The following is a 72089-nucleotide window of genomic DNA, read 5'->3' on the forward strand; positions in this document are numbered from 1 at the left end:
TTTTGGGAAGTCTGAGGTCTTCTGCCAGCATTCAGTAGGTGTTCTGTAGGAGTTGTTCCATAGTTGTTCCACATTTCTGATGTATTTGTGGGGAGAAAGGTGATCTCCACGTCTTACTCCTCTGTCATCTTGAAGGTCTCTGAGAAAGCTTCTTTATTTATGACAAATGTTTACTATGCTAAACCCTTTAGGCCATACCAAGAAATATAAAGCATAATTCTTATTTTTGAAGAGTTTGTCATCTATTTGAGGATAAAAAAAACATGTGTACATACATACACACACAGACAAGAAGAGGTAAGAAGCTGTATATAATTAAGGGATAAGTAATTCATGCCATGAATGGGATAGGCATTTGACTGTGAGAGATTTCACTGTTCAGTGGAACTGAGAGGAAAGGGTTCATAAATGAGTTAGCAAGTAGTCATGGCCTTAGGGAGATAAGATGAGTAGGGTTTGAACGGGAAGAGAGGCAGAGGAAGGGCATTTGAGGTGAATGGATAGAGCACAAGGAAGAACCTGTGGGCAGAAATGAGCAAGGCACTTTGTGGGACCCTTATGGGCCCTTCCAGAAGAAATGGAGTGTTTAATTTGGGGGAATATTTTTATTTATTTTTTTTTTTTGCGGTACACGGGCCTCTCACTGTTGTGGCCTCTCCCCTCGTGGAGCACAGGCTCCGGACGCACAGGCTCAGCGGCCATGGCTCACGGGCCCAGGCGCTCTGCGGCACGTGGGATCCTCCCGGACCAGGGCACAAACCCATGTCCCCTGCATTGGCAGGCGGACTCTCAACCACTGTGCCACCAAGGAAGCCCCATTGGGGGAATATTGACATACATATTTGGGCAGGTCTGGAGGAGCCAGATTTGTGAAAGACCTTGAATATCTGTCTAGGGAGTTTGGACTTCACTCTTTAAAGAATGGGGAATCACTGAGCTATAGGAAAGGGAAAATTGTAACTAAATCATGTTTTTAAAAGATTTCTCTTGAAGTTCCCTGATGGCCTAGTGCTTAGGATTCAGTACTGTCACTGCCGTGGCCTGGGTTCAATCTCTGGTGGAGAAACTGAGATGCTGAAAGCCATGCAGTGCAGCCAAAAAAAAAAAAAAAAAAAAAGGCTTCTCTCTCAAAGACATACAGGGTGAATCAGTGAGCAGAGGAAGCAGAGAGCTCATTTCTTCTGTTATTTTTTCAATGTTTTACTTTTTCTCTTTATAAATAAAACAAATGCAAGGTATAAAAATTCATGATACAATGAACATCTCTGAGCCCATCTCCCAGCTTATGATGATCAATAGGACTATTATTTTACTGTCCCCGCCTGGTCCCTCAAATCCCCTTTCTTCTCCGCCTCTCCTGAGACATAACCCCTGATAATCCTGAGCTTTATTTTTAGCATCATTTTGCATTTCTTCATAGACTTTGTTCCTAAAAACTGTTGGACAATTTTCTATGTTTTTTCCTTAATGTAAAAAGAGCTGTTCTTTACGAATTCTTCTGCAACATGCTTTTTTTGGGGTCAACATTCTATTTCTGAGATTCACTTATGTTGTTTTTTGTAACTGTAATTCATTAATTTCAACTGCTTTATGGTATCCCATTATAAAAATTTACTCAGTTTATTTATCTATTTAACTATTGTTTAGCATCTGGTTGTTTCTAATTATTTTCCTATTAGAAATAGTGCTGCTAGGAACCATCGGGTACATTTCTCTAGGTACATTTATGCAATCATTTTCCCAGGGTGTATTTCTTGGTGTGGAATTGCTGGGTCATTGGGTACCCACACCTTCAAATTTATTAGATAATGCCAAACTAGGTGTTGTCTCATAATGTTTTATATCAATTTATACTGCTACCAGCAATGTACTGGTGTTGCAGTGGATCTAAACCCTGGCTTACCCTGGATACTATAGCACTTTTTGTTTTTGCCAATCTGATTGGCATGAATTGTTATTGGGGTTTTAATTTGCATTTGTTCAGTTACTAGCACAGGGGAGCATATTTGAGGTCCATAGGGCAGGCAGTCAGAAAGGGAAGATGCATGAAAAGTGAGGGAGAACAAGAACAAGCCGGAAACTACCAGCACAATCAGGAGTCCACAAGGACAGACTGACAACTGTTGAAAACTCTTAGCCCTTATTGTCCCTGACCATGGTGGTTTGGATGTCCCACAGAAGCTGAGACACTTCATCGTGGAATCACACACACATACACACACTCGTAGTGCAGGAATCAGAGAAGCTGAAGGAGGAGCCAGGGGAGGTGAAGTGGGTGCAATCTGGCTGCTGCCTCCCACCCACAAGGTGAACCAGCAGACAAGGAGCAACACATGTGAGCTACAAAATGCCTACGCTTTTAATTCTGTCCTCTACAACTTGTGTGAGAATCTCTCTGGCGGCTCCACCCCAACCAGAAATATACAGAAAAGGGAATTTGGGGAGATGCATTGAGCCCAGCCAAGCTGACACAGTGCAAAGCCACCCAACAAACAACAAAGCATAATATAGACATATATTAAGTAAAACCTTCCAATAACACAGGAATTTAAAACCATTATCATGGCGGAAGACTTGAACATAGTTTCCTCAGGATTTGATTGGTTAAGTGTGGCAGACAGAATTCTTAGTTGGTCCCCAAGTTTCCCACCGCAGGTATATACACTCTCTATAGTCCACTCTCCTTGAGGATGGGCCAGGCTTGAATACAATGGGATATCACTCCTGTGATTGTGTTATGTTAATGGCTGAAGGGATTTTGCAACTATAATTTATATCCCTAATCAGTTGACTTTGAGTAAAACAAAAGGGAGGTTATCCTGGGTGAGCTAGATCTAATTAGAGGAACCCTTAAAATGGACAGGGCTGTTCCCAAACTAAGAAATTTGGAAGTCAGAGAGGGCTTATGGAGGGGGTTATATGGCAAGGACCTGAAAGCAACCCTAGGGTCTGAAAGCAGCTCCCAACCAACAACCAGCAACACAATGGAAACATTCTTTCTACCAAAAGGAAAAGAATTCTACCAAAAACCTGAGGTACTTAGAATGGCTTTCTCTAGTCGAGCCTCCAGGTAAGGACACTGGCTGATGGCTGGCCAACAGCTTGATTTTAGCCTTGTGAGGTTTGAGCAGAGGAACCGTCAATGCCATCTTGGCCCATACAATCTGTAAGATAATAAATTTGTGTTCTATTAAGATGCTAGGTTTGTGGTAATTTGTTATGCAATAATAGAAAACTAATATAATAAGTATAATAAAGTAACAAATTTAAATAAGCATTCATCTTGATTATATAAATATATAACTTTGTGCAATGCAAAGATATTCTTCAAAAGCTTGCAGACTGTTAAAAACTTTGATTGTATATTAGGCCACAAAGACATTTACAATATATCCCACAAATTTGAAATCTTAGCACACATTCTCTGAATATTCTACAATAAAGTTAGATACTACTAATAAAACTTCCTTGGATACTATATTAAAAAATCACACTGACAAATAACTATTTGGTCTAAGGGAAATCAAACAGAAATGACAAATTTTTCTAAGAATTAACAACAAATAAACACAATATACCAAAATATATTTATACAACCAAAGCAGTTCTCAGAGGAAAACTCAAAACCTGAATTACTTATACAAGGAAGAATATAAATTAAAATCAGTAAACTTAAAGAAATAAATAAGAACAATGAAAGAATTTAAACTAAATCAGGGGAAATATATTAAGAAAAATAAGAAACTAGTTGATTTTAAATAAAACAAAACTAACTGACAAAAATCAAGGCATCATTCTTCAAAAATAACTATGAAAATAGATACACCTCTAGCAACTGAGACCAAGGAAAAAAGAGAGGAAAATATAAGTAAATAATTTTTGAAATGAAAATGGATGCTTTGAAATTGTATGTTACATCAGTATTACTAATTTTAAAAATCTACATCAAATAAAAGAACTTCTAGAAAAGCATAACTGATCAAAAATCACTTAAGACATATAAACAACAATAACTATAGTAGATATTAAAACCTTCTCCAAGATCTGCTAACCAAAGAGGAGGTTGGCTCATATCTGTATGTAAATAGAACACATTATTTTTAAGGAACAGATCATTCTTGGGTTATTTAAATTGTTCCATAGGCTAGAGAAATATGGAAATCTTTCCAGTTCTTTTGTTCATGTATAGTATTAGTTTGATATCAAAGTCTGACAAATAAAACACAAATCACCTACTTATAATTTCCAAGCCAAAAAGAAATCAAAAACTAAATACTGGAAAATTAAATCTAGCAGTATATGAATATGTGTATCATTACTAACTAGGGGTCCTTTCAGGAATACAAGGCTAGCTCAACAGTAGAACATTTAAAATATAGTATAATTAAGTAATAACATAACAAGAAACAAAAGAATTTTTTGAAATGCAATATCCTCATTAAATATTCAAAAGACAGTTGATAAAATCCAAACTCATTCTTGTTTTTAAAATCACATTGCTTAAATTTTTTTTTTAAAGTCTTATCATGAGAAACAGGAAACATGAAACTTAATGAATGGCCCACTAAAGACACTGTCAGTAAATTAAGGAACAATACAAGGATGCCTGTTTTTATTATTATGATTCAGTATTTCTGTAATGATTTCTGCCCATATAATAAGGGAAGAAAAAGAAATAAATATAAGGATTAAAAAGAAAAAAAGAGAGTAAATGATGATTATTTATAGTTCATATTATATTCTATCTTAAAAATTTAAGATACCAAACAAGTTAGGGCTCTTCAACATTGAAATTAACAGAAATCCTGTTCAAACTGGTTTTGAAAATATTAAACATTATTGGTTTACATAACTGAAAGCCCAGAAATGGCATGGGCCTCAGGGTTGATTGATCCAGTAATTCAATGATATCATCAAGGACTCAGCTGCATTCTGCCTTCATGTCCTGGTCCCTGTGTCAGCTTAATTGAAAGGCTAGTTTCCCTTAAAGTTATAGGATGGGTGTCTACAGTAGTTGGGGCTATAAGCTTCCTTGTTCATGTCCAGGGGATGACAGAGAATTGGGTTCTTACAGCTTTCAGAGAGTTGAGGAATTCCTTTCTAAAGCCTCAGAAAGTTTCTTGTCAAATTTCGTTGGCCCAAATTAAACCACATTGTTATTTCTGAACCAGGCATTGTTTCAAGGGTGGAAAAATGGTTCTCATAGGTTAGACTAATCTGTTTTTACCCTTAAACCTTAAACCTGTATTTACCCTTACTCAGTGTTCCACCCAAAGCCTATGGTTGCCTAGAAAAAAAGGTGGATATCCAAATAAAAATCTGGTCCTATTAGAAAGGGGGCTTAAGAGATTCCAAGCAGGCAACTAATGCTGTTCACTACAATGTCAACTAGAAACCTATTTAAAACTATAAGAAAGTTCATTAGAATGGGCAGATAAAAGATATACATGCAGAAATTTGCTTATAATTAATGGTCAGTCAGAAAACAGAATTAAAACAGGGATCTCATCCTAACTCCAAAAATAAAGACAACCAAATATCAAATGCCTAGAAATAAATTTAAGAATTTGCAAGACCCAGTGGAGAAAACAATGTAACCTTACTTGAGAACATAAAAAAAGGCTTGAATAAATGGAGAGATGAGAATTATATTTTTGAAGGGAAAATTCAATATTACAAGTTTATCCATAAAGTTAATGCTTTTTCATTAATTAGAGTTGGGAGGATATGAAAGTTTAAAAATGATTTTAAAGTTCACCTACACAATAAATATTTGAAAACAGTAATTAGGAGGGTCCTACACTACCAAAAACACATCAAAATGTATAGCAAGACAAGAGTAATTAAAATTACAGAGGAGGAGCTTCAAGATGGTGGAAGAGTAAGACACAGAGATCACCTTCCTCTCCACAAATACATCAGAAATACATCTACATGTGGAACAGCTCCTACAGAACACCTACTGAACGCTGGTAGAAGACCTCAGACCTCCCAAAAGGCAAGAAACCCCCCATGTATCTGGGTAGGGCAAAAGAAAAAAGAAAAAACAGAGACAAAAGAATAGGGATGGGACCTGCACCAGTGGGAGGGAGCTGTGAAAGAGGAAAGGTTTCCACACACGAGGAAGCCCCTTCGTGGGCAGAGACTGTGGGTGGCAGAGAGGGGGAAGCTTCGGAGCCACGTAGGAGAGCACAGCAACCAGGGTGCGGAGGGCAAAGTGGAGAGACTCCCGCACAGAGGATCAGTGCCGACCAGCACTCAACAGCCCAAGGGGCTTCTCTGCTCACCCACCAGGGTGGGCAGGTGGGGGCTGGGAGCTGAGGCTCAGGCTTTGGTCAGATCCCAGGGAGAGGACTGGTGGCATGAACACAGCCTGAAGGGGCTAGTGCACCACAGCCAGCCAGGAGGGAGTCCGGGAAAAAGTCTGGAGCTGCTGAAGAGGCAAGAGACTTTTCCTTGCCTCTTTGTTTCCTGGTGTGCGAGGAGAGATTAATAGCACTGCTTAAAGGAGCTCCAGAGACGGGTGCGAGCCGTGGCTATCAGCGCAGACCCCAGAGACGGGCATGGGATGCTAAGGCTGCTGCTGCAGCTGCCAAGAAGCCTGTGTGTAACCACAGGTCACTATCCACACCTCCCCTTCCGGGAGCCTGTGCAGCCCGCCACTGCCAGGGTCCCATGATCCAGAGACAACTTCCCGGGAGAACGCACGGCGCGCCTCAGGCTGTTGCATGTCATGCTGGCCTCTGCCGCCACAGGCTCACCCCACACTCCATACCCTCCCTGCCCTTGGTCTGAATGAGCCAGAGCCCCTGAATCAGCTGCTCCTTCCACCCCGTCCTGTCTGAGCAAAGAAGAGACGCCCTCAGGTGACCTACACGCAGAGGCGCAGCAACAAATCCAATGCGGAACCCCAGGAGCTGTGTGAACAAAGAAGAGAAAGGGAAATTTCTCCCAGCAGCCTCAGGAGGAGTGGATTAAATCTCCACAATCAACTTGATGTACCCTGCATCTGTGGAATGCCTGAATAGACAACGAATCATCCCAAATTGAGGCGGTGCACTTTGGGAGCAAAGATATATATATATATTTTGTTCCCTTTTTCTCTTTGTGTGAGTGTGTACATGTATACTTCTGTGTGTGATTTTGTATAGCTTTGCTTTTACCATTTGTCCTAAAGTTCTGTCTGTGTTTTTTTTTTAACTTAGAAAAACTTTTTTCTTAATAACTAGTTTTTATTTTAATAACTTTATTTTATCTTCTTTCTTTCTTCCTCCAACCCTCCCTCCCTCCCTCCCTCTCCCTCCCTCCTTCCCTCTCTCTCTCTCTCTTCCTCCCTCCCTCCCTCCCTCTCTCTTTCTTTCTTTCTTTCTTTCTTTTCTCCCTTTTATTCTGAGCCATGTGGATGAAAGGCGCTTGGTGCTCCAGCCAGGTGTCAGGGCTGTGTCTCTGAGATGGCAAAGCCAAATTCAGAACACTGGTCCACAAGAGACCTCCCAGCTCCACGTAATATCAAATGGCAAAAATCTCCCCAGAGATCTCCATCTCAATGCCAAGACCCAGCTTCACTCAATGACCAGCAAGCTGGACACCCTATGCCAAACAACAAGCAAGACAGGAACACAAGGCCATCGATTAGCAGAGAGGCTGCCTAAAATCATAATAAGGCCACAGACACCGCAAAACACACCACCAGACATGGACTTGCCCACCAGAAAGACAAGATCCAGCCTCATCCACCAGAACACAGGCACTAGTCCCCTCCATCAGGAAGCCTACACAACCCACTGAACCAACCTTAGCCACTGGGGACAGACACCAAAAACAACGGGAACTACAAACCTGCAGCCTGTGAAAAGGAGACCCCAAACACAGTAAGATAAGCAAAATGAGAAGACAGAAAAAACAAAGCAGATGAAGGAGCAAGGCAAACCCGACCAGACCTAACAAATGAAGAGGAAATAGGCAGTCTACCTGAAGAAGAATTCAGAATAATGATAGTAAAGATGATCCAAAATCTTGGAAATAGAATAGACAAAATGCAAGAAACATTTAACAAGGACCTAGAAGAACTAAAGATGAAACAAACAACGATGAACAACACAATAAATGAAATTAAAAATACTCTAGATGGGATCAATAGCAGAATAACTGAGGCAGAAGAACGGATAAGTGACCTGGAAGATAAAATAGTGGAAATAACTATCGCAGAGCAGAATAAAGAAAAAAGAGTGAAAAGAATAGAGGACAGTCTCCGAGACCTCTGGGACAACATTAAATGCACCAACATTCGAATTATAGGGGTACCAGAAGAAGAAAAGAAAAAGAAAGGGTCTGAGAAAATATTTGAAGAGATTATAGTTGAAAACTTCACTAACATGGGAAAGGAAATAGTCAAGTCCAGGAAGCGCAGCAAGCCCCAGACAAGATAAATCCAAGGAGAAACACGCCAAGACATATATTAATCAAACTATCAAAAATTAAATACAAAGAAAACATATTAAAAGCATCAAGGGAAAAACAACAAATAACATAAAGGGAATCCCCATAAGGTTAACAGCTGATCTTTCAGCAGAAACTCTGCAAGCCAGAAGGGACTGGCAGGACATATTTAAAGTGATGAAGGAGAAAAACCTACAACCAAGATTACTCTATCCAGCAAGGATCTCATTCAGATTTGATGGAGAAATTAAAACCTTTACAGACAAGCAAAAGCTGAGAGAGTTCAGCACCACCAAACCAGCTTTACAACAAGTGCTACAGGAACTTCTCTAGGCAAGAAACACAAGAGAAGGAAAAGACCTACAATAACAAACCCCAAACAATTAAGAAAATGGTAATAGGAACATACATATCAATAACTACCTTAAATGTAAATGGATTAAATGCTCCAACCAAAAGACATAGACTGGCTGAATGGATACAAAAACAAGACCCGTATATATGCTGTCTAAAAGAGACCCACTTCAGACCTAGGGACACATACAGACTGAAAGTGAGGGGATGGAAAAAGATATTCCATGCAAATGGAAATCAAAAGAGAACTGGAGCAGCAATTCTCATATCAGACTAAATAGACTTTAAAATAAAGATTATTACAAGAGACAAAGAAGGACACTACATAATGATCAAGGGATCGATCCAAGAAGAACATATAACAATTGTAAATATTTATGCACCCAAAATAGAAGCACCTCAACACATAAGGCAAATACGAACAGCCATAAAAGGGGAAATCGACAGTAACACATTCATAGTAGGGGACTTTAACACCCCACTTTCACCAATGGGCAGATCATACAAAGTGAAAATAAATAAGAAAACACAAGCTTTAAATGATACATTAAAAAAGATGGACTTAATTGATATTTATAGGACATTCCATCCAAAAACAATGAAATACACATTCCTCTCAAGTGCTCATAGAACATTCTCCAGAAGAGATTATATACTGCGTCACAAATCAAGCCTTGGTAAATTTAAGAAAATTGAAATCATATCAAATATCTTTTCTGACCACAACGCTATGAGACTAGCTATCAATTACAGGAAAAAATCTGTAAAAAATACAAACACATGGAGGTTAAACAATACACTACTTAATAACCAAGAGATCACTGAAGAAATCAAAGAGGAAATCAAAAAATACCCAGAAAAAAATGACAATGAAAACACAACGACCCAAAGCCTATGGGATGCAGCTAAAGCAGTTCTAAGAGGGAAGTTTATAGCAATACAATCCTACCTTAAGAAACAACAAACATCTCAAAAACACAACCTAACCTTACACCTAAAGAAATTAGAGAAAGAAGAACAAAAAAGCCCCTGTTAGCAGAAGGAAAGAAATCATAAAGATCAGATCAGAAATAAATGAAAACAAAATGAAGGAAATGATAGCAAAGATCAATAAAACTAAAAGCTGGTTCTTTGAGAAGATAAACAAAATTGATAAAGCATTAGCCAGACTCATCAAGAAAACAAGGGAGAAGACTCAAATCAATAGAATTAGAAATGAAAAAGGAGAAGTAACAACTGACACTGCAGAAATACAAAGGATCATGAGAGATTACTACAAGCAACTCTATGCCAATAAAAGGGACAACCTGGATAAATGGACAAATTCTTAGAAATGCACAACCTTCCAAGACTGAATCAGGAAGAAATAGAAAATATGAACAGACCAATCATAAGCACTGAAATTGAAATTGTGATTAAATATCTGCCAACAAACAAAAGCCCAGGACCAGATGGCTTCACAGGCAAATTCTATGAAACATCTAGAGAAGAGCTAACACCTATCCTTCTCAAACTCTTCCAAAATATAGCAGAGGGAGGAACACTCCCAAACTCATTCTACGAGGCCACCATCACCCTGATACCAAAACCAGATAAAGATATCACAAAGAAAGAAAACTAAAGGCCAATATCACTGATGAACACAGATGCAAAAATCCTCAACAAAATACTAGCAAACAGAATCCAACAGCACATTAAAAGGATCATACACCATGATCAAGTGGGGTTTATCCCAGGAATGCAAGGATTCTTCAATATATGCAAATCACTCAATGTGATACACCATATTAACAAATTGAAGGAGAAAAACCATATGATCATCTCAATAGATGCAGAGAAAGCTTTCGACAAAATTCAACACCATTTTTGATAAAAACCCTCCAGAAAGTAGGAATAGAGGGAACTTAACATAATAAAGGCCATATATGACAAACCCACAGCCAACATCATCCTCAATGGTGAAAAACTGAAACCATTTCCACTAAGATCAGAACAAGACAAGACTGCCCACTCTCACCACTATTATTCAACGTACTTCTGGAAGTTTTAGCCACAGCATTCAAAGAAGAAAAAGAAATAAAAGGAATCCAAATCAGAAAAGAAGAAGTAAAGCTGTCACTGTTTGCAGATGACATGATACTATACATAGAGAATCCTAAAGATGCTACCAGAAAACTACTAGAGTTTTCTAACTACTACTAATCAATGAATTCCGTAAAGTAGCAGGATACAAAATTAATGCACATAAATCTCTAGCATTCCTATACACTAATGATGAAAAATCTGAAAGTGAAATTAAGAAAACACTCCCATTTACCATTTCAACAAAAAGAATAAGACATCTACAAATAAACCTACCGAAGGAGACAAAATGCCTGTATGCAGAAAATTATAAGACACTGATGAAAGAAATTAAAGATGATACAAATAGATGCAGAGATATACCATGTCCTTGGATTGGAAGAATCAACATTGTGAAAATGACTATACTACCCAAAGCAATCTACAGGTTCAATGCAATCCCTATCAAACTACCACTGGCATTTTTCACAGAATTAGAACAAAAAATTTCACAATTTGTACGGAAACACAAAAGACTCCGAATAGCCAAAGCAATCTTGAGAAAGAAAAACAGAGCTGGAGGAATCAGGCTCCCTGACTTCAGACTATATTACAAAGCTACAGTAATCAAGACAGTATGGTACTGGCACAAAAACAGAAATATAGATCAATGGAACAGGACTGAAAACCCAGAGATAAACCCACGCACATATGGTCACCTTATCTCTCATAAAGGAGTCAAGAATATACAGTGGGGAAAAGACAGCCTCTTCAATAAGTGGTGCTGGGAAAACTGGACAGGTACATGTAAAAGTATGAAATTAGAACACTCCCTAACACCATACACAAAAATAAACTCAAAATGGGTTAAAGACCTAAATGTAAGTCCAGACACTATAAAACTCTTAAAGGAAAACATAGGCAGAACACTCTATGACTTAAATCACAGCAAGATCCTTTTTGACCCATGTCCTAGAGAAATGGAAATAAAAGCAAAAATAAACAAATGGGACCTAATGAAACTTAAAAGCTTTTGCACAGCAAAGGAAACCATAAACAAGACCAAAAGACAACCCTCAGAATGGGAGAAAATATTTGCAAATGAAGCAACTGACAAAGTATTAATCTCCAAAATTTACAAGCAGCTCATGCAGTTCAACATCAAAAAACACAACCCAATCCAATAATGGGCAGAAGACCTAAATAGACATTTCTCCAAAGAAGATATACAGATTGCCAACAAACACATGAAAGAATGCTCAACATCATTAATCATTAGGGAAATACAAATCAAAAGTACAATGAGATATCATCTCGCACCAGTCAGAATGGCCATCATCAAAAAATCTACAAACAATAAATGCTGGAGAGGGTTTGGAGAAAAGGGGACCCTCTTGCACTGTTGGTGGGAATGTAAATTGATACAGCCACTATGGAGAACAGTATGGAGGTTCCTTAAAAAACTAAAAGTAGAACTACCATACGACCCAGCAATCCCACTAATGGGCATATACCCTGAGAAAACCATAATTTAAAAAGAGTCATGTACCAAAACGTTCATTGCAGCTCTATTTACAATAGCCAGGACATGAAAGCAACCTAGGTGTCCATCAACAGATGAATGGATAAAGAAGATGTGGCACATATATACAATGGAATATTACTCTGCCATAAAAAGAAAGGAAATTGAGTTATTTGTAGTGAGGTGGATGGACCTAGAGTCTGTCATACAGAGTGAAGTAAGTCAGAAAGAGAAAAACAAATACTGTATACTAACACATATATATGGAATATAAAAGAAAGGAAAGAAAAAAAAAGGTCATGAAGATCCTAGGGGCAAGATGGGAATAAAGACCTACTAGAGAATGGACTTGAGGATATGGGGAGGGGGAAAGGTAAGCTGTGACAAAGTGAGAGAGTGGCATGGACATATATACACTATCACACGTAAAACAGATAGCTAGTGGGAAGCAGCCACAAAGCACAGGGAAATCAGCTCGGTGCTTTGTGACCACCTAGAGGGGTGGGATAGGGAGAGTGGGAAGGAGGGAGACACAAGAGAAAGAGATATGGGAACATACGTATATGTATAACTGATTCACTTTGTTATAAAGCAGAAACTAGCACACCATTATAAAGCAATTATACTCCAATAAAGATGTTAAAAAAATTACCATTCTACTTTCAGGAATTCTTTTATATAGCATAGATGGAATTTCAAACCAAACAGTGTCGCAAAACTTGTCAAAATATTTTGGAAATATATTAGAATTCTACCTTATACTGTACATCATAATATATTCTAAAAAAATTAAAAACTTAAGTGTGAAAAGTAAAATCATGAAAATATTGGAATAAAACATAAGACAAAGTTTAATATTTTTGTAATTTGGAGATAGAGTAGGCCTTTTTAGCATAAATACCAAATTTGGTAACCATACAGAAAAATATTTATAGACTTAAGTACACAAATTTTATAAACTTCTCTATGGCATGCACACATCATCATTATAAATTAAAGATAAAAGATTAAGTGGAAAATGATTTGCCACATATAACAGATAAAAGATTTATATTCTTATAAAGAGTGACAAAAATTAATAAATAAATGAAATGGATGAAAAAGGGGTAGAGGACATCCATTTAAAATGTATAAAAGAACAAACACACATAAATTTAAAACATATAAAAGAATGAACACAAATAGCTAACACATGAAAGATGCCCAACCTCCCTGTTAACCAAAGAAATGCCTACTAAAACAATGTAATTTTTTAACTGCTATAGTCAGAAAAGAATTAGAAAGAATTTACATTAACCAATATTAAAGAGAATGGGAGAAATAGGTACTTCCCCCCCCCCCGGCCGCACCACATGGCATGCAGAATCGGATCGAACCTGTGCCCCCTGCGGTGGAAGCCAAGAGTCTTAACCACTGGGCCGCCAGGGAAGTCCCGGAGAAATAGGTACTTTTAAAACCCAGAATATATGCATATTCTTTGACCAGTAATTCAACTTCTAGGTCATTGTGCTAAGAGATAGATAATTATACACACTAGGATGTTCATTTAATGGGGGCAAAATAGCAACAACCAATTGTCCATTGAAAGGAAGTTGTTTAAATTATGGCGCATTTGTACAATTGAATATTACAGTCATTAAAAAGATGAGTCATACATTGGCATAGAAAGAAGACAGAAATTCTGAAGAGAAAACACATTAATCTAGTATGTATAATATAATCCCACTTTTAGAAAAAATATTTATATAGATCTACTGAAAAAAATTCTGGAGGGATATATTTCAATCTGTTAACAGTGGTTATCTATGAGGGCTGGGATTATGACAGATTTTTGTTTTAATTTAAATACTTCTGATTTTTTTTCAGTTTAGTATGATTTTTTGCTCAAGGTAAAGTGGTTATTTTTTACCCCAACTAGAAAAGAAAAAAAGCAGATGAGACATGAAATGGTTGCTATGAATTGAATGTTCGTGTCCTCATACACGAGGCCCTCATTTCCAAATGCGGTGGTGTTTGGAGTGGGGGCACTTTGGGGGAAACTGGTTTTGAATGAAGTTATGGAGGTAGAGTTTCCATGGTGGGACTGGTACTCTTAAAAGAGGATAAAAAGACTAGAACTCTCAGCCATGTGAGGATGCAACAAGAAGGTGGCTGTCTATACCCAGGAAAGGAGCTCTCACCCTCTCCCAACCTTACTGGTATCCTACTCAGACTTTCAGCCTCCAGAACTGTGAGAAATAAAAGCTTGTTGCTTCAGCCACCCAGTTTACGGGTCTTGATATAGCAGCCCAAATTGACTAAGACTGTGGAATTTGAGGTGAAACAATTCTGAAGGAACGTTTTTCAGGATAGTCAAGACTTAAGCTTGTTTTTAGGCCCCAGGAAAGAAGCCAATGGGGGAAAGAGATTGAGAGAGTGAGGAGAATGTTAGTCAGCCAAGATCTCAGAGGGGCTGGGACAGTACACCAGCATCAGGGCTAACTTTAGAAAGAAAGAAGGGAAAGGACAATATAAATAAAATTAGGGCAACTTTTTGAGGAGAAGAGGTACAAAAGTATTATAGCTAATGAACCCATTTGCTTTCCCAGTGGATTGGGAGAAAAGGTCATCAGCTGAGTAGGAGGACCGGGACAGGGAACTGGAGGGGCATGGAAGAAGTGTATTACTGCTGCAGAGAATGAAATAGTGCATGGTATCTGGAGTATCAGGTATATGTGTGAGATTCCTGAGCTCCATCCCGGATCTACCAAATCATACCCTCTGAAGTTGGGTGTCCGAATGCACCCTGAAGTCTGGAACCTTTGAAATAAAAGGTTAACTAAGGATATGGGACCACTGCTGATGCTAGATCGCAACTATCTCTAGGGGCAATCGACACGTCTATATAATTTTTCCAGCATTATTCACAGTGTGGGAAGAGAGCATTTGAGAAAAATCGATCACTGGATTTACTCAGAGTTGGGCTTTGGCAATGTGGGTGTAGAAGAAAGTCAAGGGGTCAATGGAACCAGAGACGCTGGTAAGTGCATCATTAACCCGGGAGACAGTGAGGTAAGGGCTGGGTGGAGAGGGAGGAGTTGAGAAACTCTAATCTATGAAGAGGATGTAAAGCAGATTTGTGAAAGAGTGTGGGTGAAAGGCGGGAACTGGAAGTTTTAGTCAGTGTGATGTGTCTTGGTATGAAAGATTTTGAGAGAGGAGATGGTGACACAGTTCCAACAGTGGCCATGAAAGGGGCTTCTGAACTAGAGTGGGGATAAATTTGGCCAAAGTAGAAGAGGTTGGGGAGTAAAGGTCAGAGTGTGAGATGATTATCCTTACGAACAACAGATTTGTTGAATCCCATGATGGAGGCAAAGATGGTTTCTCTTCTCAAGGCAAAAGCAGAGAAGAGAATGTCAGGGTCACGGAGGGACAGAGTCAGGGAGCAATAAAAGAGCTGGGTACAATATTGTAAATCAACTATACTCCAATAAAAATTTAAAAAAATAAAAGATGAGGAAACTGAGGCAACAAATAAATAAAAGAGCTGGGTAGGCTAGCTCCATAGATTCAGCATGGCACTGTGTCTAGGTAAGCACAATTTTAGGACTGTTGGTGGCAGGATGAGTCAGTATGTTGGCAGCACGGTAACCTCTAGGATATCCATGCAGTGATAGCTGGACTTCTGGTTCAGTACTTTGCGCACGCTTCTATTTTACCATATGATGTGTTCATTTGGAGGTACTTGTCACGTAGACTATATAACTCCTTAGAAGTAGAGATTTGTATTCCTTATTTTTGAATCCCTACAGCTTAATGCTGTGCCTGACATATGGTAAATAATGAAAGATTCTTCTGAATGAATGAAAGAAACTAAGCAGCCCCATATTTCTAACAGGAACTTTGGCATGAGGGTGCTGTGCAAAGGGGGGTGTGAGTGAGTTAGGTCTGATGATGAATTCATGGTGATGCAGGTAAAAAGTGTAACTGTCCTCTGAAGGTAGACTAAAAGAAATGATAAATATTTCATCTCCTCCACTTAAGCCTGAAATGTTCAGTACCACAAGCTTAACCTGTGCTTTCTTCAAACTCTCCCCTCAGGTAACCTTATCTTTTTTAAAAATTTAATTTAATTTTAGGTAACCTCATCTTTATTCATGGCTTCAGTTATCACCTCGATGAGCACAAGAACCTTCCCTCTGAATACAGACCTATATCATTTCCAACTTGACATCTTCTCTCAGAAGCACCAGAGAGCCCCTGAGGTCTCAACCTGCACAAGCAGAATTCATGACCTTCCCTTGCAGTCCTGGTCCTCTTCCAGCATTTCCTCTCTGGAGGCTTAGCACCTCCTTCCCCAACAAGCCAGGAATACAGCCATCAAACTTGAGTTTCTTTTCCTCATCCTTCATATCCAATCCATCAAGTCCTTCCAATTTAAGATATAAAGAACTCTCAAGTCCTTCCATTTCTCTCCATTGTGAAAGCCACCCCCTAGTCCTGGAATTCTGGAATATCCCCCAATGTCTACATATGCCCACCTTAGGCCCCCACCAATCCCCTCTCCACCTCACAGCTAGGATAAGGGTTCTCCTCACTCCCTACCTCAACATATGTTTATTCAAACATTATGGGCCATGGACATGAGTTTTAAAACTCAAATCTGATGGTGTCCTGCTCCTGCTTAAACCACTTCAGTGACTTATTATTGCGCTTACCCTAAACTTGATTTACAAGGGTCACTATGGTCCGATCCCTGCCCACGGCTCCAGGTTCATTCCGCACTGTGCTCCTTTGCTGCCTCTCTTTCATTCTTGGATACACATCATACTGTTCCCATCCCCAGCCCACAAGACATTCCCCACTACACTTGTTTCTGATCTCAGCTCAGACATGATGTCCTTGGAAAAGCTATCAGAGATCTCTGGCAAGATGAAATCCCCCTCTTACATCTGCTTACAGAAATATGTCCTCTATCTTCAGAGCATACATTTCTGTTGTAATTTCATATTTCTGTGTTTATGATTAGTTCACTCACGTCTCTCTCCCTCATGAGACTCTAAGCTCTATAAGGGGCAAGAACCCCCTGTGCTTTTGTTAAGTACAGTGTTTGGCACATAATGAGTATGCCATAAATATTTGTTAGGTGAGGGAATGGAGAGACCACAGAACACCCTTGTGTGGTATTAGTTATAATCACAATGAAGTCCTGTCTCTCTGGTCCATCCACTGGGACCTGGGAATAGCATGGTCATAAATAACTCTTGGAGTATAATTGCTTTACAATGGTGTGTTAGTTTCTGCTTTATAACAAAGTGAGTCAGCTATATGCATACATATATCCCCCTCCCTCTTATGTCTCCCTCCCACCCTCCCTATCCCACCCCTCTAGGTGGTCACAAAGCACCAAGCTGATCTCCCTATGCTATGTAGCTGCTTCCCACTAGCTATCTATTTTACATTTGGTAGTGCATATCTGTCAATGCTACTCTCTCACCTCGTCCTAGCTTCCCCTTCCCCTTCCCTGTGTCCTCAAGTCGATTCCTCTACATCTGCGTCTTTATTCCTGTCCTGCCCCTAGGTTCTTCAGAACAATTTTTTTTTTTAGATTCCATATATATGTGTTAGCATACGGTATTTGTTTTTCTCTTTCTGACTTACTTCACTCTGTATGACAGATTCTAGGTCCATCCACCTCACTACAAATAACTCAATTTCGTTTCTTTTTATGGCTGAGTAATATTCCATTGTATATATGTGCCACATCTTCTTTATCCATTCATCTGTTGATGGACACTTAGGCTGCTTCCATGTGCTGGCTATTGTAAATAGAGCTGCAATGAACATCGTGGTACATGCATGCCTCTTTTTGAATTATGGTTTTCTCAGGGTATATGCCCAGTAGTGGGATGGTATCCATAAGTTAACCAGGAGTTACAGTCAAAATGCTCATTCCTGTTTTGGCTCTGCAATGGCATGCCCTCAGGCAAGTTAGAACCTCTTTAGGCCTTAACACTTGATTTCACCTACAGACTAGGTATGTCTTCTGTCCTTGAAATCTCTATAGCTGTTTTTTCCAGGCCCCTCTTCCAGCCTGCCTCCTCAACTGGGGATGACTGTGGGCCTCCTGCAAAGATAGGGGAGGGTCTGAAAAAGAGCAGGCTTTTCTGTGGGAGGACTGGGAGGAAGCACACAGCAAGGGTACTAATTCCATGGGACTGCCTTGGTATTCAGAAACAACTGCTGGATTCTACCTCCTCTCACAAACTAGTTTTGAAAAACAAGGCTTGAATACTTGACATGATGAGAAGCTAGTCCTGAACATAGTTTGTTGCCTGTAAGGATGTTAATTCATCAAACTTAAAAGATATAATCTAGGAGCCTTGTTTAGGCATGTTTACTCCCTTTCTTGTTTAATTGGGGTGACATATACTCAGATTGATCTCCTTCTGGCTTAGTGATCTCCAAGCAGTATAGACTTTCAAGATACTATTGTTTATTTGTATGTATTTTGCCTAAATATTTCATGGAAAATGAAGGAGAGTACCTTGGTTTTCAAACTAGAATGCTTCTTAAGAAGTTGGCTTCTCCATCTTTCTGATTCTCGATCCCAAGCTATCCTCAGTAGATGAACCCCAGCTACAGTAACAGAGGAGTAGATCCCATCCTGTCCTACAGACTTGCCATGTGATACTTGGAATGGTCTCTCTGTACGTTAATTTCTCCATCTCTAGAACAAATGCAGTGGTTCTTAACACCCTCAGGGAGGTGTAATTAAATCACTGAAATGTTACTGGAAGAAAAAAGAGTGATTAATCTTGTTGAACAACACATCTTATTTTTCTTCTTGTTCTCCAATTTGCATGAAAGCTCCTTCAGAAAAGAATGTTTACATTAGATGTGTACATACCTGATCTGACAATTCCAAACTACACCTCAACCAACCAATTCTGAATAGGAAAAAAACATCAGAAGCTTGCAATTGTGCAACATGTAAATCTCTCCTGGACTGGAGCCCATTACTGTGGTTTGGCAACGCAACCAAAATATATCTTTTCTCATCTCTTGAAAAAAAAAAACCCAACAGAGAAAAAAAAATACCTTGAAAATAAAGGTAATGATTAATCCATCAGGTACAAAAAAGACTGTTTTCAGGATTTCAGGTTCTAATACGCCATTTCAAATAAACAGCAGCAAACAGGGAATGACAATTTCACCAGAAGAGGATTAAGCCACAGGCTCTAATTGGGACTGGATTTGTACAGCCATATTATCTAATCAGGCATCTCCAGGAATCTGTGAGCAGTTGTTAAAACTTCCATGTGCCAGTGAAATAGGGACCAGAAGAAGCAGGTATTGGTGAAAAGAGTGGTCCTTGTAGAGGCCCCAAGATGCAGCCTGAGATGGAACAAAAGAAAAAAAGCTTGAAGCAGAGACTGGTCTTGAAGAGCAGCTTAGCTAAAGAAATGCTCTCCGAGTTCTTGGGCACATTTATAATGATTGTGAGTATTCTCTGATTTGTTATAAAAAAATAACAAAAAGTTATTTTTGTCCATAAACTTTGTACATTAAAAGTTCTTTGGTAATGTACAGCATGGTGACTACAGTTAATAATACCATATTACATATATGAAAATTGCTAAGAGAGTGTATCTTAAAAGTTCTCATCACAAGATAAAAAAATGTGTAACTGGGCTTCCCTGGTGGCGCAGTTGTTGAGGGTCCGCCTGCCAATGCAGGGGACACGGGTTCGTGCCCCGGTCCGGGAGGATCCCACATGCCGCGCAGCGGCTGGGCCCGTTAGCCATGGCCGCTGAGCCTGTGCGTCCGGAGCCTGTGCTCCGCAACGGGAGAGGCCACAACAGTGAGAGGTCCGCGTACCGCAAAAAAAAAAAAAAAAAAGTGTAAGTATATGTGGTGATAGATGTTAACTAGACTTATTGTGGTGCTCATTTCATTATATAAACAAATATTGAATTAGTATGTCGTACACCTGAAACTAATAAATTGTTATATGCTAATTATACCTAATTTTTTTTAAAGTTCTTTGCATTGGGTAAATACATAATACTCTAGGAGACTAAGCCAACACTGAGAAACAAATGTGAATTCAAAAAATGGAACTAGTGTAAAATAAGAGAGAGCAATACATTTTCTGGTCTCTGAAAACCTCTTTGTACCTGATTTGTTCAAGTATTTTCAAGGTGTTATGGACAATTTCCTACATTCCCTCTTGACCATCCTCACCCCTCATCTATGGTGACTTGTTAGGCAGGGGTAGTGTGGGGGAGAAGGGCATTGGAAGGAACAGAGAGAGAAAATAAAAGTCCAAGATTCTTCTGATTCTCCTCACTCTTTACTGGAAAATTGCCCTCAGGGAGACAGAAACCCTGGGGTCATGTTACTTGATAATTTGGTCCCAAAGGGGAGAGTGGTTACTGCCCCGGGCCTAACTTCATCCTCAAGGTGATCTGTGGTATAGAGAAGTGAGGCAAATTCAGTTACAACTCTAAGTGCTCTGCAAATAATACAGAAGAGGAAGTAAACTAAACATCTATGTATTTTGTAACCAAAAAAGTTAAAACCCTCTTTATTTCTTAACAAGAACCTGTTTCATGATCCCATCCTGTCTGAGTTAAGTAAAGGAAAGTGGCTTTTAGCCATTCACTATTCTACTCATGCAAATAGTATTGTGTCTTCCCCTACTATTCAAGGTGGGAGCTAAAGAAATAATATCTTAATACTGTATGCTGAAAAGTTAAATTTTGTATCGTCTGGCTAAAGCCAATAATTTCCTGAAAGGTTTGATTTCTATTTATACTGTTCTAAAACAAACCCTGATGAAATCTTTCATGGTGAGTATAATCTTCAATTTTGTTGAGGCTTGTGGGGATGTGTAAACAAGAAACTTCTGCAAAAACACAATTTTTAATATACATGTAAATTAAAAAATTTAATTTTTAATAAATCTACATGGTTTTTCTCAAAGGTTATTCAAAGTAATTGTTTCTGCTTTATTAGAAAATGTGCATTTTGCCTGACTTTCTCTAGTAAAAAGCTTTGCATGTTGATAAGGCATGGAGCAAAGGGAGCACTGAAAAGATGACAGAGTATATGCAGGACTCACTGGTCTTTCATATGTAAAAGTAGTTTTCCCCCAGACACTGGGAGTCTGATGCCATTTGCCTCCCTCTTCTCGAAAACTGCTCTTAAGGGAAGCATCTCAAGCTCACTCACACTGTGGTATAAATGACTAATAAGGGCTACTCGTAGCACTAAGGAAAGAGCAGGTCCATGAAAAATTCTCTGTATACTACAACTAAAAACAACAATAATTAAGTCATAAGCTAAAAAACTAGCTCTAATTTGGCCTTTTAGACATTGGGATAGGTAAGCCTTTATGCCTTTGCTAGTGCCAGGGAAATATTTGTTTGATATATTTTTAGCTACTTTATGGTTATTATCACTATTGTGAATAGTACCTTTTAAAAATTATATTTTCTAATTGGTTATTACTAGGGTTTAAGAACAATATTGATTTTTGTATATTGATTTTACATTCAGCAAAATTCTCTTATTAATTCAAATAAGTTTATAGATTATCTTGGCTATTCTGTATAGATCAAGGCCATCAAATTTGAGTGCCACTAGCCATATGTGGCTACTTAAAATTAATCTTAAATAAAATTAAAAATTTAGTTCCTCAGTCTTCCTAGTTCCACTTCACGTGCTCAAGAGCCATATATGACTACTGACTACCATATTGGACGACACAGATGTAGAACTTTTCTCTCACTGAAAAATGCATTATTGGACTGTGCTGACACAGATAATACTTTTTTCTGAGAATATGAGAGTTTTTATTTTCTTTCTTTTTAGTCCTTAAATTGTTAATTTCTTCTTACTATCTTGTTATAGTGGTTAAAACCTCTTGTTCAATGTTATTAGAAGCTATAATTGCAGCATTCTTGTTCTATTCCCAACTTTCAAAAATCTGCTTCTGGTATTTTACCATGAAATGTGATAGTTTCTGTAAGTTTTTGGTAGACATATTTTTTTAACAGAGAATGATACTCCCAATTTATTTATTTATTTATGGCTGTGTTGGGTCTTCGTTTCTGTACGAGGGCTTTCTCTACTTGCGGCAAGTGGGGGCCACTCTTCACTGCGGTGCACGGGCCTCTCACTATCGCAGCCTCTCTTGTTGCGGAGCGCAGGCTCAGTACTTGTGGTTCACAGGTCCAGTTGCTAGGTAGCTTGTGGGATCTTCCCAGACCAGGGCTCGAACCTGTGTCCCCTGCATTGGCAGGCAGATTCTCAACCACTGTGCCACCAGGGAAGCCCTGGTAGACATTCTTGATTTGAGAAAGGAAACTCCTGTCTGTTCCTCATTTACTAAAACTCTCATTAGGAAAGATTGTTGAATTTTTTAAAAATACCTTTCTACATCTATTAAAATGAGCACAAGGGCTTCTTATCTGTTGATAAAGAAAATTACATTGATAAATATTTTTGGGTTAAATCATCATTACATTCCTGAGATTAATTCCCACCTACTCATGCAGCATTCAGTTTGCAATGTCTTATTAAGGATCTGAACTATAATTTCATTTATTATGTTGCCCTTGTCTAGTTTTATTACCAAAGTTATATTAGCTTCATGAAATGTTTTGGAATTTTTCCCTCTTTTTATGTTTTCTGGAACATTTTGTATAAAATGAGGATTATGTTTCTTAAAGATTACTTAGCATGTGAACTGAAAAAGGGAGAAGGAGAGAGAAAAAGAGAGAGATGTGTGAGCAAAGGTTTCTCTAAAGCTATGTCTCATTTAGATTTTCTATTCTTAATTCCATTTTGGCAATTTATTTTTTTCCTAGGGAACTGTATACTTCATTTCTGTTTTCAAATGTAGTTTTTCAAAATTGTTAATACTTTCAAAATTAACATAGTGAAAGCAGTAATTTTGAGATGATTTTTCATAGTATTTGCTTACAGCTTTTAAAAATCTCTTCTGTACCTGTGGTGATGCCCTTTCTTTAATTTTTAACATGGTTTCTTTGTTTTCCACTTAGTAGTTTCTGCTTTGACCTTTCTTATATTCTCCCACTGAGTTGATCAGATTTCTTTGTTTCTCCCTTTTCTCCTCTGCTTACACTTTCTATTCTTTAAGTACTTATCCTCACATTTAAAAATGTTATTATTGCATTCACAAACTTTAAAGTGAATTAATATCTCTTTGCTTCTGAACAACACAAAAACTTTTTAAAAGCCTCATTGTAATCAACCACTCCATCTTATGCCATTGTTATCTAATATTCTATTCTCATTATTCTTAATATTAGTGTTTTTAAGAGTGAATACTTATTTAAATTTACTATCATTTACCAGTTTACCTGCTAATCATTACTGCATCCATTCATTACTTTCTTTCAGGTGCAATTTTCTTTGTGCAATAAAATAAACTTTCTTAAGGAAATTTTTCAGGAAGGGTGTGTTAGGGATAAACTTTCTCAGTCTTTGTTTGCCTATGTCTTTATTTCATTCTCAAGGTTCAGTGATAAATTAGTTGATAAACTTTAGGTTGATGATTGGTTTTGTTTATCATTTTGCAGGTGTCATCTCAATGTCTTTATTATTGCTGTTGACAAGTCTGTTACTGGTCTAATTTTTGTCCTTAATAACCTGCATTTCTCTGCCTACTATTACAAGTTTCTTCTTTTTCCTGAAACTTCACTATAATATGACTAGGAATGAATCTTTGTAGTGCTCAGGATTCACTGTTCATCTTCAATGTAAAGATTTGCAATTTTCACCAATTCTAGAAAATTCTCAGCTTATCACCTTTCCTCTCCTCCAGACTATTTTCTCCTTTTAGAATTCCTATTATATTTGTATATATGCTTGACCCTCTCACTTTTTCCTATATGTCTCTTAACCATTCTTTCATAAATCTATCTCAACCTCTCTATGATGAATCTTCTGTAGTGTTCTTAAATCTGTCTTCTGATGCACTAATTTCCTATTCAGTTATATCTAGTCTTCTGTTTAATACATTCATTAAGTCTTCAGTTTCATTAATATGTTTTCATTTCTAGAAGTTCTATTTGGTTCTTTTACTTAATTGCTTTTCTTTTCCCTCATGTGTTTATTTTTAATCTGTTTAACTTACTAAAGCCTAACATATTTACAGTATTTTATGATATTTTATTTCCATCATCTCAAGTTTTGGAGTTGCTAATCATCTTGCTTATTTTATCTACTGTCTGATTCACAAAGGATCATTTCCTTTAGTGTTTTGTAAATTTGTATTGTAAGCTCTTCAGGAAGGTTTATTATTCAGTGTGGGAAATCTGTACGGCCTGAACCTGTGGAGTTGCTCTTCCAGAACAGGTTTGCATTTGCTTTTGCTAGGGTGTCCAGGTATATCACCAACCAGAAATGATTACTGTGAGGTGGAAAACTGACAAAAAAGAAGACTGATGAACGTGGGTGTGGTGGTGAAGAGCACTCACTCTAGAGAACAGCTCTCTGCTCCCTTTCTCCCACATGGGATGTGTGACCATGAGTGACTAGGAAACCCCATGCTTTCTCTAAATGAGGCTGATCCTCTTCAAGTCCTGAGACCCTGAGTCAGTATCAGCTGAAGAAGGATTTTCCTGCGGGCTTCCCCTTATCATCAGTGAACATGAAGGGCCAGACTAACTTGGGAAATTTCAGAGTTCCAAAGAACCTGGGGAGAAACGTCTGTTCTGAGTCACTGATCTAAGGGCTGCAGACTCATAAAGCCAAATTTGATTCTGCCAAACAAAACTGTGCTTGTGATCCCTGAGTTTTAATTTTGACCCAGAAAACTTGCTATTTTCATTACTTTCAAAGGGGAAGTATTTTTGTTTTTTACTTTCTAGAAGTGGAGTTGCTTAAATTTTCTTTAATGACAAAGTTTTCTACAACATGTTTTCATTACTTGACAAGAAAGGAGAACATGGGATGAGAGCAGAAGCTGGCTCCTCCTTACTCATCAGCCTTGTGATGTAGATATGGCATAAAGTGAGGCCTTTGAGGAAGGGAAGCCTCACAGAAGTGAGACAACCCATACAACATATCAAGATGCTGAAAGAGCCCAGCAGTGACTCCATGCATCTAGTGGGCACCTTATTTCACATCTGAGGTAGGATTGCTATGTTCACTGACCCTGGAAAGCAAAGCAAATGCTTTAAAAGAAAATATGCCAGCAAAATATGCACCGCCCCCCCTCAGCCATCTTGACAGATTGGCTGATATGCTCTAAGGTACAGGTCTAGGATGGTCAGCGAAGACCAAAAAGGACCCAAGGGTTTAGTCCCTCTCGTCCTAGAATTGGCCCACATGGCTTAGACTCTGTGTAAAACTTTCTTAGCAGGACAACTCCCCTCAAAACCTATGCCTCGGGCTTCCCTGGTGGCGCAGTGGTTGAGAGTCCGCCTGCCGATGCAGGGGACACAGGTTCGTGCCCCGGTCCAGGAAGATCCCACAGATCGGACGTGCAGCCTCAGTGGCCATGGCTCATGGGCCCAGCCGCTCTGTGGCATGTGGGATCTTCCCGGACCGGGGCACGAACCCGTGTCCCCTGCATCGGCAGGCGGACTCTCAACCACTGCGCCACCAGGGAAGCCCTAAGTAGTTTTCTTAACTGTAGGAGTTATCAGAGCCTTTAATCTTCACTGTAAATTTCTAAGAGGGGACTAGAACATACAGTTGTCCCCAGAGTTACTTGACCACAAACCACTTTTTTTGAGGAGCACCTCACAGAACTGATAAACTGTGGAACACACTTTGGGAACTGCAAGCCCTGGAATGAACCTAAGAAACAAATCAGTGCCCAAAACTCCTCCATCTTCAGTGATCTTCCAGATTGAGGGTGACCCGAGGTATACTTGACTTTGTTGGGCCACTCTGAATAAAGAGAGAATTGTCCTCAGCAACCCCCCATCCACACCCAGCACACTCAGCCCCATGGTTATCCTGATATGAACACACACACCTTAATCAATAATTAGTTTCTTATTCTGGCCCTGGGATCATGGTCAAGCTCTTGTCCAAGCTAACATTATTTGGGATGAGCTGAGGGAGGAGTGAATGCCTGGTGTAGATCAGAAAAGGAGAGCACTATTCTTTTCAGCCTAGTGGAAATAGTGGAGCTTAGTCATCTCTCATTTCTGAGGTCTGTGTTGGTTCTTGGTACTCTTTTCTATTTGGAGACCTATAAAATTGGCCATTTGCCCATTCACCTGTTTCTCAAATCTCAGATTCCTCTCTTTTGATGAACCTGCCTTAATATCATCTCTTTTGAAGTACAGCTGGTTCTTGAGAGGTCACTGATCACATTCTGATATTATCTCAGGCTACATGCCACCCAATACTTTATTTTTAACTGGAATGTCCAGATTTCAGTCTTGGTTCTTTGTGACCATTTTTGTTATGACTGAGAAAGTTTTATTTTCCAGTTGGAAAACTAACTGACTGGAAAGCCGTGCGTGAAGAGGCATTCTGTCCTAATAAACAAACCAAGCAGCCCCACCAAGGTAGCAGAAGTTGTCTCAGGAGAAACACAGGACTGGGAATCAGAGAACCTGGCTCCCGACTCAGATTCTGTCACTTATTAGCTATAGGATTTTTTGCTAAGTCATCCAGTCTTTCACTTTTTAAATGAGGATTAAGTGTTGGGAGGAATAACGGAAGTAACAGAAGTGAGCATGCTTGGCCCACAGTATACATGCTGTAAATGTTTGCTCATTCATCCACCCAGCGGCCAAAATTATGTGCAATCAAACCTGGGCTTTATCACATACTGCCTGTGTGTATGTGAGGAATTCTCTTGACCTCTTAACCTCCCTAAGCTTTGTTTCCTGATATGTAAAGTGGAGACAGTTAAGAGGACCTGACTCATAGGGTCTTTGTGAGGATTAATGGGCTAATGTATGCTATTATACTCAATAAGTAGTATTTGTTATTGTTGTTCTTGTTGTTACTACTATCATTACATGTTCCAATGGACACAGTTACATAAACTAAATAGGTATATACAGACAGAGTAGGAGGTGGGACTTCTGGTAACACATACCTACAGCACGGGCCGGAGGGACAAGGTTTGCAGAGACCAGTGTACTGACAGGTTGGGATTTGTTCTTCCTCTCCAATTACAAAAGACACAACGCTTACAGGGAGAGGAGAGCCTGTGGCAGGCCCCAAAATGACTTTCTTCTCAAGAATAGGACTGTGTTTTCGGTCTCCCTGTTACTACCTCCCTAGATAAAGCTTTGCCCATAGTTATTCCTTCACTTGAACGTAGCCAACAATCCTTCCTCCAGAAAGTGGGAGGCTGTCCTGCGTCTCAGCCCAGGTAGGTTATCCCCATGGTATCTGTGGGGCCAGGAAGTCACTGGCCCCAAAATCTCAATGGGTTTCTCTTTCTAGGACTTAAGATGGTACTCAATAGCCCCAAAGCTTATTGAGACCAGTCAGGTAAGATATCTGAGTGACATGGGCATGGTGGAGTTAGGGAGGAAGTGGACAGTGTATGCCATGTCCTGGGGGGGCAGCTGCCACCCAGACCGTCTCCACTGTGGCTAAGTGGGAATGGGGTAAGGCTTTATCAGATATTCCAGTTTTTCAAGAATGGTCAGTAATCCAGAGTTCTGTGTGTAATTTTTCTATTTTTTTAGCAAATTTATGTGGTTTTTTTTGGCTATGTTGGGTCTTTGCTGCTGCGCGTGGGCTTTCTCTAGTTGTGGCAAGCAGGGGCTACTCTTCGCTGCAGTGCGCGGGCTTCTCATTGCAGCGGCTTCTCTTGTTGTGGAGCATGGGCTCTAGATACACGGGCTTCAGTAGTTGTGACTCATGGGCTCTAGAGCACAGGCTCAGTAGTTGTGGCGCACGGGCTTAGTTGCTCCACGGCATGTGGGATCTTCCTGGACTAGGGCTCGAACCTGTGTCTCCTGCATTGGCAGGCAGATTCTAAACCACTGTGCCACCAGGGAAGCACAATTTTTCTATTTTTAAATACTGGTAACAATTTCTAAAATTATAAAAAATCACCATGTAGGCCAAACAAAACACATCTTTGAGTCAATCCTACTCATAGGCTGTCTTTAGCCATGGACCACCAGTTTGTGACTCTGCCCTGAAGGTGTCCTTAACCACATTCTACAAAGACAAAATATTCTCACCACAAAAGCGCAAATGGAGAGATTGTGAGGGCTACTGTCCAATATCGTCTGTTTACAGGGGCCCTGGCTATTAGAAATCTAAGTCCTACATGCAAGATTGTGGTCCTTTCCTTTCCCCATCCTACCCCCTGGTAAAACTGGTTGAGGCAATAGGGTGAAAACAGTTTTATTTCTGGCAATATCAGAAGATAAATCTTGATCTTATATTATCGTAGTCAAGTTCCTCATGAGGCCAATCTGTTATACACTCGTGATATATTAATACATCTAGGGCTTAATAGTATTGTCAGGTGGCTCAATAATTTTGGGTATTAATCAAGTAATTCAAGAATTTGGGGAGACTTAAATGTCAAAATTTCCATCACCTAGTTAGTAAGGCTGAATTATGAAACCACATCCCCATGCACACTTTCCCTAGGCATAAATACTTAAACCATCCACGAATAACAGGAGTATAACATAAAACGACAGGGAATCACTTCATACTGTTCTTGTGATTCTTACCAGTTCCCAGCTCCTACCTCTCCTACTGGTCTGTGAACTTTGGAGGCCCTGTGTCTGTTTTTTTGCATCCCTATGACACCAGGCACTGTGCATGGCACTTAGAATTTTTCATTGTACACGAACAGGGAGGAATCGATGAAGAAAAGTGAATGCCAATTCCCAGTGAGAGGTATTTGTAGATTTGGAGATCTTCATTTCCCACAATTTGATTTTCTGAAAGAGAGGCTTCTGAAGTACAAATCTGGACAAATGACGTATTTGGCTCAGGTACACTTGAGGGCTGTTTATGTAAGTGAAGGAACATGAACTTTGGACGGAAATGTTAATTTTAGGTTCAAAACGATCTTCTCACTAGCTATAGTCCTCAGGCAAATTACTTAATTTCTTTGACCTAAGTTTTCTTTAGATGAAAACAGCAGTTTTCCTCCCCCTTAGGTTATTATTGGGACTAAATGAGATTATTTATAACATATCTATATCTATATATATATGTGGGTGGGTGGGTGGGTGTATACATATACACTTACCCACCTACACATAATACAACTCAGTTTATTTAAAATATAAATGTTGCCACAGATATGCCCTTTTAATGCTGACTTCTGTTTTATGAATATTTACATCATTTAATGACAAATTATCTACTGAAGAATACTTTTCATTCAAAATATGTTCCTTACCTATTTCCAAGAAGACCTGCAGCAACATAAGGTAAATAGTCATACATGGTTCATGTCCTGGGTCACGTTGTTGCTGCCCACATGGCACACAGCAAACATGACCCAAACTGACATTACTGGATTAGAGGAGGATATTGGCTTCCTAGATACATTTTTAAAAGAACAATAGTAAAGAAACACTAGCCAGGTGTGCTTTGGAGATACTGGAGCAGTTTAGAATGGCCACCTGGGTTAGTTCTTTGGCTCTTTTTCAGTAAAATGTACTAACGGGGCACTTGGGGTAGAGAGGAAGAGGTGGAATTGGTTGACTTCTTGAGTCTTGGTGTTGTGAATAGGTTGAATGCTAAATAAGTGCCCTCAATTTTGGCCAGCTCCACAAGAAATCCACATGGCTCGTGGGTGTGGTTTGTAAGTGTAGAAAAGGCCCACCCCACCTTCTCTCAGCCCACTGACTCCCCGGAGTAGGCAGGTTTTGTCAGCATTAGGGGGAGGACTGTGATTTCTGCTGATGACTACAAGATTGGGAGCACTATGAAGAAAGAAAACGAGCAAAAGAGAACAAGAGAGGAAAAGGTTTAACTCTGCCTTCAGGTCTAGTTTTCCCCAGTGAGCACTTGGTCATCTAGTGGAAGTTGTCTCTGCAAAGGGAGCTAGAAATCAAGCAAACAGAAATCCATAAAAAAAAGTTTTGCATAAACTAAAAAGTTGCACTTAATCACCAACATGTCTCTTTGATCTCTGAGAAAGGAAGGGAAATGGGGCGGAAAAGAATTTTTCTCTAGGTCATGGGAAGCTTTAGAGAAAAAGTACAAGTGTTGGGTACTTTTCTGAACTAGAGTGATCACATGTGTTGTCAGCAGAGAAGCCACTTGTCCTGGCACAAAGAGCAGGTTCTACAAGGAGGCTTCCAACTGAGCTTCAACCTCAGTCTTTTTTCCTCAGACTGTATCTGGTCTGCAGGGAGGCCTTTTATACTGGGTGGATGGTAACAGATGGTTGCTGCCTGGGCTCTCCAAGTCCTTCAACATTCCCAGACAGCCTTTACTCTCAGTACGCAGATAGGAAAAATGGTGCCCCATCTCACTTCCTGTGGAAAACCCAGTGTCCTCCCTGAGAACTTCCATGAATTCTTGGGGGCATTGGTTGGTTCTGATGACCTTTTGCTCTGTCCAATACATCATGGTTAGGAGCACAGTCCTCTGACTAAGACCTGGGATCAAATCCTGGTTCTGTCTCCTTTATTTTTACTATGTAACATTGGGAAAATTGCTTGGCCTCTCCAAGCCTCAATTTCCTCATCTATAAAATGGAGATAATAATACTTCCCCTTCAGAGTGATCATAAGTTAATGGGATAATGATGAAGTAATACAGGTAAAGCACTTAGCACGGAAGTTGGCACAAAGCACACACCAAATAGATGGTAGCTGGTATTTGTATTCCTTTACTCACATTACCCTAAACAGATGAGTAAAGATAGTTAACGTTTCATACAGCCTTTATTCCAAAGTCTATGACAACGTTTCCCAAGGAGCTCCTTTCGACTTTAAATTTTTTTCAGGAGCTTTATAATAGAAACTGTTCTTTTAGTATCCATTAATTCTGAAAATACTGAAACAGAAAGGTAGATACAAGACATGTTAATTTTTTCCTTCTTTGGATAACGTTGATGTGCACAGGGAATCACAGACCTCTTGCGATAATTAGAAGGTTCCCAGGTGATCCCTGGCTCCAGGGTGCATGCACTTGCCAACATTTTGCTAAGTAATCCCTAACCTTCGCTAACTGCTTTTCTGAAAGGGCTCAGTTTTTACATACTCACTGAACAAATATTTTCAGTGCCTGTTTTGCACTCTGTTCTGTGCTCAGAACATCTTGGCTTTCACTTTAAAGGAGGTAGTATATGCAAAGGGGATTTGAGAAGGCTCAAATGAAATAAAATCTGTGGACTCATTATCCTCTCTCCTCATCTCCAGCATTTCATTGTGTCCATTAATCAGCCTGTCATAGGGTTCATGGCTCAGTTGGGAACTTCCCAGCAGTCCCAAGTGGTGTGTCTTAGAAATTATACCTCCCACTTTTTACATCTTACCCTCAAATTAACTTCTTCTCTTGAAAAGGCATTTTACGCAGGATTTTTTCCTGCTTGTTTAGATATTTTAATTTTTTTCATAAGTATTGTTTGAGCACGGAAAACAAAGAAGCATGAGTGCCCTGGTGAACATTACAGCCTTGGTGGGGTGCCACGAGGCAAGGTGAAATGAAATGACATTGTAAAGACATGGCACAATAAGCAGAAGAGAACTCTGAGGGCTCCAGTTGCCAGAGAAAGCCCCAGGGGAAAGGGAGCATTTTAGCTCAGGGTTAAGAATAGATCGGTTTTGATTGGGAAACATGCAGAAAAGATATTCTGCTGGAAGGTATAGCATGAGCAGGTGTGCAGAGGTGGAAGTGAGTGTCATGAGCTCAAAGGACTCAAAAGTGACTGGCTGATGCAGAGACTTATGCTGAAAAACCCTGGGCAGAAAGTAGCTGGGGACTGTGAGGCAAGGCCCTGAGTACCAGGTTAAGGGGTAATTCGGTACGCTGGCAATTCCTGAGCAACGGGGGTGGGAGAGTATGTATGTTGTGCTTCATCTGGCATGGTCACTGAGTGGGGAGACACTGGAAGTGGAGACCCTGGTCAGGGGCCACAGAAGAAGACTCCGAAGATTTGGGAATGATTGACTATGGGCAGCCAAGAGAGAGAAGAGGAAGGAATACCAAAAGATTCCAGAATGTATGGCCTGGGTGACTGGGAATGACTGGGGGTACCTCAATCACCAATCTTTTATAGGAGTTCTGCCTTTCAAATGTCTTTCTTCCTTTTCCACTGAAATTCTTTCTCCCACTCCTGCCATGCAAGGAACCTGATAACAACGGTATTTACCCCCTCCTCTTTTCTAGTGTTGCTTTACTACCAAAAGCACTAAAATCTTGCCATCTATGCAACAACCTATCTTTCAAGAGTAATCACAAATACGCAAAACACCTTGAAGTTCTCGTCAGTTTCTCACTTCCCCTCTCGCCCCAAAATTTTGATCTCATGTTTGGAATGAAATAGTAGCTATTTCTAATATCTGTCATAGATGTGTTTTTGCCCCATTTTTATTGCCAGGCAGTGCATTAGTGGTTAAGTTCATGAGTCCCTTTGTTTCAATTTATTCACCCTGAATTGGGGCTTTCCTTTTGAGTTTATACCAAAGGCAATAATATCCTGCATCTATTATTGTCCTTTGTTGTTTAAATAGTGCCTTCATTAAGGTTATCCCATTTGAACCTTCACTGAACAATCCTATGAAACAAGTCTGGCAGGTATTATTTTTTAAGAAATGAGCAAGCTTAGGCTGAGAAGTAACATGTTCATTTACACAGACACCAAGTGTCATAACGGAAATAACATGTAGGATCTGGTTATTTAATTACGTCCAGTATACTAGATGCTGTTAAAAGGCAAATAAGTTGATTACACAATCGTAAGCATCTTACAAAATTGGGAAAACCAGGCATTAATATGTGAACAGTTGAATTACATCCTGTGGTTAAGTGCTCCGCTAGACAGCAATACAAGCAAGGAGCAGAAGGTACATGATTAATTACCATGTCATAATGTGATGCACAAATAAGGGAGGACTGCCTACAAAACAGAAGACATTTGCAAACGATATATCTGATAAGGGGTTAATATCCCAAATATGCAAAGAACTCATATAACTCAACATCAAAGAAACAAATGTGTATAGGACCTGAACAGACATTTTTTCAAAGAAGACATACAGATGGTCAGCAGGCACATGAAGAGATGCTCAACAACACTAATCATCAAAGAAATGCAAATCAAAACCACAATGAGGTGTCACCACACACCTGTTAGAATGGCTATCATCAAAAAGACAACAAATAACAAGTGTTGGCAGGGATGTGGAGAAAAGGGAACTTTCATGCACTGTTGGTGGGAATGTAAATTGGTGCAGCCACTATAGAAAACAGGATGGAGGTTTCCCCCCAAATTAAAAATAAAACTACCACATGATCCAGCAATTCCATTCCTGGGTATTTATCCGAAGAAAATAGAAACACTAATTTGAAAAGTTATATGTATCCCTATGTTCACTGCAGCATTATTTACAATAGCCAAGATATGGAAGCAACCTAAGAGTCCATCAATAGAGCAATGGATAAAGAAGATGTGGTATGTATATTCAATGGAATACTACTCAACCATAAAAAGAATGAAATCTTGCCATTTGTGACAATATGGATGGACCTCGAGGGTATTATGCTAGGTAAAATAAGTCAGAGAATCTAAAATCAAAATACATAAACAAATATAACAAATAGAAACAGACTCACAGATATAGAGAACAAACAGGTGGTTGCCAAATGGGAGGGCGGTGGAGGGATGAGTGAAATAGGTGAGGGAAATTAAGAGGTACAAACTTCCAGTTACAAAATGAGTCACAGGGATGAAAAGTACAGCATGGGGAACACAGTAATACTGTAATAAGTTTGTATGGTGACAGATGGTAACTAGACTTGTGGTGATCATTTTGTAATGTATGAAAATAGTGAATCGTGTTTTAGGTCAATCATACTTTAATAAATAAATAAATATTTTTAAAGTTACTGGGGAGAAATAAGCCAAAATGTTTATAATGTCTGTTCATAGGTAAAGGCAATGTGATTGGGTTTTTTCTTTATATTTTTATATATTCCTTATATTCTCTATAAGGAGCCTACACAGGATTTTTGGTCTTAAATAATAAACATTTCTAAAAGCTTAAAAAAAATAAGGGAGGATTGTGTCCATTCCTGGGCTCCGTGCTTAAAAGGTGTGCTAACAACCTAGAGCTTATCCAGGTGACACTCACTGGGAATCTGAGGAGCCCTAGGGATCAAAGGCGAAGGGACAAACATCCAGCAGAAAAGAACTCAGGGAGGACCTTTTGCTCCCTCTACTTAATGGAGTGCCTGGTGTATAAAACAGGCTTCTTCTCTGAGGTCCCAAGAGTAAGCCAGGAACTAATGAACAGAAGTTACGGGAAAAAAGGACTCCAACTTCATATAAGGAAGGACTCCCCAACCACTGGAACACCAAAAATATTTAGAACAAGCTACCTGATGTGGTAATGAGCTCCCTATTCCTAAAGGTAACCAACATGGGCCAAGTTAATGCCTATTAAAGATGATGTAATTTGTGTGCTATTGAGTTCAGAACCAAAGCAGTGCTATGGCCGAGAGGTAGCATGATGCAGGGTTTAAGAACGCAGGCTCTGAAGGCTGTACAGTGCTCACCCTTGGAACTCAGCCAAGCCACACAGAGACCATTTGTAGATGTGTTGGCCAACCCACCAGCTGAGGCATCAGCTGACAGCTGACATCAACCACTAGACATGTGACTGTGTGAGCCTTCAGATAATTCCAGTCTTTCAAGTTTTGAACCACCACGTTTGATACCAAATGGAGCAGACGTAAGATACTCTACCAAACCTTGCCCAAATGATAGATTCACAAGCAAAATAAATGTTACCATTTTAAACCACTAAGTTTGGGAGTAGTTAGTTTCGTAGCACTGAATAACCGGAACACAATGTTTATGTGATCTTCTGAATTGCCATTGATCTTCAAGGCCACCTACAGGTACTGAGTCAAGTAGAAGGAGATATTATTTGCAGAAAGGGGCTCAGGTGTCTTGGGCTAATGAGAGAAGAGAAGGCTTGATGAAACTATTGGGAGAATATGAATGAGAAATGAACGAAGACTTCTGGGGGCACAGTGAAGACTAGATCCATGGCTTTGTAATACCCTCCCTCCCCTACATGGTTTTGTGATTTTTTTTACCTACCTGGAGAAGGTAGGTGCTGGATCCTGACAAGAAGGTGGAAGAGACCTTGACGGTCTGTTGATGGCATGCATATGGATGGTGGACTTGGGAAACACAACACCCAAGGAAACAGAATAAAACAGGATAGACTAGCATATTGTTGCCTGTTGGCATGTAAAGGAATCTTAGAGATTGTTTTCTAGATAAGGAAATCTAGATCAGGCATCTGGAGAACAACTAAGTATTAACTGTTCAGTACAGACAGTACAAGTGAATTTCAGAGAAAAGAGGTTAGGTTTAGTGAGAAGAATATGAAAGGGTGATGGGTCCAAAAAAAGATTTCTAGATAGGGAGACCTGAAAAATTGAGACAGGTTGGCTCTTTCTGTGTCTAAGAAGGGGGAAAGTATGGCAGTTCTTAAAGGTTAGAGCACGGAATCATGCTGGAAATTCTATCAGTAACACCATAAACAACAGTTCTCTCATTTTTTTAAGGAAAAAAATTACAGTGGGCACAGAGAAGAAGGAAACCAGAGTGGATGACCAATTCCCTAGCAATCAGACCATGATAACATTAGAATATCCCAGATCTGCTTCCCTGGTGCTGTGAATGCAGCTGGGATGAAGCAGGCAAGGAAAGATATTAGCAGGCAATTACCTGTCTTCCTCATTGATTTTCGGGCTGTATGAATGTATTTAAAAATTAAGAAGCAGTGATGTCAAGTTGGGCTGAAATCCTCTGAGTAACAATTTCTGACTAGGGTAACTTACCTTGTTCATTTCTCCATCTGCTCCTTTCTTGCAGTGCACAGCATCAGTTATCCTCTCTAGAAAAGAACAAAAAAGCAATTTCAACATCTAGGGTAGAAGAGGAGAGTATTAATCACAATGAAGTTTGACAGGACAGAAGCCTCCCCAGGTCCACTCAGGCCATTTAAAGCTTTTACGCCCCCTGTAGACTATCACAAGTGCATGAACATCAGACCATAAAAGAGGAAAGAAGCTTATGTGGAAAGTAGTAATAGCTCAGGACTGGCCAGTGTCTGGATGTGTCTCTTCTTACCCCCGGTTGTCTAAATCAGGTCATCTCAGCTGTCAGGAGTGTTTTTCTCCTTTTTTCAGAAGATGCTACCAAAATGCCAGTTAGCTTGGAAGTTGTGCCAGGTGCATTTAATTGGCTATAAATTAAAAAGAAAGACACAGTGTGGTTTTTGTGTTTTTTTTACATCTTTATTAGAGTATAATTGCTTTACAATGGTGTGTTAGTTTCTGCTTTATAACAAAGTGAATCAGTTATACATATACATATGTTCCCATATCTCTTCCCTCTTGCGTCTCCCTCCCTCCCACCCTCCCTATCCCACCCCTCCACGCGGTCACAAAGCACCGAGCTGATCTCCCTGTGCTATGCAGCTGCTTCCCACTAGCTATCTACCTTACGTTTAGTAGTGTATATATGTCCATGCCTCTCTCTCGCTTTGTCACAGCTTACCCTTCCCCCTCCCCATATCCTCAAGTCCATTCTCTAGTAGGTCTGTGTCTTTATTCCTGTCTTACCCCTAGGTTCTTCATGACATTTTTTTTCTTAAATTCCATATATATGTTAGCATACGGTATTCTGACAGTTATTATAACAGATAGGGATCCTAGAAAAAAATAATGTCAAGCCTAGGTGAAATTGGTAGGCTGTGAAACGAACCCAAGGGATTTTTTTCTTTTTGGAAAGGGAAAAGGGAACATGTTCCTGCTGCAACTTTATTTAGCTCTCAGTACAGGGTCTGGAGTCTGTGATTAACGTCAAAGACAGCCCTGTGCGTGTGATATGCAGCCCCTGTGCTCCCCTTGAGATGTCAAGTCCTACTTCTCCTTACTGTCTATCAGGTAGAGCTAAATCAATATATCTTAGAATCAGGGACTGGAGTGGATGTTAAAAGATCATCTAGGTAATTTCTCTGCCTTCAGGGAGGAGTAAACCAAAATCGTTCTATATGTATTAAATATCCATTGTTTGTAAATTGTATTTCTCTGAAGGACTCCACAAATGGGTCCCAAGGGAGCTATTTAGAATTAATTCATCACTATCAGGAAATGACTTATGTGCAACTTCTCATATTTCAGGTTCAGACTTCCTTTCTCATTCTTTTGTGAAGGGACACAAGAGCTGGTTATTACCTTCCTGATAAGAAGTCTTCACATTCTTAATCTCTTGTTCCTTAAATACGTTTGTTTCTGAAACCTTTCTTCATATGCCCTTAAATAATATCCATTACTTGATGCTGAGCCCTCCCTCCAGTTGGTTGCTCTTCTTTAGTTATAAAACCCAAAACAGAACCTGTATTCTACAAAAAGTTGTGGCTACTTGACATCTAAGAGCAATGATCTAATGATCCTGCAGCCCAGAACTTATTCCTCCAGGACCACACTGGCTCTTTCAACCACAGAGTGACAAAGGCTGATGGTGATTCGTTGTCCTGTTGTTTTCCTACCAAAATTGTATGTGACTGTTTCATCTTTTCCAATAACCCTCCCTCACCAAATGTTCCTTTCTTCCCCTCTTACTTCTTCCTGCCCTTCCTTCCTTCCTTCCTTCCTGCCTTCCTTCCTTCTTTCCTTCCTTCCTTTTGAGGTATAATTGACATACACCATTATATTAGTTTCAGTTTTACAACATAATGATTTGATATTTATATATATTATGAAATGATTACCAAATCACTTGGTTTATAAATTCATACAACATTTTAACACTGTGCAGTCTTAACAAAACTCATCCATAAGCCAGATGCAGCCTTGGGACCATCATTTTGCTACCTGTGCACAGCTGGAAGATTATCATTTGATTTGCACGAGGCCTATGGCAGTCCAAGCCATGAGTGTGCTTGACAAATGCTTCTTGTTACTCTGACTTTCCATTGTCTTTGACAGTGGCCATCTTCACTTACTTGTTGAGTTCCCTTTCATTCCAGGTCCTTGGATGTGGCTGTGTTGCCCAAGCTGTCCTCAGCCGAGGACGTCATGGAGGAATCATCACTATCAATATTGGACTTTCAATGGCAATAGTAATGGCCATTTATGTTGCTGGAGGTGTCTCTGGTAAGTAATAGAAATAATAATAATAACAGCTACTATTAACTCAACCATTCCAATGTACTAGTGCAGTTCTGGGTACTCTACAGACCTTAATTTTTTTAGATCTCAACAGTCCTACAAGAATATGTATTTGATTCTATTTTTATAGATGACAAAATTTAAATGGCCAGCAAATGCTAAGTGAGTGGCACAAAGGCAACACTTAGCAAAAGACAGAGATGAGGGTTGGAACTCAGAACTGACTGATTCCTAAATCTGGTTACGGAATAGTATTCTTCATCTATCAATAGAGTCTTTTACTAGCTCTTCCCCATGCTTGGAAACTACTTCCCAGATATGCTGTGAATAGCCCAGTGAATATCACTCCAACAGAGGCAATTCCCTGGACCTTTATCCACAGCAATCAGGGAGAGCCTAGGTCATTTGCAAAATAGCTAGTGTGTTCATGGAGCTGCAGGGCTAGTCAGAAGGTCTTGGTCCAATTCTGTTCTGAGTGGTAGGCTAATTAGAAGCCATTCTCAAGGTTCTGAGGAGCAAAATGAAATATTTAATACAGCCTGGGACCTTAGGAAGGAACTGTGGAAATGATCCACTTCCCAAAGGCTTGCAGAATCCTCAGCAGCCTTGTCTGGGGGCTCAGAGAACTAAGGCAAGACTGTTGGTGATAACGGAAGAAGGGACCCCCTGCATGCTGGGCACTGTACTGGGTGCTGTACATACTTTATCTCCTCTCACTTCTATAGCAGCACTCTGAGGCCGGTATTATTGTCCATTCTACAGAGAAAACTGGAGCTCCAAGGGATTGAGTAAATTGCCAGAAGTCCCACAGCTGGCAAAGAGACAGATCAAAGATTTGACCCAGGTCCATACGACAGCAAAGCACAGGTCCCCATTATTATACAACATTTCCAGCGGTCTACTATGGGAAGGACAGTACAGGCAGGGCCTATGGGCAGTACGGTCCAGCTGGAGGATCCTGCAGTTGAGCTGGCTGGACTGGTGACAAGTGCTGCCACTGGAGCGCTAAAGAATGATTGCCCAGACCCCCACGGAGCATCCACGGGCTGGGCACTTGGAACAGTCATTTGCTAGCTATCAGCCTTTCCATATCACAGGCCGACTCAGATCCTGGGGCAGACCAGGTTACAGATTCCCATACATGTGGTTTGTTTGGCCCGAGCAGTGTTTCTGTTTAAACTCTTGCCGAGCCTTTGCTGTGATCCCAGCACTGTACTACCTACCTAAGGCACAAGAATAACCAGGGGAACACCAATGAATGTGCCAAGGCTTAATTACAGTTGCAGGCCTTGACACCACACACAAAACACACTCCTGGCTTCAAATAAGCATGCAGGATGCTCCACTGCCTCCCCTCACGCTCCCAACTACATTCACACAGGTGTTGTTTCCACAAACCATGCAATATAAATGTAGGCATGTTTTCAGCGATTTTTTTAAGGTGAAGATGTGGTTTTGCAGTATTTCACCTGCATAACACCCTGAATTAAACTTCATCAAATATTTACTTAGGATAAATTGGTCCCAGACCCTACCAATGTAGCTAACACCCTTTACCACCAGCACTGTCAATGTCTGTTTGCATCCACTGATATATTTCGAGTCACGATAGGAGGAGAAGGGACAGGGACCAGCAGGAAGGGGGAAGAGGGAGTAAAGGATGGTGTGGAGTCTTCCCATCTGGCCTTCAGACTGGGATTAAGCCCCTGCGCTCAGAGTAAGGGCCAGAACTGATGGGACTGTTTTCACTAGAGGCTGCTTCTGGGTGAGGCTTGGGAGCTGTCCACATTGTTTATGAGAGACTATGAGATCTCAAAATGCAAGGAGAGCAGTTTCTGAGCCTGGCTGATATAAGGTAGCACTGAGTTGGAAAAGGAGCTTATCTCCCCATCTCTGTTTGGAAATGATATTCAAGCTCCCTGAGAACTGGGGGGGAACATGCACAGACAACACACTGGCCCACTGATGACATCAGTGCAGACTCAGTATTGGCTTCAGCAGCCCAGGAACAGGAGAGGAAGACTACATAGGGGAAGTGACTTTCTCACAGTGGCTGCAGCTAACATGCTGGTTTGTGGGCATATGTGAGGCCCTCTTTGGGAATTCCAAAAATAACCAATGTATATTAGGCATAAACATAAATGGGATCCCACTTTGTGGTCCAGACTGGTAAGGTCAGCTGACATCTGGTTGTGGAACATAAAGCATTACTTTACTGCATGGCAGTTACCACACCCTGCTCCCTTGTGAACTTGCCAGTCGTCTGGCAATCCAATCTGGCCAATCAGAACTCATAATGCCCTAATTATGCACCATCCCCCACAAAGCGTTTACACTGCCAGCTTGTACCTAGACTATGGCGGTTGTTTTTGATGTAGTTTTTTTATAAGCAATAAAAATTCACTGAAAGATCAAAATAGCTTTGCTTAATGACAAATAAAATGTTAAGATGATCTCTATCACAGAGTTGTCTGTGGGTGGTGGGCAGGAGACTCGTCTAGGACAGAACCTTGAAAGAGCTCACCTTGCTCATGTAAGACTTTCATCTCAGGCCTCGGGGAATCCAGCTATCCCCCTGGGCTCTTTATGTGAATAATCTGATCATCACAACCACCTTGGCAGGGCCAAGATGTGAGTGTGGCCTTCTCTGACTCTAGCACTCATGTTCTTTCCACTACACTGCTCTGCTTTGTCCTTCGGGTAAGCCAAGTGATCACGCATCTCTGCAAGGAGAAACTCTCCTCGTTGCTTTGCAAAGCACCCTCCTGGGCACACCCTCTCTGACTCCCAAACAACTTTCCCTCTGTAGATCTTTGTAGTCTGAGCTATCTGAATAAAGACCTCTGACTATTTCTTCAACTTTCATATCTTTTTTTTTCTTCAATTTTTAAAATTGAAGTAGAGTTGATTTACAATGTTGTGCCAGTCTCTGCTGCACAGCAAAGTGACTCAGTTATACACATAGAGACATTCTTTTTTTATATTCTTTTCCATTATGGTTTATCTCAGGAGATTGGATATAGTTCCTCATGCTATACATTAGGACTTGCTGTTCATCCATTCTGAATGTAATAGTTGGCATCTACCAGCCCCAAACTCCCAGTCCATCCCTCTCCCTCCCCACTTCCCCCTTGGCAACCACCAGTCTGTTCTCTATGTCTATGAGTCTGTTTCTGCTTTGTAGATAGGTTCATTTGTGCCATATTTTAGATTCCACATACATCAACCTTCATATCTTAAAAACCTACTAAGTGCCTTGCAGCATGTCAAGGTCAAGGTGAACAATAGTTCCTGCCTCAGGGTGCTTTTGAGGAGCTAAAAGCATAAACCTACCTACAGCAAGTCTTATTTTGGAAGAGGAGCTTGCTAAACAGTAACTGTCCCATTGGTGGACTCATCTGAGGGGAGACATTTTTGATTGGAGGTGATTTCTTACATCCCCTTGTCCTTTCACAATGGGTTCCTCCAGGCTGGCTGGGTGGCGGCTACCCTCCAACCAGCTCTGGGAGAAGAGGAACAGGGCTGGCTCCAGAACGTTCCACTGCCCTAGGTGCTCCCCTCTTCTAACCCCTGTTTCCAGCTTCCCTAGGAAGCTGTACTCCTGACAGTCTCCAAAATTATGACTCTCTTAGATTTAAAAGTAAAACAAAACAGGTGATACATGTGTAAGGCTTCAGGAAGTCACCTGTGCTTTGATATATTGGCATTTTCTTGTTCATATTAGCCCCAGAGTGGCAGAGGCAGGTGAAGAAAGGACCCTCACGGTGTAGTCAGCAGTCAGAACCCCTCCCCACTGCAAGCCCACTTTGGCTTAGAGACTCAGGAAAAGCATAGCTTTCTTCACGGACTGGGGAGAGGAGGGAAGGCTTCCCAAAACAAGCTCACCAATAGGTTCTGTGGGGGGTCAAATGGCAAAGTGTCATCACCATCATCATCATCATCACTCCTTTGTTTACAACTATTTCCACAACCCAGAGGTCCACATTTCAGCGTGGTCACATTGACAGTTACTCTAATCCCCCCCTCCACACTAAATGTCATTGGCACTCTTCGTATGAGTGTCCTTCATCCCTAGGAATCAAGCCCATATGCTCAAAGATGATCTTTGAAAAATTTTCCTCTGCTTTCTAAGGCAGAGAAACCTTTATAAACTTGGTGAAGAAGGTCTAGAAAAGAACATAGGCCCAAGAGTTCAAATAAACCTGAATTTGAATCCTAGACCTACCACTTATTAGCCATGTGACCTTAAAATTTTACTTTACTTCTGTGCCTCAGCAGTTAAGTGGACTAGTACCCACCTCACCGGGTTCTTAGGAGGATCAAGTGCATGTAATACGCCTATGACAGCATCTGGCAAGTGTTCAATATGCATTGTTGTTACTGTTGTTACTAGCAAAGCCAGCTGGGGCTATCAGTAACCTACCCCAGAGCAAGCCCCTCTACCTGACCTTGCAACTGGGTTAGAATCAAAGAGGCTGATTTCTCTAGTCAGAGTTTAGGCTGGAGTGGAGGAGGAAGTGTTGCTCCATTTGTGTGTGTGAGATATACATCGTTTATGCAGAGAAACTACAGAAAATCCACTCAGACACTGTGACTACCTCAAAATAAACTGAGCCCCTTACCTCAGTGAGAGGCACAGCCCACAAAGGAAGGGCCATTTCCCCTTAAAGAGATACCTCTTTTCAGTCCTAAGATTGTTTCTATATCCTCTGGACATGGACTTAGAAATGACTGGATATAGATTTAAATCTTACAAGTATAAGTATATTGACTTACAAATATACTGAAGTTAACTGTTTATATCAATCTCTTTGGGGTTATTGCTTTATAGTTAGGCAAAACCCAGTAGATAGATGATACAGATAGATAGATAGACAGAGAGATGAGAGAGAGAGAGAGAGAGAGAGAAAATGAGCCACTTGAGTACAAGTTTCTTTATATATTTCACTTTCTTTTGAGAAAGCTAAACTTCCTAAAGAGTGTCTAATGATGCCATGAGGATTATTAGTCCTCTCTTCCTCTCCACTCAAACACACACACACACATACACACAGACAGACACAAAGACAGACACACACAGACACATACACACACACACACCTCTGTCTCCTCACATACAGTTCCTCACACCTAGAAGACTGAATTCTGCCTGCAGTCCCTAGATAAGGTTTCCTTCACAATAATTCTCCCTGGCCTGCCCTCTGACTTTCCTAATCACCTTATCTTCCTTGCAGGTGGCCACATCAACCCAGCTGTGACTTTTGCAATGTGTCTTTTTGGAAGGACGAAGTGGTTCAAATTCCCCTTTTATGTGGGGGCCCAGCTCTTGGGAGCCTTTTTAGGGGCTGCAACCCTCTTTGGCATTTATTATGGTGAGTAGGACCCCTGAGTCCAGAGATTAGGGAGAACTGGCTATAAGTTGAAAGTCAGAATTACTTGGTAGGAAGAGGTGAGATGAGGTAAGAACAGAAAACGTTCTCCACTTGACACGCAGTTCTAAGAGTCCTAAGTTCTAAATAATGGGGCCAACATTATCATCAGGGCACATTCAGGAAGCCTCTTAGTGAAAATGGTCACAACTTAAATGGAGGGCAGAACTTAAAGGAAGTATATTTTTAGACCCAACCAGCACTACACTGTGAACAATGCCAAAGTAAGCAATAGGCTACTGGTTTCTCCATGGCTTTCTCTGATTTGGCTGGGAAGGGAGCCGTTGACTTGTGGCAAGGAGAATGATGAGTAAGTACTTAAAGAAGGAATCTGGAACAAAGTCTTTGAAGGAAGAAGCACAGCAGAGAAATGGGCTGGGTGGGGAACCTCTTCTCCCTTCCATCCAGTAGCCAGGGCTTCCATTCTGCAACAGTCCTGGGGGAACCACAGTACTGACGATCAAAGACCCAGACTTTAGTTCCATGTGAACTACGTACGTAGCTGTGTGACTTCAGTAAGTCATCTGACCTTATTGGTCTCAGTTTCCCCCTCTGGAAAATAAAGGAATTGAACTAGTAGGTGACTTCTTAGGCCCTTCAAACTAAAAAATCTTGGGGTTCCATAAAATCAAGTGTTAAAGTAGTTCCTTCTCTCTAACCCAAGGTAAGTCTTAATACTTTATGACTCTCAAACTGAAGCCCTTAGGAACTAGAATTTATGAGCCAAGCCCAAGAGGTACATTGTGGAAAGGGACCTCTTCCCACAGAGTATCCTAAGAATTAGAGTGTTAAGAAGACTAAAGAATTACTCAAGACCAGACCAGAAACCTAGAGCACCAGCTGCTGTGGCCAGAGAGGCCTAGGGGTGGTGCTGGCTATGTCGGGGACTGCTGTGTTCCTTGTTCTAAGGGCATCTTCACTGTACCTTGATGCCCTCAAATTCTGGACTGCTATTAGGGGTTACTGAGAACCCTCTGGGAATCATGAGCTCTGCATAGAGCAAGTCCAAGCTTCACTTTCACTTTTAGTCAATCTTGAAAATTCCAAGAATTCCCCTCAAAGAAAAATGGTTCCCAAGACCCACTGGATAAGGATTTGGCTCAAACGTGGAGTGAACCATCAAGGGCAGCCGGGGCTTTCTCTCTCTGACCCGCTATCCTGGGAGTTCTCTGGGTATCTCTAAAGCTACCATACTGTGAAGTGAAAAGAGGCAAATGATATGGATCTTCCTAGCTGAACCTGAGGGTTCGCCTGTACTTGTTCAGCACAAGACCTGGCATAGGCCTACGTCCCCCCCTGCCCAGAGGACACTAACATGCCAGAGCTCTGTCTTCCATAGATGCATTTCTGTCTTTTGCTGGTGGAAAACTGCTCGTCGTGGGAGAAAACGCAACAGCACACATTTTCGCAACATACCCAGCTCCGTATCTGTCTCTGGTGAATGCATTTGCAGACCAAGTAAGTGTACATTCAACAAAGACCTAACTTTCGTGAAAAGACATAATCTAATAAGGGGGATGCATAGGAACATTACAGGCCTATCAGAAAAGAAAGGCTATGTTTCCAACGTCAGAGGTCCCTACGCATAACCCAAGCTTTGCTGACAAATTTCTGCCCTTGCCAAAGTTGATACCACTACGGGTTTCCTGCCTCCTCTTTAATACATACACTTCTTCCACATCAGTCAAGCTTCAGAGAAAAGTGCATGACTGGACATTTCAACCCCTGTAGGGGCAAATGGGGTTTGTTCCACCTAACTGTCTCTTGTGTGCACATGATCTAAACGTAGAGGCCTCAAGAAAAGACACTGGGATCTCAGTTCAACGACTGTGAAGTGTAGTAGTTGAGCTTAGAGTATCCCAGGTCTTCTGTGTCTCCCCACGTGCATAGGTTTATCCAGACTCTCTAGGCAGCTAGAAGTGTCTCTGTCTTAATGACGTTTAAACAAGCTGCATCCAAGCATCTGTCGTGTAGCCAATAGCACAACTATTCTGGTCTAAAATCACTTGTCTGGTTCTCGTCCTGATTCTTCTGCTTATGAGCTGTGTGCCCTTGGGCAAGTTTCTTAACCTCCTTCTATCTACATTTCCTCATCTGTAAACTGTGAATAAATAGGATTTATCTCACCGATTGGTGTGAAGTTCTAATGAGAAAAAGCATACGAAGTACCTGGCACATAATAAGTGTCTGGTAAACAGAAGCTATGATTTAGCTGTTAAAGTAAAATAATAGTTTGGAAATTTTAGAAACTAGAGAGTGGGGAAAACACCCACTGTACCACACCACTTCAGAATACCTGCTCTCATTGTTTGTATAATCTCTTACAACTGGTTTTTATGTTGTTTTCAAGTATAAAATATAATGCATATTTTTCTTAATATCGTAAGCATTTAAAAATGTTACCAGATAGCTCTTATATTTGTTTTTTTGTTTTGTTTCTTTTTGCGGTACACGGGCCTCTCACTGTTGTGGCCTCTCCCGCTGCGGAGCACAGGCTCCGGACGCGCAGGCTCAGTGGCCATGGCTCACGGGCCCAGCCGCTCCGCGGCATGTGGGATCTTCCCGGACTGGGGCACGAACCCGTGTCCCCTGCATCGGCAGGGGGACTCTCAACCACTGCACCACCAGGGAAGCCCTTGTATTTGTTTTTGATGGCTGTATAATAGACTATAGAATGGGCACTTCATAATATAGTTAGCCCTTTCACTATTGATGTGGACTCCAGTTTTTCAATACTATAAATAATGTTTAACTATTTATTTACATATTTGCTTTATGATGTTTCCATATTTTAGATTATTTCCATGATGTGGTTCTCAAAATATCCAACTGGGTCAAATTCAGTACATAATCTTACAGATTATTTTTAATGCATGTTGCTAAATTACTGATAAATTGCCTTTCAAAAGTGTAGTATGTGCTTAGTTTAATTAGGAAAGCCTGAGAGAAGTGGTATCAGTTCCCTAACACTTGGTATTGTTTGTACTTTTTTTTCATTGTGAATCAGTTTTTCCCTCTTGTTTCTTAAATCTATTTTTCTTTTATGAATTTTCTTTTCATTTCCTTTGCCCATTCATCTATTGATGTCTCACATTGTTTTTCTCACCAATTTGAATGAGCCCCTTTGTTCATTTTTCCAGCCTGTAGCTTGCTCTCCATTTAGCTGGTGGTAGCTCAGCAGGATAGTGTAGTAAAGATAACAGTCTCTAGAGCTGAACTCTCTGGATCCACACCTGCCTGTCACTGACTGTGTCACCTTGGGCAGGTAACTAATCTGTAAAGGAGAATGATATCAGCACCCATGTCTAGGATTGCTGCGATAAGGGTCTGGCACAGAGTGCTCAACCAGCATACGTTACTTATTACTAGGTTTGTTTTTAATAAGAGTGGGTGAATTTTGAGGTGGGCAAGGGGGAAGAATATAAGCTAAATCCCTTGTATATTTTCTCCCTCCCCCAGGTAGTGGCCACCATGTTTCTCCTCATTGTCATCTTTGCCATTTTTGACTCAAGAAACTTGGGAGTCCCCAAAGGCCTACAGCCCATTGTCATTGGCTTCCTGATTGTTGTCATTTCTTCCTCTCTGGGAATGAACAGTGGCTGTGCCATGAACCCAGCTCGAGACCTGAGTCCCAGACTTTTCACTGCCTTGGCAGGTTGGGGGTTTGAGGTCTTCACGTAAGTAACAACGGTCAGGGAGGAGGGAGGAAGATTCACACTGTGCCTCAATGGGGAGGGCTGTGCTTTGACCTGGAGATCCAAGAGAGTGCAGATGGGAGGGTGAGGTTAAGTGCACCCTCATCATAAGTGTGGAACGTATCACTGGTGATTTATGATACGGGGTGTGTGTGTGTGTGTGTGTAGGAAAGAGAGAGAGAGAGAGAAGGGGGAGGGAGACAAAGAGATAGACACAGAGACATAATAAGAGACAGAGAGGGACAAAGAGACAGAGAAAGATAGAGAGGGTCTAGATAGATTCAAAGAGATAGGTTTGTCCTATATAATAATGATTTCTCAACTGGTATATGGCTTTATGTGACTATTTTGGATGTAGAACTTGTCTACGTATTCACTTTGTGACAAAGGGGTAGAATTTCTATCTTCTGATATTACTCTAGGGCTCTTTCTAGGAGATCATGCTAGCTTCGCTTCATTCATTCATTCAACAGATCTACCTTAATCACCACCTATGCTGTGGTCACTGTGCTAGGCAAGGAAATTTCAAAATCAGATAAGACACTGGCCTTGAGCAATGTAACAAGTGCTCTGGTAACCCCTGAAACAAAGTGCTAAGGGAACACAGATGGGGGAGTGGCTACCTCTACCCGGGGAAGCTGGGGGAGGCACCACAGAAGAAGTGAGTGCTGAGCTTATTCTTTTTTTCTTTTTTTTTGGCCATGCCATGTGGCTTGCGGGGTCTTAGTTCCCCAATCAGAGATCGAACCCTTGCCCTCGGCAGTGAGAGCGCGGAGTCCTAATCACCGGTCCTTGAATTCTTGAAGCATAAGAAATTCCTAGCGGAACAGGCATCAAAGAGAGCCTGTGCACAGGAAATGGCAAGACCCCGTGCCTTACACCTCAGAATGTGCTGATGAAACATGCCAACTGCTGGTACCAAGCTCCCAGGACAAACTTTGCCCGTTAATTCCTTCCCACCGTCCCCCCCTAAAGTCATGGTGGCCAGTCCCCAACCACTCATCACATCTCTCTCTGGGAAAGGCACCCACCTTTGTTCCCCAGGAAACAGGGCTCTAACATGGAGAAAGAGAAGCAGGGAAAACATGTGTGAGCAAATTTTAGTTTAATGTCTGCTGTGGGAACAAAACACTTGAGTGTCCCTAATGCTGACCTATATATAGCTGTACACAAGTGATGAATTCATTTAAGAGTTTGGGTTGCCTTCACCATCATGAAACACAAGCTACTGAAATCACTGACACCATTCTGATAACCACCACAGACAGCATTAGAGCTGCTATAGCGTAAGCATCATGAGGACAGAAACCTTGACCATGTTTTCACTGCTGTGTCCGCTGTGACTAGGATGTGGCCTGGCACATAGAAAGCCTCAATAAAAGCTATTGAATAAAAGTATGGATAAATGCTATGTGACACACATGTCCTAGGAGATGAGGGATAAAAAAGAATCAAGAAACATTCCCTATCTTTAAGAAACGAACAATGCAGTGAATTTACAGAGCAGTGGTTCTCAGCCAGAGGTGATATTGCCCTCAGGGACATTTGGCAATGCCTGGAGACACTTTGGGTTGTCACAGCTGGGGAGGGTGGGGGCAGATGTTGTCACCAGCATCTAGTGGGTAGAGGCCAGTAGAGGGATACTGCTAAGCATCTTACAGTATCCAGGACAGATCGCCACAACTAAGAATTATTCAGCCAAATACGCTAAGAGTGCCACAGTTGAGGAGCTCTCTTCCAGAATGATCATACTAGAACGTGAAAAGGTTGAACAAAATGCCAACTAGGAAGATCATTTGTATTCTTCCAATGTACTGTCAAAAGCATATGTTAAAGATCTCCTTATTTCCAAAGCCCGGAATTGGCCCATGAGTTTCCTTTAATCCCAATTTCCTGAGGTTCACTCCAGGAGACCACTGCCCCTACCATCAAGACACCTCTGTGAGCTTCACACAGACCCCGAGAACAAAGGTGCTCCACAGTGATGTGACCTCTATTTGAGCCCTGCTTGGTGATTCACCCAAAGTTCTAAGAGTGGTGGTGGTTCTAAAGAGGTAGAGATCTTGCCTCTTTTCTTTGCTTTGTTGAATATATGGCAGGAGACCATGTCTGTGGGAGAATGCTGAAATCACCTAATGCCAAACTCTGAGCACCATGTCCCTTGTTAGCATCAGGGTCTTTCCCCCTCATTCATGCATTCATTCATCCATGCAGCTACCTGATTTCTTATTCAAGGCCCTGTGCTAAAGATGCCCCTCAACGTTGTTGCCCTTCACTGCTTTATTTACATTCTATTTCAGAGTAGTGAGCATAGGCTCTTACACAGGTTGGAGCTGTCAAGTGCCATTAAAGAGATTTGACTAATTAACTCCAAGAGTTCAGAGAAGGTTTGTAGCTCCAAATATGAGAATTATGGGGGTGGAAGTAGGGGCATTTTGTAGTATTTGGACATGCTTAAACAGCGGACAGAGAGGATATTTCAGGCAGAGAGGATTCTGTATCCCAAGACAGAATGTTAAAATAACACATGATCTAGTTTAGTTGGAAGGGTACATGAAGAAGCTTGGAAGGGCAATTGTTTCAGACCATTAGAGGACCTAGATTCCCAGAATGAGACTTTGGGGTTTTTGCTGCTCCCTCTTCTGTAGGTTACAGGAAGCAACAAAAGATTTAGGGCAGAAGTTTGACACGTTTAGAACTTCAATTTAGCAAAATTGATCCGACATTATTATATAGAACAGATTAAAGATGAGTAGAGGGGGCAGAAACCAGTTAGGAAATAGCTAGACTAACTGATAATCCTCAACCAAAAAGTTCCCAAGGAAACCGCTGAGGGATAACAGGACTCCAAAGTGTCCCTAAAGTGCCCCATCCTTTCAGGGTTCTACATCCAAGCTAAGCATCTCAGGGGACTTTCTAGTTTGGATCCACACCCAAGGTCTCAGATAAAACCGAGACTGCCTTGGATCCTCACTTGCCCCTGTATGGCACGGAGTGAGGATGACAGCGGGAGTGGGGCTCCAGCAGGTCTGACAAGGGCAAGGCAGACCCTGGCTGACTCTTGCTTTTCCCTTAAGTATTAGGATGTAAGCGAGTGGTCTTCACTAATTCACTTTAAAGTGTTGATAACTTAGTGGATGAAGGATCTCAGGGGTATTGTTAATTTTTAAAATAGTTTAACCAAAGGAATGAATCCCTCATGATGGTACCGTAAGCAATTAACACAGACATATTTCTGGCATCCCCCAAATCATAGTGTGCAAATAACCTTGTTTACCTGTGAGGCCAGGCAGGGAACCGTATCAGAGCTCCTCCATTTAAGCCTTGTGACCCTGGTGCAACACATCCAGCTCAAGAGGGTCCAGCCAGTGAAAGGAGGACATGTGTGCTGGCAGATATCTTGGACCCTAATCTGTTAAATGACAGTAAGAGATGTGCCACAAACCAGTGATGGAAGAAAGGAAGTGATGGACCAAATAAGGTGGCTTAAACTTGCTTCATGTGCTTACCTGAAAAGAAGGCTCCTAGTTCTTTAAAGCTCAGGTGCCTCTCATAGAAAATTCCACCTGGATTTGGAGGCATGGGAAAGGGCGCTGTGAGAACAGCTGAATGCAGTGACCTCGTTCCAGTGCAGTAAGAGTGACATCTGCTGGCCACTGTGCTTAATGACGGTGCTCTTCCCCGGAGCCTGCGTTTATGCTCTAAGACTTACTATCTTATTGTGAGCCTGCATTGATGATCTAAGATTCAGGATCTAAGAGAGTGCTTGGACGATGCAGGTGGAAGGGACCACTGTTCAGATGGAAGAATGAAGCTCAGAGATGAGGAGACTTTGCCCAAAGACCATCTGGACCCTCCTGAGATTAGAACTAAATCTCATGAATTCTAGGACAGGCCCCCTGTTTGGTGCTTATTTCCTTTATTACCCTTTCTAATAAAAAACTGATACAAACAAAAGGTCCCATGGAAATATGTATAGTTGTTAGGAATAAAAATTAAAATAGCAGCCATGAATCCTTCCTCTACATAGAACACTGTGAAATTCCCATGCGTAGTTGTGTTCCTCTTGTTTCCTCTGCCTCCTCTGCATTACTCTGAATTTTTTGTTCATAATTATCCTGCTTTTAAAAAGTTTTATCTCAAACGTACATATCCTTAAACAACATATTGTATAGTTTTACTTGCTTCTGACCACTAATGGTCCTTTCTACGGAATTATTTAAGTGGATTTTCTATCTCCAAAAGAGATGGTGACAATTCGCAAGGGCACCTGCTTTCTCTCAGAACTATACCTCCAATACAATGTGCTGACATTGAGGATTTCTGGAGGGGACAGGGAAACATGGCAGAAAGTCCTTATCAGAGAGTAAGTTTAAGTAAGCTGTGACCTCAAAATGTAAGTACTGAATTCAATTATATTTAGTAGGTAATTCATATCTCTACCTTTGATTTTTTTTAATTCACTTATTGGCAAATGTTTCCTGATTGTTTATTATAAGTGCCCTCATATACCAATCATGTCCAGGAATCTCTCCACATCTCCCAACCATTCGCAATCCCCAGGACTCATTATTTCAGGATGAGGGGAAGGCAACTCCTGAATAATCAACCTGAACTTTCCCTAAATGCCCTCAATTGTAGCCATGGGTTCGGGGACTATATTTTCTGAAAGGAAAATAAATGGGACATTTCTCTCACAAGTACTAATAGGACAATGGAATAGATCATCTGAAATCAGGTATACTGCAAAATCTAGGATGATGGTTGCCAAGCTACAGTGAGTGCCCTTATACTTAGCTCTTGCTGATTTAAAAGGGAGTCATGAGCATGAGAAATGACTAGCTGGTTAGTGAATAACTAGCAGTAATACCAGGAAGAAGGCCAAGTGGTGTATCACTAATTTCTTTGTTTGATTTCAGAGCTGGAAATAACTTCTGGTGGATTCCTGTAGTGGGCCCTTTTGTTGGCGCTATGGCTGGAGGCCTCATCTATGTTCTTGTCATTGAAATCCACCACCCGGATCCTAACCCAGACTGCGAGGAAGAACAGCCAGAGGACAAACCAGAGAAACATGAACTTAATGTGCTAATGTAATAGCATGCTCAGCTCCGGGTTTACAATTGGCTACCTACTGGGCTTTACACTTCACAAAGCACTTTCACACATATTATCTAATTTAATCCTTATAGTCACTGTCCGGGGTAAATATCATGCTGCTCATCTTTCAAATAAGAAAACAAAATCTCAGGGAAGTTGAGTTGCCTAAGGTCACATGGAAAGTTGAACATCACTGAATGCATCCTATACGTTTCAGAAGATTAGTAATTGGATGAAAACCTTGGCCAGCCCCTCCTGGCCGGCCAGAAGTGGGACTGGCAGCTGCCAGAACATGTACACCTTCTGGGCATCATTCTTTTGGATCCTAAGTTACGAAGACCGCCACTGTCTGGTTTTATTCCCACTGTTACTGAAGCACTAACAAAGGAAAGAGGTAGCCATTAGATCATACTTTTCATCTGCTGAAGAACATTATCAGAGGCCTCCCTTCCTAGGCCACGCTTAGTCTTGCTAAGCCTTGATCTTCCTTCCCTGCCAATTCTAACACTGTACATTCCAGGAATTTCCTCTTGGTCAGGCTCCTCTCTGTCACTTTGGTCAAAAAAGTCTGTGAGTTACAAGCACCAGAGAAACTGCTCTACATCGAGTGATGCACCTTCAGTCAAACTGTTATAAAGCTCAGAATTCCCAGAGTTATCCAGTTTCTCAACTGCTTTGTGATGATAACAAAACAAAAAGCACATGTGAATGTCTCCAGGGGCCTATAATAGACTGTAATAGATTGATATATGGATTTTTTTATTTCTCTGAAACTACTTGGCATTTCCTATTTGAAATAAATTTGGGGTGAGGTTTTATTTTGGAGTTTTAATAAGTATTAAGATTGCTAAGTACACTTAGTTCAGAGGTTGTCTGTCCTGTCTACAAATTGAGATCTCTGGGGAGCTTTTTAAAAAATGCTAATGCTCAGTTGGTCATTGGTAAACATCTCAGGTGATTCTAATGTGCAGCCAGTGTTGAGAACACTGACCTGGTTAAAGTACATGGGTATCCTTAAGAACCATGTCTAGTGGTGACCGGGTAATTCCTGGTAGGATTCTCAGTTTGGGGATCCTCAGGGATTAGAGAGCAGTGGTTCTCAGTAGGGGACAGTTTGCTCCTTCACAGTCCTACCTACTACCTCTGCAAGGGCACGTTTGGCTATGTCTGGGGACATTTTTGGTTGTCACAACTGGGGTAGGAGCATTTCTAGCACCTAGTGGGTAGAAGTCAGAGATGCTGCTAACCATCCTACCATGCACAGGACAGCCCTCCCCTGCAGTAAACAAGTATCCAGCCCCAAATGTCTACAGTGCGGAGGTTAAGAGACCCTGGATTCAGGAAGAGAGGAGTAAGAGAAGATACTGAAATCCTGTGCCCTGATCCAAGTTCTTTCAAAAGCAGAGATGCCAGATGAGCCAGGGGCAGACCCGGGGGATGGATTATACTTCTTAGAGAAAGAAGTAATCCCAAATTCGAGTTTTCAGGTTGGATTGTGGAATCTGTGATCCATGCAGGTGCTCTTAAACACTACCTGGTGATTAATGACTAGAATTATGAAGAGGAAATGTACACTTATGGAAATCAACCCCAGGAAGGTTTTTCTAAATGGAAAAAAAAAGTCCTCTGGTTCAAGGTGCTTACACTCAAATCCTCCCCCTTCCCCAGTTTACAAGTGGGTTTGCCTGGGTCAGGTTCTTATCCAAGAGAATTTCTATAGGGTTGAATGACATGTGTCAGAAGTCAGTTAGAGCCAAATACATACCTTTAAAAAATAGATTCTTTAGGAGGTAGAATTGCAACATCTTCCCTCCTCTCTTCCTTGTCAATCACAAAACGTAATAGAAGCATTTATTTTAATGTCAAAGACGGAATTTCTCTATGATTCCCCAACCAGTTGAGATCTCAGAGCATGCCAAAGGTTGTAGGACTTTTCTAACCTTTAAGAGCCAAAGTTAACACTCAGCTGTTGAACAGAATATGTGGGGTAAAAACGTTACATTTATAAATCCAATCTTTAAGATATAAACTATTATTTCCTTTAAATTGCTTACACACACACACACACACACACACACACACACACACACTTGCCTTATTTAAAGGTATGTCAGTGTTCAAAAATGTCATCATGGAAAAAGAATTACAACTTCCAGTTACAGAGAATGGTTTACAAGTTTTGTTTAGCCACAGAACCTATTGTTCAAATAAAATGTTATATGGTATCCACAAGTAAACCAGAGCTGCTATAAATAGAAAGAGGGCAGGGAAGAGGATGTGAGTTTCATCCTGCCTGTGATATCATCTCACACACCACCCCCAATGCAGCCACTGAAGGGTCTCTGAAGAGAAGCTCTGTGTGTGTGGTGGGGGACACCAATTGAAAACCACTGATAAAGAATTTGGGACAAGTTGTTGCTAAAAATTTTTATAAAAGTTTCAAGTGGGGCTTCCCTGGTGGCGCAGTGGTTGGGAGTCCGCCTGCTGATGCAGGGGACGCGGGTTCGTGCCCCGGTCCGGGAGGATCCCACATGCCGCGGAGCGGCTGGGCCCATGAGCCATGGCCGCTGAGCCTGCGCGTCTGGAGCCTATGCTCCGCAACGGGAGAGACCACAACAGTGAGAGGCCCACGTACCGCAAAAAAAAAAAAAAAAAAAAAAAAAAAGTTTCAAGTGTAGAACCTACAAAAAGCGATGTTAGTTCAATCTCAGGTAATTTGTCAAAGACTTCTTGGTAAGAGTATTTAGATAAGTTAAACAGAATTACTCAACCTACCAAGTATCACCCACAAAGAAATTTTTTATATCAAGTTGTTTATCAATTCTCAAACTGAGAATTTAAGTTCTCTGAGACAACATGTTTACTTATCACAGTATATGGAGAGAAACAGTGGTAGACCTGGTCAGGTTTACTGACTCTCTAAGTCTCTATAAAAATAAATAGGTACATAGCTGATGACAGATAAATATAGATAGATAAATGATATTCAGATAGACATAGATAGATAGATAGACAGACAGACAGGTAGACAGACTGATCCACCAAGCCCCAACTTCTTTTTTGTTGCTGGAAATGGAGTAGCTCTATCAAGAAACGTAGTCTCAAGATTAATAAAGGAAGGCCCTCATAAAACTGAACATGAATAAGTGAACTGAGTTAGCTGAGAGAATCCACAGAACTGCGTGAGGATGGACATGTTGTCCAAGCATAGTTTGACTCTATCTCCTCTCCAGGGTTACATTATGTCTTTTGTAGACTTTAGGCATGTTTGCCCTCATGGGCCCCTTTCCTCACAGAAAATTTTATTGCTTAAATTATGTTTTATGACTGCACTGGTGGCAAGCTAGACTATATTATTATGTTTTATATCATGTTAGAAGACACTAAAACATTTTCCTGGTCTGCTAAAAACATCTTGGGCTCTAGCGCGCCCCCTGGTGTCCCAGAGCTCAGTCATACTGCAGCCTCTTCCTCCTTGTGGTCCTCAACACCCTGCCTGTGGGGTCTCAGGAAACACGGCCAAGGGAAGAGGAAGGATGGAAACAGAGGAGAGCCTTGGAAGTCCTAGAAGTTGTGAGGATACTCTGGAGGCCAGGTCTGAGGCCTGAGACCATGGGGACCATCCACATCTTGGCCCTTCTCTCTCCTTCTCAAGCACTGAGCAGGAAAGGGCCTTCCTGACCTTCTGAGAAGGAACCAGGGAGGTCCTGGGGCACCATAAGCTCCAGAGACCCTGTAATATGTGGGTCTCCCTGGTCTTGCCTTTATTGTACTCCTTGTCTATCCTCAGCTGCAGCCATACAAGCCTCTGTCCTGATCCTTGAACCCACCACACAAGCTCCTGCCACAGGACCTTTGCACTTGATGTTTCTCCTGCCTGAAATTCCCTATACCACCTGTTCAGGTCTTCTCAAATGTCACCACATTTTTCAGGTCTTTCTGACAACCGTTTCGCTCCCTATCCTCTTCCCTTCTTAATCTTTTTCCACAGCACTTACTACCATCTCTAAAACACACATATTCCTGGACTTCCCTGGTGGAGCAGTTGTTAAGAATCCACCTGCCAATGCAGGGGACATGGGTTCGATCCCTGGTCTGGGAAGATCTCACATGCTGCGGAGCAACTAAGCCGGTGAGCCACAACTACTGAGCCTGCGCTCTAGAGCCCACGAGCCACAACTACTGAGCCCACGTGCCACAACTGCTGAAGCCTGCGCACCTACAGCCCACGCTCCGGAACAAGAGAAGCCACTGCAATGAGAAGCCCGCACACCACAACGAAGAGTAGCCCCCGCTCGCCACAACTAAAGAAAGCCTGCACACAGCAACAAAGACCCAACGCAGCCAAAAAATAAATAAAAATTAATTTTTAAAAAATATATTTTAAAAACATAAATAAATAAATAAGTAAAACACACATATTCCTTATTAAGCATGTTGGGTTTTGTCTGCTCCTCCCACTGGAAGAGAAGCCCCATGCTTGCAGGACTTTTTGCTCTTTTATTCACCACTGCTGCTCCAGTGCCTGGAACATGGTAGCTGCTCAATAGGTGTTTGGAGAATGAATGAAAGAATGGATTGTAGAGTGAGACTCTTTGGGTTCAAATCCTGGTTTCTCAGGATTTTACTACTAGGACAGTAGCCGAGTTACTTAGCCTCAGTTTAGTCATCTATTAAGTGGGGCTAAAAATAGTGAGATAATCAATGCCAGTTCTTAAAACAGTTCCAGGCTCAAGGTATGTATTCAATGAATATGAACTGTTGCTGCTGTAGCAGCAGCTATTGTTACTATTATTAATGGCATTCTAATGTGCTGTAGTTTGATGACATAGAGTGAGGAAATCAGAATTTGGTCACAAGCTCTTCTCTTACTCTCTGTAGTTTAGTAATTCTCAGTTACATGTATCTTTCAGAAACTATCTTTCAAATACTTAACGATCCAGTTTTATTTTCCACTCTTTAACAGAAGTCAGTGGGATTGCCTTCATTTTTTTTTATTATGGAAGATTTTTTAAATATACCATAGTAGGAAAGAGTATCATGCTAGTACAATAGTATAACAGACTCCCCACCAGCTTCAACAGTTGCCAACACATAGTCAACATGCTTTCATCAATACCCCCTCTCTGTTTCTCACTACTCTCCCTAGGATTATTTTTTGAAGCAAATCCCAGACATGATATAATTGTATTCATGGATATTTAATATGTTTATCTAAAAGATAACGATTCTTTTTAAAAACAGAAACAAAAACAAAATACCATTATCACACATAAAAATAATTATCAATAATTTCTTAATATCATCAAATATCTAGTCACAGTTCACATTTCTAGTGAGACTGTCCTTCAACCCCAGTTAATAATGTGGAATCTGTGAAAACTGAAAACAGGATTTACTCTGATGTCTAATTGTTCAGGAGAACATGGGGCACAAGTTTACCTCAGTTTGTAGCACAAGTTTACCTCAGTTCTGTACCCTTGTATCAGAGTCTTCTGTAAGATTTTTGCAAAATATTTTCATTTTTATACCAAAAGGAAAATGTGTTTGTCTACTATTACTAAAAGTAGCCATCTGCCAGGAGTGAAATTATTTTTAGAAAGAGAGGAAGTCTTGAATTTACCTGAGTTGCAGAAAAGGTCTTTAGTGACTTTTGTTACATCAAAAAAATGCACACTCCATAAAATGCTTATACTTTAAAAGGTAAAACGCACTGTGGAAAGAAATCCAAATATTTAACATCCATGCAGCCCTATGCAAGAGAGTCACAGTGACTGATTAAGGGAAGTGAAAACCTAAAAATTCCTAAGCTTCTCTACCTGGAGTAGTGGTGTTTATTTGATACTTCCTGTTTATTGTTTGTTTTTGTTTATACTTTTTGCCCAATGACTTCAGACCTTTAGAAATAAAAGCTAATAAAAAGCGGCACAATACTTCCCAACTTTTGCATGAAGGAAATTACCTCTACCAAAGGAGGTTCTGATGGCCCTCAGCTGGCAGATCTCATCTGCTGATATACAGAGAATTAGATTCTAATTTAATAGATGACATATTTATAGCCAAAAAGACATCTGTGGATCGAGGAGCAAAGAGGACCATGCACCGCAGAAGAGATCCAGGAGCCTGCTCTTAGCCTGGGGCCAAGGGCAGGGAATAGATGCTTTGTTGCTGAATCACAGACCTCTGGAACAAGACCATGGAAGGAGTCTGTGCAGTCACAGGCTGGTGGCTGAGTGGCTAGTTCTCAAGAGGTCAGGCTTTACAGACAACCAGACTGAATTCTGATCCACCGCTGAATAGCTGTGTGACCCTCTAAACCTCAGCCTCTTTATCCATAAAATGGGAATGATACTAGCACTTGCTTTCTATGTGTTATTGGAAGTATTTAGAAAATGCCTGTGAAACATTTAACACAGAGCCTGGAATTTACTTTCCTCTTCGTAAGAGTCAGCTGATTCTATTACTATTTCACATTTACAAATTCAGCTGTATATTTGCTTTCCTAACATAAAAAAACGCTGAAGAAAAATCTCCAAGAGAGTAAATTTGCTGACACTTAAATAATCCAAGTCATATGACTGACTTAGATTTGACACTTTTCTTCATATACTCAGGTGCAAAGAACTTGCACAGGGCCATGCTTAGTTCATGAATTACAGAGTCTAGCTTCAGTACAGAAGCTAACCAAACTACTTAATTGCCTAATAGAGCTACCAAATTTATCAAAAAATCTATCAAAAATAAAAAAGATTTACATATTTAATGAAATTCCCATCAAAGTTTCAGCATGCTTTTTTTGTAGAAATTTACAAGCTGCTTCTAAAATGTATGTGCAGGGGGGCACCTTCAAGATGACAGAGGAGTAAAGACATAGAGATCACCTTCCTCCCTACAAATATATCAGAAATACATCTTTATGTGGAACAAATCCTACTGAACGCTGGCAGAAGACCTCAGACTTCCCAAAAGGCAAGAAACTCCCCATGTACCTGGGTAGGGCAAAAGGAAAAAGAAAAAACACAGACAAAAGAATAGGGACGGGACCTGCATCTCTGGGAGGGAGCTGTGAAGGAGGAAAAGTTTCCACACACTAGGAAGCCCCTTCACTGGCAGAGATGGGGGAGAGCGGCAGGGAAGCTTCGGCGCAGTGGAGGAGAGCGCAGCAACAGGGGTGCAGAGGGCAAAGCGGAGAGATTCCCGCACAGAGGATCAGTGCCAACCAGCACTCACCAGCATGAGAGGCTTGACTGCTCACCGCCAGGGCGGGTGGAGGCTGGGAGCTGAGGCTCGGGCTTCGGAGGTCAGATCCCAGGGAGAGGACTGTGGTTGGCTGCGCGAACACAGCCTGAAGGGAGCTAGTGCACCACAGCTAGCCAGGAGGGAGTCCGGGAAAAAGTTTGGAGCTGCCTAAGAGGCAAGAGACGATTGTTTCGGGGTGCACGAGGAGAGGGGATTCAGAGCACCGCCTAAACGAGCTCCAGAGACGGATGCGAGCCGCGGCTGTCAGCACGGACCCCAGAGACAGGCATGAGACGCTAAGGCTGCTGCTGCAGCCAGCAAGAAGCCTGTGTGCAAGCACAGGTCACTATCCACACCTCCCCTCCAGGGAGCCCGTGCAGCCTACCACTGTCAGGGTCCCATGATCCAGGGACAACTTTCCCGGGAGAACACAAGGCACGCCTCAGGCTGTTGCAACGTCATGCCAGCCTCTGTCGCCACAGGCTCACCCTGCATTCTGTACCCCTCCCTCCCCCCGGCCTGAGTGAGCCAGAGCCCCCTAATCACCTGCTCCTTTAACCCCAGCCTGTCTGAGCAAAGAACAGATGTGCTCAGGTGACCTACACGCACAGATTTGGTCAAATCCAAAGCTGAGCCCTGGAAGCTGTGTGAATAAAGAAGAGAAAGGGAAATCTCTCCCAGCAGCCTCAGGAGCAGTGGATTAAATCTCCACAATCAACCTGATGAACCCTGCATCTATGGAATACCTGAATAGACAACGAATCATCCAAAGTTGAGGCAGTGGACACTGGGAGCCACTGTGGACTTGGGGTTGGCTTTCTGCACCTAATTTGTTTCTGGTTTTTTGTTTACCTTAGTTTAGTACTGAGAGCTTATTATCACTGGTAGATTTGTTTATTGATTTGGTTGCTCACTTCCTTTTTTAATTTATATATATATATATATTTTTCTTTTTCTCTTTTTATGAGTATGTATGTGTATGCTTCTTTGTGTGATTTTGTCTGTATAGTTCTGTTTTTGCCATTCGTCCTAGGGTTCTGACTGTATTTTTTTTTTTTTTTAGTATAGCTTTTACTGCTTGTTATTTTGGTGGATTTGTTTTTTGGTTTGGTTGCTCTCATCTTTCTTTTTTTTATTACTTTTTTATTTTTAATATTTTTTTCTATTTCAAAAACTTTCTTTTCCTTCCTTTCTGCCTTCCTTCCTTCCTTCCTTCTTTCTTTCTTTTTTTTTTTTTCCTCCCTTTTCTTCTGAGCCTTCTGGCTGACAGTGTCTTGGTGCTATGGCCAGGTGTCAGGCCTGAGCCTCTGAGGTGGGAGAGCTGAGTTCAGGACATTGGTCCACCAGCAACCTCTTGGCCCCATGTAACATCAAACAGCGAAAGCTCTCCCAGAGATCTCCATCTCAACGCTAAGACCCAGCTCCACTCAACGACCAGCAAGCTACAGTGCTGGACACCCTATGACAAACAACTAGCAAGACAGGAAGACAAACCCACCCATTAGCATAGAGGCTGCATAAAATCATAATGAGTTCACAGACACCCCAAAACACACCACCAGACGTGGTCCTGCCCACCAGAAAGACAAGATCCAGCCACATTCACCAGAACACAGGCAGCAGCCCCGTCCAACAGGAAGCCTACACAACCCACTGAACCAACTTTATCCACTGGGAGCAGACACCAAAAACAATGGGAACTACGAACCTGCAGGCTGCGAAATGGAGACCCCAAACACAGTAAGTTAAGCAAAATGAGAAGACAGAGAAATACACAGCAGATGAAGGAGCAATGTAAAAACCCACCAGACCAAACAAATGAACAGGAAATAGGCAGAAAAGAATTCAGAGTAATGATAGTAAAGATGTTCCAATCTTGGAAATAGAATGGCGAAAATACAAGAAATGTTTAACAAGGACCTGGAAAAACTAAAGAGCAAACAAACAATGATGAACAACACAATAAATGAAATTTTAAATTCTCTAAAAGGAATCAATAGCAGAATAACTGAGGTAGAAGAACGGATAAGTGACCTGGAAGATAAAATAGTGGAAATAACTATCACAGAGCACAATACAGAAAAAAGAAAGAAAAGAATTGAGGACAAGCTCAGAGACCTCTGGGACAACATTAAATGCACCAACATTCAAATTATAGGGGCCCCAGAAGAAGAAGAGAAATAAAAAAGGGACCGAGAAAATATCTGAAGACATTATGCTTGAAAACTTCCCTAATATGGGTAAGGACATAGTCAACCAAGTGCAGGAAGCGCAGAGAGTCCCACACAGGATAAATCCAAGGAGAAACACACCAAGACACATATTAATCAAAGTATTAAAAATTAAATACAAAGAAAAAATGTTAAAAGCAGCAAGGGAAAAGCAACAATTAACATACAAGGGAATCCCCAAAAGGTTAAGAGCTGATCTTTCAGCAGAAACTCTGCAAGCCAGAAGGGAGTGGCAGGACATATTTAAAGTGATGAAAGGGAGAAACCTCCAACCAAGATTACTCTACCCAGCAAGGATCTCATTCAGATTCGATGGAGAAATTAAAACCTTTACAGACAAGCAAAAGCTAAGAGAATTCAGCACCACCAAACCAGCTTTACAACAAACGCTAAAGGAACTTCTCTAGGCAGGAAACACAAGAGAAGGAAAAGGCTTAAAATAAGAAACCCAAAACAATTAAGAAAATGGTAATAGGAACATAAATACTGATAACTATCTTAAATGTAAATGGATTAAATGCTCCAACCAAAAGACATAAACTGGCTGAATGGATACAAAAACAAGACCCGTATATATGCTGTCTACAAGAGAACCACTTCAGACCTAGGGACACATACAGACTGAAAGTGAGGGGATGGAAAAAGATATTTTGTGTGAATTGAAATCAAAAGATATCTGGATTAGCAATTCTCATATCAGACAAGATAGACTTTAAAATAAAGATTATTACAAGAGACAAAGAAGGACACTACATAATGATAAAGGGATCAATCCAAGAAAAAGATATAACAATTATAAATATTTATGCACCCAACATAGGAGCACCTCAAAACATAAGGCAAATGTTAACAGGCATAAAAGGGGAAATCGACAGCAATACAATCATAGTAGGGAACTTTAACACCCCACTTTCACCAATGGACAGATCTTCCATAATGAAAATAAATAAGGAAACACAAGCTTTAAATGATACATTAAACAAGATGCACTTAATTGATATTTATAGGACATTCCATCCAAAAAACAGCAGATTACACTTTATTCTCAAGTGCTCATAGAACATTCTCCAGGATAGATTATATCTTGGGTCACAAATCAAGCCTTGGTAAATTTAAGAAAATTGAAATCGTATCAAGTATCTTTTCCAACAACAATGCTATGAGACTAGATATCAATTACAGGGAAAAAACATTAAAGAATACAAACACAAAGAGGCTAAACAACACACTACTAACAACAGAGAGATCACTGAAGAAATCAAAGAGGAAATAAAAAAATACCTAAAAACAAATGACAATGAAAACACAATGACCCAAAACCTATGGGATGCAGCAAAAGCAGTTCTAAGAGGGAAGTTTATAGCAAGACAAACCTTCCTCAAGAAACATCTCAAGTAAACAACCTAACCTTACATCTAAGGCAATTAGAGAAAGAAGTACAAAAAAATCCCAAAGTTAGCAGAAGGAAAGAAATCATAAAGATCAGATCAGAAATAAATGAAAAAGAAATGAAGGAAACACTAGCAAATCAAAAAAACTAAAAGCTGGTTCTTTGAGAAGATAAACAAAATTGATAAACCACTAGCCAGACTCATCAAGAAAAAAAGGGAGAAGACTCAAATCAATAGAATTAGAAATGAAAAAGGAGAAGTAACAACTGACACTGTAGAAATACAAAGGATAATGAGAGATTACTACAAGCAACTCTATGCCAATAAAATGGACAATCTGGAAGAAATGGACAAATTCTTAGAAAAGCACAACCTTCCAAGACTGAACCAAGAAGAAACAGAAAATATGAACAGACCAATCACAAGCACTGAAATTGAGACTGTGATTAAAAATCTTCCAACAAACAAAAGCCCAGGACCAGATGGCTTCACTGGCGAATTCTATGAAACATCTAGAGAAGAGCTAACACCTATCCTTCTCAAGCTCTTCCAAAATATAGCAGAGGGAGGAACACTCCCAAACTCATTCTATAAGGCCACCATCACCCTGATACCAAAACCAGCCAAAATGCCACGAAAAAAAAAACTACAGGCCAATATCACGCATGAACATAGATGCAAAAATCCTCAACAAAATACTAGCAAATAGAATCCAACAGCACATTCAAAGGATAATACACCATGATCAAGTGGGGTTTATTCCAGGAATGCAAGGATTCTTCAATATACACAAACCAATCAATGTGATACATCATACTAACAAACTGAAGGGGAAAAACCATATGATCATCTCAATAGATGCAGAAAAAGATTTTGATAAAATTCAACACCATTTATAATTTAAAAAACCCTCCAGAAAGCAGGCATAGAGGGAACTTATCTCAACATAATAAAGGACATATATGACAAAGCCACAGCCAACATCATCCTCAATGGTAAAACACAGAAACCATTTCCACTAAGATCAGGAACAAGACAAGTTTGCCCACTCTCACTATTACTCAACAGAGTTTTGGAAGTTTTCACCACAACAATCAGAGAAGAAAAAAACAAAAGGAATGCAAATTAGAAAAGAAGTAAAACTATCACTGTTTGCAGATGACATGATACTATACTGGGAGAATCCTAAAGATGTTACCAGAAAACTACCAGAGCTAATCAATGAATTCGGTAAAGTAGCAGGATACAAAATTAATGCACAGAAATCCCTTGCATTCCTATACACTAATGATGAAAAATCTGAAACGGAAATTAAGGAAACAGTCCCATTTACCACTGCAACGAGAAGAATTAAATACCTAGGAATAAACCTACCTAAGGAGACAAAAGACCTGTATGCAGAAAACTATAAGACACTGATGAAAGAAATTAAAGATGATACAAACAGATGGAGAGACATACCATGTTCTTCGATTGGAAGAATCAACATTGTGAAAATGACTATACTACCCAAAGCAGTCTACAGATTCAATGCAATCCCTATCAAACTACCAATGGCATTTTTCACAAAACTAGAACAAAAAATTTCACCATCTGTATGGAAACACAAAAGATCCCGAATAGCCAAAGCAACCTTGAGAAAGAAAAACAGAGCTGGAGGAATCAGGCTCCCAGACTTCAGACTATACTACAAAGCTACAGTAATCAAGACAGTATGGTACTGGCACAAAAACAGAAATATAGATCAGTGGAACAGGATAGAAAGCCCAGAGACAAACCCACGCACTTATGGTCACCTTATCTTTGATAAAGGGGGCAAGAATATAAAATGGAGAAAAGACAGCCACTTCAATAAGTGGTGCTGGGAAAACTGGACAGCTACAAGTAAAAGAATGAAATTAGAATACTCCCTAACACCATACACAAAAATAGACTCCAAATGGATTAAAGACCTAAATGGAAGGCCAGACACCATAAAACTCTTAAGAGGAAAACATAGGAAGAATACTCTATGACATAAATCACAGCAAGATCCTTTTTGACCCATCTCCTAGAGAAAGGGAAATAAAAACAAAAATAAACAAATGGGACCTAATGAAACTTAAAAGCTTTTGCACAGCAAAGGAAACCATAAACAAGATGAAAAGACAACCCTCAGAATGGGAGAAAATATTTGCAAATGAAGCAGCTGACAAAGGATTAATCTCCAAAACATAAAAGCAGCTCAGGCAGCTCAATATCAACAAAACCAAGAACCCAATCGAAAAATGGGCAAAAGACCTAAATACACATTTCTCCAAAGAAGAAATACAGATTGCCAACAAACACATGAAAGGATGCTCTACATCACTAATCATTAAAGAAACACAAATCAAAAGTACAATGAGGTATCACCTCACACCAGTCAGAATAGCCATCATCAAAAAGTCTACAAACAGGGCTTCCCTGGTGGCGCAGTGGTCGAGAGTCCGCCTGCCGATTCAGGGGACATGGGTTCGTGCCCCGGACTGGGAAGATCCCACATGCCGCCAAGGCTGCGCCCGTGAGCCATGGCTGCTGAGCCTGTGCGTCAGGAGCCTGTGCTCCGCAACAGGAGAGGCCACAATAGTGAGAGGCCCACGTACAGAAAACCAAAAAAAATTTTACAAACAATAAATGCTGGAGAGGGTGTGGAGAAAAGGGAACCCTCTTGAACTGTTGGTGGGAATGTAAACTGATACAGCCACTATGGATAACAGTACAGAGGTTCCTTAAAAAACTAAAAATAGAACCACCACACTACCCAGCAATCCCACTACTGGGAGTATATCCTGAGAAAACCATAATTCAAAAAGAGTCACGTACCACGATGTTCATTGCAGCTCTATTTATAATAGCCAGGACATGGAAGCAACCTAAGTGTCCATCGACAGATGAATGGATAAAGAAGATGTGGCACATATATACAATGGAATATTACTCAGCCATAAAAAGAAACAAAATTGAGTTATTTGTAGTGAGGTGGATGGACGTAGAGACTCATACGTAGTGAAGTAAGTCAAAAAGAGAAAAACAAATACCGTATGCTAACACATATATATGGAATCTAAAAAAAAATGGTTCTGAAGAACATAGGAGCAGGACAGGAATAAAGAGGCAGACATATGGTATAGACTTGAGGACATGGGGAGGCGGAAGGGTAAGCTGGGACGAAGTGAGAGAGTGGCATGGACCTATATACACTACCAAATGTAAAATAGATAGCTAGTGGGAAGCAGTCACAAAGCACAGGGAGATCAGCTCAGTGTTTTGTGTCCACCTAGAGGGGTGGGATACGGAGGGTGGGAGGGAGATGCAAGAGGGAGGAGATATGGGGATATATGTATATGTATAGTTGATTCACTTTGTCATACAGCAGAAACTAACACACCATTGTAAAGCAATTATACCCAAATAAAGATGTGTAAAAAAAATTAAATGTATGTGTAAATACAAAGGAGCTAGAAGAGCCAAAACAACCTTGAAAAAGAGGAACAAAGTTAGAGGACTTATACTATATAATATTAAGACTTTCTATAAAGCCATGGTAATCAAGACAGTATGCTATTGGCATAAGGAGGGACAAATAGATAAATGGAACAGAAGAGAGAATTCAGACTTTGACCCATGCTTATGCAGTAAATTGATTTTCAGTAAAGGAGCCCATGCAATCCTATAGACAAAGGAAACTATTTTCAGCAAATGGTACTGAACAACTAGAAAAAAGGAAACCTTGACTCCTACTTCAGGATAACCCAATGCACAAAAAATAATTCAAGATGGATCATAGACTTCAGAATAAAAGTTAAAACTATTAAGCTTTTAGAGAAAAACATGGAAGGATATATTGTCATCTTAACAGAAGTAGAAAAATCATTTGACAAAAATTCAAAACACTTTTATTATAAAAAACACTCAACAAATTGTAGTAGAAAGGAACTTATTTAATGGGATAAAGGGAATCTACATAAAAACACAAAGCAACATCAAACTTAATGGTGAAAAACTGAAATCTTTCCCCCAAAGTTCAGGAACAAGACAAGGTTGTCCACTCTGGTACATCTATTCAACATTTTATTGGAGGTCATAGCAATAAGCCAAGAAAAAGACAGCTAGATTGGAAAACACAAAGTAAAACTACTTCTATTTTGAGATGACATGATATTTCTTGTGGGAAATCCTAAAGATTTCACACACAAAAAAATCATTGGATTAATAAAGGAGTTTAGGAAGTTTGCAGGGTAGATCAAAAAAACAAAAATAGATTTTATTTCTATACACTAGCAACAAACCATCTGAAAACAAAATTACAAAAACAATTCCATTTACAATAGTACCAAAAAGAATAACATTTACAAATAAATTTAATGAAAGACGTGCAAGTCTTGTATACTGAAAACTACAAAACATTATTTTGGGAGGGAGATGTGCCTCCCTCAAAAGAGAGAATGTGTGAGAGAGCAGCGTGAGAAGAACTAGGCCCGCCACCACTGGCTTTGAAGATGGAAAAGCATATCGTGGAGCCAAGGAACGAGGGTGGCCTCTAGAAGCTAGAAAAGACAAGAAAATAGATTCTCCCCTGGAGCAACTAGGGAGGAACACAAACCTGCAAACACCTTGATTTTGGTGAACCCATGTGAAATTTGTGATTTTGGTGAATCCATGTGGAACTGTAATATAACAAAATTCTGTTGTTTTAAGCCACTAGGTTGGTGCTAATTTATAACAGGAGCCATAGAAAATTAATACAGATGGTTAACACGCCCAAACACTCCCAAAACAATCTTGAAAAAGAACAAAGTTGGAAGACTCATGATTCCCAATTTTACAACGTAGTACAAAGCTGCAGTAATCAAGACAGTGTGGATAAGAATAGACATATAAAAATGGAATCGAATTGAGAGTCCAGAAATAAATCTTCACATTTATAGTCAACTGATTTTCAACAAGGGTACACAGACAATTCAATGGAGAAAAGAATGGTCTTTTCAACAAATGGTGCTGGAACAACTGGATATCTATATATCCACATGCAAAAGATGAATGTGGATCAATACTTTGTAAGATGTACAAAATTTAATTCACAATGGATCAAAGTCTCTAAATGTAAGAGCTAAAACTATAAAACTCTTAGAAAAAAACAAAGGCATAAAATTTTATGACCTTGGATTAGACAGTGGTTTATACCAAAAGCATAATCAACAACAAAAATTAATAGATAAATTGGACTTTAACTTTTGAGCTTCAAGGACTCAATCTACAGAATGGGTAAAAATATTTGCAATCATATATCTGATAAGGAGCTTTTTTTGTTTTTAACATCTTTATTGGAGTATAATTGCTTTACAATGGTGTGTTAGTTTCTGCTGTGAATCAGCTATACGTATACATATATCCCCATATCCCCTTCCTCTTGCATCTCCCTTCCACCTTCCCTATCCTACCCCCACATCCCACCCCTCTAGCTGGTCACAAAGCACCGAGCTGATCTCCCTGTGCAATGCGGCTGCTTCCAACTAGCTATCTATTTTACATTTGGTAGCGTATATATGTCCATGCCACTCTCTCACTTCGTCCCAACTTACCCTTTGCCCTCCCCAAGGCCTTAAGTCCATTCTCTATGTCTGCGACTTTATTCCTGTCCTACCGCCATGTTCTTCAGAACCTTTTTTTCTTTTTTGATTCCATATATATGTGTTAGCACACTATTTGTTTTTCTCTTTCTGTCTTACTTCACTCTGTATGACAGACTCTAGGTCCATCTACCTCACTAAAAATAATTCAATTTCATTTCTTTTTTATGGCTGAGTAATATTCATTGTATATATATGCTACATCTTCTTTATCCAGTCATCTGTCAGTGGACACTTAGGTTGCTTCCATGTCCTGGATATTGTAAACAGAGCTGCAGTGAACATCGTGGTACATGACTCTTTTTGAATTATGGTTTTCTCAGGGTATATGCCCAGTGGTGGGATTGCTGGGTAGTATGGTAGTTCTATTTTTAGTTTTTTAAGGAACCTCCATGCTTTTCTCCATAGTGGCTGTATCAATTTACATTCCCACCAACAGTGCAAGAGGGTTCCCTTTTGTCTACACCCTCTGCAGCATTTATTGTTTGTAGACTTTTTGATGATGGCCATTCTGACTGGTGTGAGGTGATACCTCATTGTAGTTTTGATTTGCATTTCTCTAATAATTAGTGATGTTGACCATCCTTTCATGTGTTTGTTGGCAGTCTGTATATCTTCTTTGGAGAAATGTCGATTTAGGTCTTTTGCCCATTTTTCGATTGGGTTCTTTGTTTGATATTGAGCCACATGAGCTGCTTGTATATTTTGGAGATTAATCCTTTGTCAGTTGCTTCCTTTGCAAATACTTTCTCCCATTCTGAGCGTTGTCTTTTCATCTTGTTTATGGTTTCCTTTGCTGTGCAAAAGCTTTTAAGTTTCATTAGGCCCCATTTGTTTATTTTTGTTTTTATTTCCCTTTTTCTAGGAGATGGGTCAAAAAGGATCTTGCTGATTTATGTCACAGAGTGTTCTGCCTATGTTTTCCTCTAAGAATTTGATAGTGTCTGGCCTTACATTTAGGTCTTTAATCCATTTTCAATTTATTTTTGTGTATGGTGGTAGGGCGTGTTCTAATTTCATTCTTTAACATGTAGCTGTCCAGTTTTCCCAGCACCACTTACTGAAGAGGCTGTCTTTTCTCCATTGTATATTCTTGCCCCCTTTATCAAAGATAAGGTGACTGTAAGTGCGTGGACTTATCTCTGCACTTTCTACCCTGTTCCATTGATCTAGATTTCTGTTTTTGCGCCAGTACCATACTGTCTTGATTACTGTAGCTTTCTAGTATAGTGTGAAGTCAGGGAGCCTGATTCCTCCATCTCCGTTTTTCTTTCTCAAGATTGCTTTGGTTATTCAGGGTCTTTTGTGTTTCCATATAGATTGTAAAATTTTTTGTTCTAGTTCTGTGAAAAATGCCATTGGTAGTTGATAGGGATTGCACTGAATCTGTAGACTGCTTTGTGTAGTATAGTCATTTTCACCATGTTGATTCTTCCAATCCAAGAACATGGTACATCTGTCCGTCTGTTTGTATCATCTTTAATTTCTTTCATCAGTGTCTTATAGTTTTCTGCATACAGATCTTTTGTCTCCTTAGGTAGGTTTACTCCTAGGTATTTTATTCTTTTTGTTTCAATGGTAAATGGGAATGTTTCTGATAAGGAATTTTTATCCATAGTATTTTTTAAAAAACCATTACAATTAGACAATGGACAAATAAGCCAATTTTAAATGGGCAAAGGATTTAAAAAGACATTCCTTCAAATTAAGATACATAAATGGCCAATAAGCACATAGAAAGATGCTCAAAATAATTAGTCATTAGGAGATGCAAATCAAAACCACAATGCGAAGCCACCTACTTTGTTGGCTATAATAAAAAAGATTGGTGCTCGCTTCGGCAGCACATATACTAAAATAAAAAAGATTGATAATAATAAGTATTGGTGAGGATGTGCAGAAATTAGATCCTTCATATACTGCTGGCAGAAACATGGAATGGTGCAGCTGCTTTGGAACAGTCCTCAATAATTAAGTGAAGTTACCATAAGACCAAGCAATTCCCTCCTAGGTCTATATTCAAGAGAATTGAAAATGTGTGTCCACACAAAAACTTATACATACATAGCCATAGCAGCATAATCTGTAATAGCCAAAAAGCAGCCCAAATGTGCATCATCTGATGAATGGATTAAAAAAATATTGTATCTCCATACAATAGAATGTTATTCAGCAATAAAAAGGAATGACGTACTGATACATTTTACAACATGGATGAACCCAGAAACCGTTTAATAAGTGAGAGAAACCAGACACAAAAGGCCACATACAGAATGATTCCATTTATATGAAATGTCCAAAGTAGGCAAATATACAGAGACAGAAAGTAGATTTTCAGCCCCTGGTTGACAGGGGCTGGGAGGAGAGGAAATGGGGAGTGACTGCTAATAGTTATCAGGTTTCTTCTGGAGGAACTGAAACTGTTCTGGAATTAGATGTACCACTCTGTGAATAATCCAAAAAGCACTGAATTATATACCATAAAAGTGTGAATTTTATGGAATGTGAATCATTTCTCAATAAAAAAGAATGTTATGACCATTTGAAGAACAATCTGGAACACCTGTGATACTAAATATGTGTATCCCTATGATTCAGCAATCTCACTCCTGTGTATATACTTCTGATAATCAGATGCAC

At 40.4% G+C, this 72089-nt stretch overlaps 1 protein-coding gene across 2 annotated transcripts; it reads left to right on the top strand.

Moving 5' to 3' along the window:
- The first annotated feature begins 19749 nt into the window (after window positions 1-19749).
- Window positions 19750-52934, top strand: AQP9 (aquaporin 9). Of its 2 annotated transcripts, XM_060169380.1 has the most exons (6): window positions 19750-19860; window positions 38575-38701; window positions 43951-44088; window positions 45485-45603; window positions 47605-47822; window positions 52760-52934. In XM_060169380.1, the coding sequence occupies exons 1-6, from the start codon at window positions 19750-19752 to the stop codon at window positions 52932-52934; spliced, it is 888 nt and encodes a 295-aa protein (XP_060025363.1). The 2 variants fall into 2 exon arrangements, with proteins under 2 accessions (XP_060025363.1, XP_060025370.1); XM_060169387.1 differs by lacking the exon at window positions 47605-47822 and having other exon boundaries at window positions 52760-52771.
- Window positions 52935-72089: the final 19155 nt, after the last annotated feature.

Source organism: Lagenorhynchus albirostris, chromosome 1 (genome assembly GCF_949774975.1).
Source record: "Lagenorhynchus albirostris chromosome 1, mLagAlb1.1, whole genome shotgun sequence".
NCBI classification, from domain to species: domain Eukaryota; kingdom Metazoa; phylum Chordata; class Mammalia; order Artiodactyla; family Delphinidae; genus Lagenorhynchus; species Lagenorhynchus albirostris.

What these genes read in the sequence shown, in the direction of transcription:
- AQP9 (XM_060169380.1), top strand. Translation starts at nt 19,750, where the DNA reads ATGCAGCCTGAGATGGAACAAAAGAAAAAAAGCTTGAAGCAGAGACTG. An exon ending in CCTCTTTGGCATTTATTATG is followed by an intron (nt 44,089 to 45,484) that starts GTGAGTAGGACC and finishes TGTCTTCCATAG; the next exon opens with ATGCATTTCTGTCTTTTGCT. An exon ending in TGAATGCATTTGCAGACCAA is followed by an intron (nt 45,604 to 47,604) that starts GTAAGTGTACAT and finishes TCCCTCCCCCAG; the next exon opens with GTAGTGGCCACCATGTTTCT.